The sequence below is a fragment of the Sprattus sprattus genome (assembly GCF_963457725.1).
Source record: "Sprattus sprattus genome assembly, chromosome: 16".
NCBI classification, from domain to species: Eukaryota; Metazoa; Chordata; class Actinopteri; order Clupeiformes; family Clupeidae; genus Sprattus; species Sprattus sprattus.
In genome coordinates this window covers 14,252,823-14,324,911 of record NC_137914.1, presented here as the reverse complement: position 1 = coordinate 14,324,911, position 72,089 = coordinate 14,252,823, and the positions used below count along the sequence as shown (strand labels likewise).

Genomic DNA, 72,089 nt, shown 5'->3' with positions numbered 1-72,089 from the left:
ACCATCGATTTACAGCTTTATATGATACAGGAGAGATCAAAATATCTCCCCAATATGTGAAAAAAATATGTTTGGATCTTATTTTAATAGAATAAACCTGTTTCTCTCATATTATTGTAATCGTACAGTGAGTTCTGGAAAGAGAGGAATAATGAGAGAGAGAAAGTAAGGCTGGGAGAGAGTGAGGTAGATGGAGAAGAGAGTTAACAACAGTGAGAAAGAGTTAGGCAGGGGAGCTAATGAAAAAAAGAAAAAAGAGAGAAAAAGAGGCAGAAAGAGAGGGAGGAGATCAGGCCGAGGTGGCCTCTAAGTTCACGCAGTGAGCCCTGAGGAGACCCGAAGCTGTCATTGTGCTCAATGGCACCATGAGGGAATGGGAAAAAGTGTCTAGGGATTCTTGACATTCCTGGCCATCGAATCTCTGTGGCACACAACAAGAAACGCAGGGGTAACCAGGAGGGGGATTATAGACCAGGATTCCCATTGGGGGAGGGCGAGGGGGGTTATAGCACTCACTCCTCCTCCTGTGTGTTCTCCCAAAACAAACCAGGCTTCTAGCCTAGGCTTTGTGCAGGGGTCATTCCACCATGCCGCAGGGCTGGAGGCCTTTTGGCCCTCAATCACGTTCACTTCATTGGCCTGGCCTGTGAGCACAAAGGTGTGTTGACGAACTTGCGGGGGCATCTCTGACCTGTTGAGATGGTCACGAACGTTTGCTTTTTAATGCTGGCAGAGGAGTCTTTTGAGGATGAATGTTTTGTGTGGAAGCACACACTGCCTATTTTATGCTGTCAAGCTCTCTTGAAATGTTGCTGTTAAACCAAGAATAGAATGCATAGGCATAGAAAGCAACTTAGCAATGTTGTTAGCATGGTCACGATGGTCACATATTTGTGCACACTGTGTCATTAAACCAGGCCTGTATTCACAAATGACACCATGTGCAAGTAGCCATGCATGTCTGTGCACACCCAACAACCCCCCCCCCCCCAGACACATACACACAGACACACAACATTGCTCAACCCACACACATACACACTCTCCACACTATACATCTGAAACACTTGGAAAAGTAATTTATAGACCATGAAAAGCAACACTGGGATGTTAACTGGCAGTGTGTTTTCTCGGGTTGTCTGTAATTACACCCATTACAATCTCCACACAGCATTCACTCAGATCCCTATAACCCGTGGTCCATTTGTAACAGCAGTTTGCCTTGCCATGAGGCAGGAAATACTATCTGTGTGGTAGAGGGCGTAGCTGTGCTACAGTAGTCCACCCAGGGCCCCGCTTCGGGAGGATATCCTCCGTGCGCCCACTGACACGAGGCACCCCTGTGGTCTCTGTGCGTGGTGTTCACTGCTGCACCTTCTATCTTCCGCTTGAAGGAAATTACAGCATTATTATGGGAAGGGTTGTAAGGTTTGATGCCTGCCCTATAACATTTGGCACACTCTGTTGTGCATTTGTGTAATATCACGCAATACTGAATTGGCCGTCGCTTTCACTGTTTGTTTATATTGTTAATTATTTAACAGAGTAGATTTGGATAAATAGATTTAAATGGTGGCTGGGTTACTTGAACAAAATATATCGATTAATCCTACATTTCTCAATCCATAAAAGCTCACATTTCAGTCCATGTCTTCTCTTTTCTGTCTCTTCACCACCTATTCCTGAAATAAATTCTATTTCATTTCTGCCTAATATGTTCATGTATGCCTTGTGCAAACATATTATATCACATTTTTTTTCGAATCCAGCAGTGGGCCTGTATTATCTTTAATAACATGGATTAAGGCGGACACCAGGAGATAAAATTATCCGTGATCCGAATTAAAAACATCAGAAGACTGACTGGGTCATGGGGGATTTATCATGACGTTTTTTTAAACACGTAACCTCATATCAGGTTAGTGTGAAGGTCGGTTTCCTCTTAGGGAAATGAACAATTTCCCATATCTGATCAATGAGAACAGGAAAGAGGGTGACGACAGTGAGTCCACACCTGTATATCTGCCTCTGCCATTCCCACCAAACGTCCATCCGTGACGATCGGGAAGTCTGAAGGGTATCTGCTGCATCCTCTCATGAGAAAAGTCAACTCACAATCCCTCACTCTCAATTCATGTCCTTTCTCTTTAAACTCTTTATCACCATTTCTACCTTTTTCTTCCATTCTCTCTCTCTTTTTTTCTGTCTTTCCAGTCCTCTCTCTGGTTTTGTCTGGTTCCATCTGTTTTTCATTCTTTTTCCTTTTAACTCTCTCTATCTCTCTGTCCCATCACTTTCACTAAGAACTCTCCCCCCCCCCCCCCCCCCCCCCCTTCCTCTCTCTGGCCTTTTGTTGTGGGATAGCCTTCCTTTAGAGTGTACATGGTGTTATCATTATAGTAACTGCAGAGGAAAACTCCCACCATCAGATATCAGATTACCTGAGGGATGCACAGCGTATATAAATGCAGTGATTGATTTAAAAAGCCCAAGTTGATGGCCAAAGATCAGCTAGTGCAGTGCTGTTTTCATAAATGTTTCACACTGACAGGCTCTTTTTGCAGAGAGGTTAAATAAATTACCTCATTTTCTGTGATTTATGAAAAAGATGTGCATGTGTTTGTTGTGTGTGTGTGGGCGTATGTGTGCGTGTCTCTGTGTAAGAGAGACTGTGTGTGTGTGTGAGAGAGAGAAATACATCAGGCATTTTGAACATCAGCCAGCAATTTAGGTGAAATTCCTTTAACACTCAGTGAGCAAAATAGCAAAAGTAATGATAGTGCACTGACTGCAGAAATTGTACGGTCCATTTCTCCTGTGACATGATAAATCTGTCACTTCCTAATGTCAGTTGAGGAAACTGTATAAAAACAGCAGCTGTTAATGCCTTTACTGCTAAAAGATGCATGCTCTTTTTCTGCAGTGGGCCTCTAAGTGAATTTGCTCTTATAAGTAGGAGCATCATTTTCCTTGGTTTCCTCTCTCTCTGCACACAAGCACTATATTGAAGTGAAAAAATATCACTGTCATCTGTGACTAGAGTGTACGTACTATTTAACATTAGCATAGAACATTTCAATGGATACTCATGTTCAATAACTTGTTCAACCACTGACAAGCCAGTGGAAACGTTCTTTATGGGGTATTGTGGTTAAAGAACTTTCTACTGTATTTCATGTCTAAATAAAGTCCAGTTACTTGGGGATGGTCTCACCAAAATCCACACCCACCTTGTGTGAGTGACATTAACCAATCTCATAGATGTGCGTATGAATTCCAATGAGCATATTCGGCTGCGTGCCAGGCATGTCGTTTTCTATTAATCACCGTAATTATTTGAACGTTTTCTGGTATTCTTGTGAAATGTGCTGTTTGGTATTCAGTATGCCACTGTCAGGCAATCAACGCACATTTGAGCAACAACCACATTCCTTTGAGGTTGTTCTCATTAAAAAAAGGGGGTATTTTGGGCATTGGCAGGGTTTTTTTTCTCTCTTTAACCAAATCGCTTGGCCTCTCCTGGGCTCATTTGAATGATGGGGATGGGGAGAGACTGGGGGATGGGTATTAAGGGGGAGGAGACGGGGGTCGGCCAATGCCGCCTTTTCTATAAGGCTCATCCATCTCGCCTGCATATTTTTGTCAGATCCTGGGAGATGGAGGGTGGGATGTGGGGGGGCTAATTATCCAGCTATCCGTCTTTCTCTCTCTTTATCCTAATCTCTCTCTACACCTCTAACTCCATCTTCTCTTGGAGCTTGTGTATATGTGAGTGTGTGTGTGTATATGTACGGATGTGTGTCTCAGGGAGTGTGTGTGTGTGTGTGTGGGGGGTGTGTGTGTCTCTGTGTGTGTATGTTTCTGTGTGAATGGGTGCTTTAGTATGTGTGCATGCATGTATTATCTCTGTGTATAGCATTCTGCTGTGTACGCAGGAGTGATGAATGTGTGTTTTCATGCATGTAAGATTGTTTATCAAGGGGTGCTGGTATCATGATCTCTGGATGACATCGCTGTCTCGGTTAAACTCCAATAAACAGCAACACCATTCCACTTCATTTCAGCCCATTGGAAAGCCCTGGACCAGAAGAAACCCAGCATGTCTGTGCATGTAATGAAAACATCAACTGACAAACATTGGCTTTGTGTGTTTGTGTGTGTGTCTGTCTTTGTGCATGTGTGTGGGTCTGTCTTTGTGAATGTGTGTGTGTGTGTGTGTGTGTGTGTGTGTGTGTGTGTGTGTGTGTTTGTGAGTGTGTTTGTGTTTGTGTTTTCATGGATGTAAATGAGTGAAATCCTACAAGCAGTACAAAGCTTTCCTTGATGTGATGCTGTAACATAATCAAGTGTAGTGTGGTGACAATGTTGTGTTCATGTTTTTATCCATGTATTTTGACATCCAAAAGTGTTCAGTTGCCCAACGCCAGATGGGTCATATCATACTTAACACACTTAGCACCATAACTACTATCCGTAGTCATTAGGCACCGGGAGAAGGAGAGGAAAAGAAGCCAGACTCACTACTCGCATTATCATCCGCCTGTCCTCCAGCTATTCCTCTCAAGTATCATGACATGAAAGTTGTGGAAAGTCCTGAGCTGTCAGGATGCCTCAACAACTGTCATGCCCTGCGGTGCGAGTGTCTCCCTGCTTGAAATGGAATCCAGCTCCCTTTCATGTGGCGTGTGATGGGAGACACACTTTCATTCTAGCCAGAGACGATTCTGACAGCTCCCCTGCCATTCGAGAGCATCAGCAGCACCAGCCGTTTCCAAAATCGCAGCGGGAAAGAACGATGCTCCTCGCACCCCAAATCGATTTTTTTTTCTCTTTTTTTCTTTTTCGGAGAAGAAAAAAAAAGAAATGCCAAGAAGAAATATTCTGTATTTTACAATTGTTTATAAAGGGGTTAAAGGCACATGTACATTGGGGACGGAACATTAAGGTGCAGTTAGACGCACATGCCTGCTTTTGGCCTGTGGAAAGAAAAGAATATTTTCATGGTGCTCAGCGCTCAGGGCTCAGACTCTTTCTAAGCGAAGGCTAATGGGCATTAAAGGGACATGGATTTAAATAACTCGCTAGTCATGCTCTTAAGCTGCTTACCAAGAGGGAACAAGAATGTATTCTTCTGTCATTATATCAATAACTAGGCATACGGTTGTTTTAAAACAAGGCATTCTTAGTAAGCGTGGTATTCTTCATATAAAGGGCAGAATAAGTTGAAGCATGTTATGAAAACAACTTGAAAAACATTCCTGAGCACTATGCTGCAATTACAGTATTTTTTTTACTTTGTTTTCTTCAAAAACGGTCTGGGAAGCAGAAGTTCTGAAGTCTAATTATGAACAGAAAATATTTTGTATTTCAATCATAGAAATGTTTTTGGTCTCAATGACTCAAATTAATATTGTACCATGCCACTCATGACCCAAAACTCCAACCACTCATTACTAGTCAGAGGCAGGGTTCAGTTCAGCTAAAAATGAATGAATAGACATAAGAGATTCTTGTGATTTTATAATACAGGAATTATTCTTTTTTTTTGCCAATGCTAGCATGTGCATGGACAATTAATCCATTGGTTTTAAAGTGTTAGATGCAACCAGAATAGAATTGCAATGGACTACTCTCACTCATCCCCATAGGTGCATTTGCTTAGACGTGACAGACAGGCTTCTATAACATAAGAACACCCTTTATCCTTATAATCCCCCTCTAAACACAGAGTGCCGAGTAACCAGTCAGGTTGAGTTGATATGATGAATGTGAAGAGCTACATTGCTACTGACAGAAGAGGAATACATGGAGGCAACACAACCGAGCAGTTTCCCTAAATAAACAAAGGAGATCTTATGTACACACCACCCACAAATTAATTTCAAATCATTTTCCCTAAGTGATCTGACATGCACAGCTGAACAACAAACAAATATCATGTTTAATTCAAATGACTGAATGATGATCTCAAGCCTTCCGAGGCTCTCCTGTTCAGCAGCAGGAATCAACTTGCAGTAATAAGGATCTTCTCAGGGGATAAGTTGAGAAAAATATTTGAAATCCTTGTTAAAGATTTAGTCAATGTTCATGCTAAGCAGGAGTATTTTGACATGCAAGCTGCCTACTTCTCAGCGATGTTGAGAAAAAAAATCTTTGCCTTTTTGCCTGAGCGGTAGTAACGTATTTATGGATGGGTCTTTTCTAGGCATGATTTATGGTTCTGCCAGTGATGTAGAATCATAATTCTGAAGTGTCATTTTACCCCAACCTTATCTCTGCCTAGACCTGTCAAAAAATCCCACGCCTCCAGCTATGTTCTGAGAACTGGCGCGTCTGGCCGGTGTGCGAACGTCAGAATGAAAATAAGAAGCACCTTTTTTCTGGGTTTTAATGGATATCTGGGTTTAGTCTGAGCCATACGCACATGGCTTCTCCCCATGTATTCATGGGGCTAAGAGATATAATCAGTAGTGAGTAAAAGACAGCCTTACATGAAATAACTCTCTGATGAAAAACATACTCTCTTGGCTTGACAAGTGCATTACACAAAGCAGGTTACATTTTGAGGGTTAGGGTCAATTTCATGCCTTCATTTATCATCTTTTGCAGTTGTCAAAGTCACCTCTGTGTAATTGGGTTCAAAATATCACTTAACATACGTGGATCCCAGTAAAACCATATAATATTGTGTGTAATCCTATCTAGGTGTAGGTTGTCTTTGGCTGCCTGAACTGAAACTGTTTAGCATGTGTAATAAGCAATGAGTGCAGACTTTGATAAGGGCAGGGGGCAAGATGAGTCTAAAGGAGGGTTATTAAAATAGGTGAAAATGAAACAGTCTGCATTATCAATATCATTGTGGTCATGAAAATACTTTCAGTATAAGCTATTTATAAAGGCTACAGTAGACTGCTAGATGGTTGATTTGCTAGTTGCTGTTCAGAGACATACAGTATATGATATAAATGTATAGCTAAATCCGTTTCTCCTCCTGTGCTGAGCCCATAATGCTCAGTTAGTATTGCCTGTCCTGTCCCGGAGGGGGTTGCCATGTCTTGCAATGCTGCATTTGAAGCCTTTGGAGCAGTGAATTCGAAGACAAAAGAGCCAAGGGCTTGGGCGTAACCAACTACCACCTCCCACCCCCCGGGCCCCCTCCTATGCACGTTATCACTACATGTAATAGCTGTTGCATGAATCAGACCAAATGTGACAAAAATTACAGGCTGTGTATATAGACCACTATCTAAAAGGGGGTAAACACTGTCAAAGAGAGGGATCCGTTTTCTGCGTTCACAATTTTTTTTAGAAAACAGATGAGAGCCAAAAGGACTGTGATTATGGTCCGACTGTCTTCACTTCACAGACAAACTGTCCATTAATAGGGTATGCTTTCCCTGCCGGTTAAGGGGGAGAGAAAGCCCTGGAGGGAATACCTGGCCGATTTCCCCCTACATGTTTCCACCCTGAGTTGATCTAATGAAAACACAGAACACATAAAACTTGCATGGCCATTGGCAGAGACACCTGTTTGGTGGCTGGAAGCAGGAAGAGGTCGTAATAAGTACCTGCCAGAATGAGGCACAGGCTTCTGGATTTTGGGGGAGTGGTGGTGGGGAGAAGTGTAGGGTAAAGGGGCGGTCAGGGGCTGGGGGGTAATTTTAAGTACTGGCTACTCCCCAGGAAGTCAAGGCAGAGTGATTATTTGGGTAGTGACAGGTACAAGAACACATGGACAAAAACAATGTCATAATATAACTGCAAGCAGCATTAAGGGGGCCAAGCAGTCCATCAGAACATTATTGCCGTGAAAACTTGATTTCATCATGTGAGGTGGTGACTGTAGCCACTAACAGCAGGTTTTATGACTAGTGACCAGATTGACCAGACAAAGATTGATCGAGATAGCACCACTTTGCTACAGATTTCATTGGACTGTCATTAGAAAATAAAACATTTGTGGTCAGAGAGTTTTTTTTTACCTTTTCATAAAATCTAATATGGAGGACGAAGCCAAACAGTCAAAATATTTGTTTGCAGTTTCACAGGATTATATAACAACAATTAACCTCAACTATTATTAGTCGAAACACATTATTACTTATTGCAACCGCCCCCTAGTGGTGACAGGTTTGGTTTTGCTACATCAAAGCGTTGCTGGGACACAACCTCACTTCCTGTTTGGTGGCTTTGCCACTGATTTTTATTGATTGTAATGGGTGTAATGTTTTCCAGTTTCCAGAAGCCAACCAATAACTTTTGTGAGGCTGTCTGATCGTCTGTGCCCAATTTTGTGAAGACTGGACTGTAAAAATGTATTTTTTTAAGAAATCCAATATAGTGGAACTTGAGGTTCATGAACTTGGCTTGATCCAAGGAAACCAATTGTGTTTTTGAAAATCGAGCATACAGTTCAGTTGCTACGGGCATAAATGCACCTCCAACTTTAATTCGTCGGTGGTGCTACAGCATTCCACATGCCGACATCAAACTTCAAAGAATCATGGGCCTGTCCCCAATCAGTGTGCCCTTATTTCCAATCTGTTACCCATGTGGCTACAGGGGCTGCCAAAGACTCCCTAGTCAGACAAATAAGAAGAAAAGGTAGAGACACAATGCATGTGCTTCACTACTTGGCCACCAAATATGTGTCCTTATCTGACGTCAGAAATGATCAGTGTCATTTTCAAAACGGATGCATGCCACTTCTAAGTAGCTTTATAACTAAGTGCAAATAGGGAATTATATCTGAGGACATTGGTAGGTTGGAGCTATATATTACCATGTTTTAAGATTTTGTTCTATAATGTGAAGGACAGTGTGCAGTATCCCAAAATGACATGAGAGAGAGAGACAGAGAGAGAGAGAGAGAGAGAGAGAGAGAGAGAGAGATGGTGAGAGAGAGAGAGAGAGAGAGAGAGAGAGAGAGAGAGAGAGAGAGAGTGAGAGCGAGAGAGAGAGAGAGTGAGAGCGAGAGAGAGAAGTTGGGCACAGTTTCAGTTTTCATCATGATATACGGTGATACACAGATTCAGGAAGCTGGTAGTAGGTTTCTCAGTTTCAGAGGTTTTTGACAAAACAGTCATATGCTGACAAAAGTATTCTCCAAAAGATGGATACAGCCCTTAAACAAAGACAACATCCTTTTGATTTCAGCATACAAACTAAAGTAAATGTTGACATTGGAAATTCAAAGTTAAAGAGCATATTATCCTTGATAGGCAGATTACATTGTGAGACCATTTCAACCGACTTGAATATTCTTCACAAGTAAACATGTTGCCATTACCTTGCCATGTTGCCATGTATCCCATATCATTGTCACGATCAATAGAATTGCTGATGAATAAGGTTCTTTATTAAAAACAAAACGAAAAGAACAAAATTCTGAATTATACTATGCCATCCATTGTTTTAATAGGAGTAATGTCAACCACACCCATAGTCAGACTGTCCTATGTTCTATGGCCCTCTTCTGGTTACATGCTCAAATAACACCCTATTTTATTTATTTTTATTATACTTTAGAAAACTACAGATGTGATATTCCCTGGACACTCGCCCTTGACCTTACATTTTAACACAACACATCAGACACCAATGCAAGAAACATTTCACATACCTCAATAAATATAAACATGAAAAGGGAATTTTAGCTCTAAATGGGCATTTATTTCACAAAGTTTTATACCAATTAGCTATCAAAGACAAAATCCATTGCTCAAAATATCTACACAGCAAACCGTTTAAAAACAGAAGCAATTTGTACTAATGGCTTAAATTTGAATTTCATATTTATTATAATTATCATTATTATTATTATTATATAGTTATTATACACCTTTTTCCAGGGCAGCATCGAGGTCTGGATGAGCCTCACGTTGAATTGATATAGTCACTGCAGAAAAAGGTGTCATGTCTCCACTTCAGTGAGACGGCTTTGAGGGAAGACTCTAGTAGGGTGTGAGCCATCTCAACATGTAGTCCCTGTAAAACCCCATTCATCTAGATTATTTCAACTATATTTATCCTCTGTGTCATGAGATACATTTATATGTGTTAAGATAAACCTGAATGAGCATGAACTTATAACTCACCTGTTGAATTTCTGTTTTTTTCTCTTCTGAAACTCAGTCTCATCCACTGTCCACACGGCTCCTTTTCCTCCCTCCACACGCACAAAGCACTTGTGCAAGCTCAGGTTGTGACGTACCGCATTCTATTGAAGCAGTGTGCAGACGTTAGATCAACTATGTGATATAGATGCCACAAACAGTGTCTACATTTTGAAAAAATCCATTATTATTCAAAAATAATAACAAATAACAAATTCACAGAGTCACATTAATACCTCAATTCTTCATTATTAATGAATTAATGATTTAATTATTAATAAATAAATAACCCATCATTAATGTGAGTTTAAATCACATATGTAGTCACTGAGTGTCAGTTATACCTTCCATGCGGTATTGTTGTCTCTAAAGTAGACAAACATTTGCATGAACCAGCTATAGATTTCATTGAGAGTCCGCTGCTTGTCTGGGGCCTCCAGTATTGACTGTAAAAACACACGAAACTCAGGAGATGATAATATTAACACCTTCCTGAATGAAACACGTATAAGTCAATGACAATGCCTAATCACCATTGTAATAGATACTAACCCATCGTATTAGGCAAGCGTAGGTGTATGGAGGTCTAATATTGGTATATTTGTAAACATCAAAGCTGGCAGTCATATCTGAAAAAAATGCATAATTGTCAGTGGATTAACAAATGCAGCATGCATGGCTCTCTTCAAGCCATAAAATGAGTGATCACACACTGTTGGCGAGTTAGGGAAACACCAGGTGGACATAAGATCCATTCCTGTGTCTGGTCATTTATCTGGGCAGGGCAGTGGGTGGTACCTGGCAGCAGGTGTGGGAGGGGAGCTTGCCATAATTTTGGAAGCCCCCGCTCCACTGGTTCCTCGTTGGCAAACTCTGAGGCACCATATGCTCCCTCTGATCGGGCCTCTCTCTCTTCCAGGCTAGCAGGCAGGGAGGAGCTGGCTTTCTGCAAAGGCTTTCATAAAACAGGTCATTCAGTCAGTCGTGTCATGCAAACAAAAAGGCTTTAATGCTTGTTTACTATTTGACTGTGAGGGGTACCTGCTGCCTTACATTAAAACTTTATTCTGTCTGCAATGCTAAAATGCTTGACAAGTTTAAAGGAGTAATGCAAATACTGATTCATAGATGCCCATCTACATGAATGAGCACAACAACATTTGGAAAGAACTAGATGATAGCCACAGATGACATGTAAGTCTGTTGTTGTGGTGTAAATTAGGCAAGCTGATCATGATACTCACTGAGGTTGTTGATCTCTGGTCAGATAGGTTGAGGTGACACTCAATGGCTTGGAGTTTCTTTTTCTCCAGTACCAGCTGTGACGCAGGTCACACAAATCAATTTAAATCAGTCACAGCACCAACGCTTTTACACAACAGTAAAACCCGTACAACCACAGCAACCACACGGACAGCCCTACTTTTAGGACCTTGTTCTTGTCCTGTCTGAGATTCTCCAACACAGTGAAATGCGTTGACTCATGACTTCTTTATGATAATACAGGCCAGGAGCCACACTCATAACATAACCTGGTTCTCCATGCGTTGCACCAGATCTCGCTGTATTTTCCACTGCGCACTGCCGTTGACATCGAAAGTGTGGTCACTGAAAAGATGCCTGGTGAATTTAAGTGAGAATGGCACAGTTCTGCTCGTGGCAACTTGTTGACATATTAAACGTTTCACCTCTATGCAATTCTCGACAATACAACTGCAACTGCTTGCTTTATTGTTACTTTATGGGAAGCCCTGCATTACCGTTTGACTTACTTTTGGAAATCTGCATAGTCCTCAAATCTTGCTTCACATCCTGGCCATCGACAGAGTCCGTTAACGTAAAGTGGGCTTTGGTTTTCTGACGACTGAGAAGGCCTGTGCAAGAGAGGATTTAAGAGTTAAGAAGGAGAAATTCATCATTGTCTGCCTCTGCCTGCTGTTGCATACAAACAGGATGTTCCCCATTTAAGCGCATCTCTCACAAATACAATTATGTTATCGCGGAACCACAAGACCTAATTTGACTAAAAAATGTGAATCCGATTTTGACTCTGAAAAATGATTTCCTTACTCATGATGTGTGTGCCCCCTAGATCTCCTGTGCTGGCTGAGTTTCCAGGACTGGGCTGTTTCAGTGGTGCATCTAGATGGATGTCCCACTGACGCTGTGAGGTAACGTCTGATCACGTGAAAGCCTTCATCTGAAAAGGGGTTTGACCATCTTGGCGGATCTGAAAAAGTGAAGCTTGTTATTAATAATGCTTTATAATAAATAGATAACATATGGGTGCAGGTATTGACTAAAAAACCCTTACATATGTTCAAGTGCTGTAGCAAAAATAACTCTGGGAATCAATGGCTTTAAGTAGTAAAGTGATTATGTGTGGGATGAAGAGTTTTGGAAAAAAAAGGGGAAAGAGTGTTAAGCCTGAGAAGCAAAGAAAAATAATCAAAATGTTATGTGATCATGGAGAAGTCTTGGAGAGCTGGGTCCATTAAAACCATGTCAAGGGTGAGTAGTAACTACAATGCATACTAAAACAAACTTAAACCACCTTCTCAGGCTTGCAAAATAATAAAAGCAATAATGAAAATAATTGTATCTGGCACATACCTTGTTGCAGAGGATGCGGAGGTCGTCTGAGGACTGAAGGTCTACTCTGAATGATTCTGGGGGTCATGGATGTCAGCTGCACAAACTGTTTGCCCACCTCCTCGCTGGCGCACTGTTAAAAACAATAACATGTGCCATCAACTGGTCAAACCCTCATACCTATATACATCTATCAGAAAGATAAACCACACAATTACTGCTACAACCTGCTGCACACCCAGCTGGCCATGCAATCACGAAATGTAAAGTTACGTTAAGCACAGTTTTATGTTAACTTAAGTTGTTACTTATGTTTCAAGTTAAGAGGTAACTTAAGTGTTAAGTCGTAACTGCTAACTCAAGTTAAGTTTATGTTTAAAGTTTTTAAGGTAAACCACTCAGTCACAAAGTATTAAGTGAAGGGGAAAACCTCTGATAGGCTTAGGTCACCAACTATGTTCGACACCATCAGTTGAAATATATTAATGGCATGGTTTAAAAAGTCCGGGAAAACCGTGGTTGAAATGCTTTGGGTAAAATCCAGCCAGCCAGATATGTAGAATTTACACTGGCATAAGGTGAGATATGGATTGTTATTAATACAGAGATTTTACAGTGCTTTGTGCTCTGCAATAAGAAAAAACAACAGGGAGGAGTGCAACCGTTTTTACAAGAGCACTACTCAGGATCAGGATGGTCAGAGTTGAGCGGTGTTGATATCTCAAAAGCGCTACGATGAGAAGCAGCCCAAAAAATGTGGGGAATAAGAAAAAATAAAAAGAATAAAAGGAAAACTTAAGAAGATCAATAGTGTGCCTACCCTAATGAAAAAAATTCGAGAAACAATATTAGGTACCAATTATTATTATTATTATTATTATTATTATTATTATTATTATTATTATAGTAGGCCTCAAGCAAATTAACTAATTAGACAGATGAAATATCACTGAGGGATCCGCAAACAGGGAGAGAAGAACCCATAGGAACGAACGTAGATAAAAAAAGGAGGGGTCCAAGTACCGATCCCTGGGGTACACCAGTGGAGGGTTGGTGAGATTTTGACACTTGTCATGACTAAAGACCCTTTCACACCATAACGTTCTGGTCAACATTCTATGACGTTAGAGGAAACATTGGTAATCGTCCATGGTCGCTGGTATAGCGCCAGAAGACCGTCATGTGGACGCTGGTATCGTCGGTAATCGTCTGTGATTATTGGAGAACGCTGGTCCATTTTTTTATTTTAACATGCACAAAAGTTCTCATGGAGACCAGCGTTCTTCAACGTTTAATATTTAACGCTGGAAAAGGTTGAAGAACGTTTGTGAAATGTTTAACTAACGTTTTTAAAACTGCAGACGCATCAAAATCGCCTTGGCAAAGTGCGGCGGCCAAAACAGCCTGGTGCGCCTACTAAGCAGCCTGCGTGCGCAACCAGGCGATGGTGCGCCTATAAATGTTAGCGTAATAGCGATTTTTTTCTTATTAAATTACTCATAATCAAATACAGCTAAGATTAAATTCTTGTCAATCTTTAACATCGCCATTGTCAATTGTATTTTGCCGCTACCAGCATCAACACAGGAGTACGTTTTCAAGTAGTAAAGCCCGCCTCTTGGTTGATCTGATTGGCTGCCTGGGCCGAAAACAGGAAGAAGGTAGTTAAGTAGTAAAGCCCGCCACTTACTTGATCTGATTGGCTCCCTGGGCCGAGTGTGACATTGATGAGCGGTGCGCCCAATGAGCGTCATTTGAACGGCCATGTATGTGGGTATACAAACCGATGCTTTTTAAGTAGCTTTCTTGTGTGTGTGTGTGTGTGTGTGTGTGTGTGTGTGCGTGTGTGCAATGTCTGTGCAAAGTCTCTCTCTCTCCTTATCCCGCTCCTGCGGGGCAATGAGAGTAACGTCTCTTTCTTTCGCACTGTCAAGCGGTATGGCTGCAGTGCCAAAAACCAACGCATAATCCGTGCATTGGAGTCCTTCATGCGCCCCAGCCACTGCAAGGCGCATTGGTCTGTTTCCAGGGTGAAATCTCTACCTATTAAATTATATTTTAAACTGTCAAGTGCTCACTTGACTGCCAGGCATTCCAGCTCAACAGCTGCGTACCTGGTCTTCCGAGGGAAGAAGGCTTGAAATTGAACGATTAGGACGTTCAGAGAACTTTGACCAGAACATTATGGTGTGACGGGGCATTAACTGAATGACCGTCTACTGAGGTACGATTCAAAACAACTGAGTGCTTGTCCCGAAATTTCCAGTTCAGACAGTGTAGACAGGAGAATGTCATGGTTTACTGTGTCAAAGGCTGCTGACAAGTCTAGTAGAATCTGAACTGATGACTGAGCAGAGGCCTTCACTATTCTTAATGCTTCAGTCACAGATAAAAGAGTAGTTTCAGAAGGAGGACCACTTTTAAAACCAGACTACTACAAGTGCAGAAAATTATTCTGAGACAGGATATCAGAAACTTGCTTGAAGACAACCTTTCCAAGAATCATTGACAAAAAAAGAAGATAAGGAGATTCTTGAAAGTTGAAAAAAGTTTTCTGCTGTCTGTGTTATTGTCAACCTTTTATTTGAAGAATGCCTTTTTAGTCGCTGTGACTGTTACATTAAGTGGAGTTTTAAGTTGTTACTTAAGTTGTGTTTTAAGTTAACTTAAGTGCTAAGTTGTAACTGTTAAGTCAAGTTAAGTTTCAGCTTAACTTTAATTCTGAGTTTTACATTAAGGGACATTTTGAGTTAAATTTTAAGTTAAATTTTAAAGTTAAGGTATGTTGCATTACATTTGTTCATAGTTACCTGCTGTAGTAGTAAAGATGTCTGAGCTGGCCTGATCAACGGGCTTGACAGTCTTAACATGAGCGGGGCAGAAATCTGTGGGTGGATGAATGTGATAAATGGCAAAATAAGTTTTATGCATTTTTCATGGTAAGAATCAACCAAATTGAACAGAAAGCCTGGAATTCTTGTAGAATAACATCAATTTTGTAACTCAAGCATTTCCATTTTTGAAAGAAAAACTCCCTCACTATGTCTTATGTATCGCTGGAGGCATTGGAGGCCAATCAAAATGAAAAAAAAAAATGAAAAAGCATCTCAGTTCATGTATAGACGTAACATGGCCTCTCAATCCTTGATTATAAAACTTCAACCAGTAGCTAGAAACACACCACCCGTCCCACCAATGGTATACTGCAAACAGTTATGTGATACCTGCACTGATGTGGCCAGGCCTGTTGGCTGAAGTGAGTGTCTTTGTCTGTGCACTGGCACAGAACATGGCGCGTCAATGGGCTCATCCTGACACACGAGCTGCAATTCGCCAGAGTTCAAACTCCCACGCCGAGACCTCATACTCACTTTCTTGTGTCTTTGCTGCAACATTACAAATATACACAAAGGGATTTCTGAGTAATATTTCACCACATGATGTCAACTATGTCTACTATCTTAATATGAATGTCTATCTGTATTTAAGACGTCTTTTTAATTCGTTTTCTACATTCAAGAGTAAAAATATTCCCCGAGCAAGTTCCTTAAATGACTTCAATTCAACTTCCTCACCCACTAAAATGAAACAAATACATGTCTGTGTTTCAATAACAGTGTAAAAAAAAATTCTCAAAAACTCTGGAGGTGTCTGAAACAGTGGTATGCACATTCATATGTGAAGTGAAAATGCTTAAATAGTAGGATAATTCCCTTGTGTGAAAGAAAACACAAAACTAAAACAGTCACATTCCATATCATTTTCTGGCTCTGTGATTGTGAGAGCTAGAAAGTTCAAGTGATATTTCTTGGCTATGCACAGGTGCGTGTGGTTGCGGGGGTAGTGCTGTTGCACTGTTGCACTGTAAAACCACCAGCTCCATGTTTTTTTTTTTTTTAAACCATGCCACCTCTGCTTTGTTAGTTTATCACTAATGTGCATGATTTGTGTCAGCATGTCTAACAAAAGGACAAGCAGATATTACCCTCTGAAAAAAACTCTGGGCTTATCATCACCCTGCATCGCATTTCGCATTTGCAACAAAAGGAAGAACACAAAAGCATCCAAATCACAGAAACAGGACAAATGTATTTAGTCAGAGGAGAAAATGCAATGCGTTTTTTTGTGGTTGACACGGGCCCTTTTCATTCACAGATAAAAGATCTTAACAGAGAATTTTCCAACTTAGAGCCAGCTATCACGGTAACTTTTGTTAACAACAATATTGATCATCTTACATTATACATGCTTGCAGCGCGAAGTACCGAAGAATAGCATGTAATAGTTTCATCGATCTAGACTGACATAATGCTTAAAAACACTTCAACCAATACACATATGATACCAAACACAGTTGCAAAAGAAAATAATTTAACTTAATTTAACATTTACAGTATATTCAACTTTATGTAACTTTGATTATTCTAAATATAATCAACCTTACTGAATCCTGAATATTGTTATTTTAGCTGATTACAGTTTTAATTTTAGCATTTTAGTTTTTGAACCTGAGGAGCAAACATCCTTCTGAAAAAACTGAAATACCTATATCCTTCTCTGTTGCTTTCAGTTTGAACAATGGAAAATCACGAAGAACCTCTCTAGACATTTCCTCTAATTGGAATAAACCGGGCTATAGAATTACTTTTGCAGAATCTCATTCATATAGAGTAGCAACTATTTGTCAAATTTAAATAATCCCTATGGCCTAAAGGTCCTTTACAGTGCAAGTCAAAATTACAGGAATACCTTTCTATTCGAGTTAATAAAGACATATTAACACACATTAAAATACTAATGTGTCAGAAATGTGAGTTTGTAAAAGAATAATTACATAAATAAATACATAATGATAAAGGCATTGCCTCTACAAATAAGGATAGCTACAGACATGACACCCCTTTCACTGTTATTGAACTCAGGCTTGACTCGCCATTCAACTGTTTCACATTTCCATTCTTCCTCGACAGAAAGTAACAAATCTTATTTGGACTCTGAGTCATATAAAGAAAAAGGAGTCACTCACTGCAAGATGTAATTTGGAATATAACATATTACAATGCAGATAAAAACAAATCAACACAATAACAATTGCATGAAGATAAAAAGATATTGCACTGCATCCGGGATAGAATTGCTGTTGTATATCAACCCACACCTCTCAACATAACAACAAGAACATCACTTGCCATAAACAAGAGTAATCATTGTATAATAATTAAGTAATACCACACGTTCAAGTCACTTTAAATCATGGATTATTCTGGACCTTAGAGGTAACTAACTACACAAACAATCAACTTGATTTGAGCAAAGAGATCAGTTCGAAACAAAGACAGCATTTAATTTTTAAGCTGAGAAGAGCAATCAGTGGGCCGCACATACCTTTGCGTACTTCCTCTACCCACACAGTCACTGAGGTGCCTGCTGAAAAGAAGGTGTTGTTCAACTCTTCGCTGGAGTACGGAAAATATTATCTTTAAGAGGCAATCAGCTATATGCAGAGAAAACTATTCAGTTTTGACAGTAGTGTCACATCTACCTGTTGTGCAGAGTAGGAGTAGGGGGGCATGTTTATGACGTATTGTTGCACGCAAGGTTGTAGCATGTACATACTGTCTCTAAAGGAAGTGGGTTTGCATGGAATGCAATCAAATTGCTTGGAAGTGAGAGGTTAAAAGCCCCCACAATACAATTGTATTATGTACTTAATGAGACACAGCCCTTGTCTGCATGCATATATGACAACAGTAAAAGCAACGTATAGTATTCAGTGCAGATGTAATAAGACCTGCCGTTTCTATTCGGTGCAATTTACAATCTGCATGTTCAAGTTTCAAGTTTCTTGATTAAACTATCCACAAGACTATATGTTACATCTGACACAAATGTGTCCATTGCAATGATTGTATGATTTGCATTGCGATCAAAATATTGTAAGAACATTTTCAAGAAAATGCAAACACAGATTTTATAGTAACTTTATACTTGAAAATGGATAACTAATGATTTCTATGTATGTATAATGGAGTTACATCATGAAATGTCACTTACCATTGGTGCCTTCCTCTGGCCTGATTTTAATATGAGAAGATCTGCATAGAAAATGAGGTGTATTTATACTGACAGGACAGGAAAAAAATTGTTTTTCTATCAAAGTGATCTCAGTGACCGCAAACGGTTCCCTCACGTGAACACATCTAGGATAAACCATTTTGCGTAATTGCACAAATTAATGTTGTGAACATGCATGGATGTGAAGAATTCTGTCCATCTCTCTGTCAAGTGCTTTAATAAAGTTTCAGTTTGTAGTTTTTTCATTGTCATTATTGAATGCTCACAATTTGTATCCACAAAATTATCTCTCTCTCTTTTACATACACACACACACACACACACACATAAACACACATGTGTACAGCTATTTTGGGCATAGTCCTTACTGTAACGTTTTCTTCAGTTTTCATTTCGACTTGACCCATGCGATGGACATTTGCCACAACCTACACAAAGGCTGATGACATTTGCAAGGTCAAATGATCAAAGAGACCAAAGTACCTCATCACATAGTATTTAAATAATGGTCTGACTCACAATTTCTTAATGCTCTTTAAGAAACCTCTGACTAACCAAACCAAAACTGCTGACCAGACATTTTACTTAAAGTGAAAGTAGAGTTAAAGTCAAAGTACAATCTGATGAACCTAAACATCTAACATGCTCTCTACAAGTTATCCTGGACTACTGGATTTAAACATCAATTTATGACCAAGATTGCTTTAGAGACTGTCACAGTTCAGACAGATTTTATTGAATTAAAAGGTTTAATGTATCTCTACTTTATTAGTCCCTTTCCTGTTATATCAATAATAAGATCAAAAAGTAAGTACACAGACAGTGCAGAGTTGATAACGATAACATCTTATCTGAATGATCTAAGGTGTTATAATTGAAATGAAGAGACTTCTGTGGAATTTGATGTGAGTGTGACGGATGTTAATAGAGAAAACAGTAGGCCGGTAAATGAAAGTTGGCATACTGTGGGCTAATCGTAAACCTGAAACTACTTTTTCGTCATCGTTATTTATCAATATTTGCATTTCTCACATGAAATGGGACAAACGGAACAAAACAAGTTTGAAGACGCTAGTGAGAAACACTAACCGTATAGAAGCTATGCAATCAGTCGAAACCAATATGCTCTAGCTTGGTCTCATTAACAAGTAGGATTATTTTTGGTCAGTTGCCCTCATGTTTTTGCCAATCATAGAGTTTAATGGGTCCATTAGGCTACAGTTTACTTATAAGAGGTCTCTGAACGGTGTGTTAAGCACCTAAAATGTGTTTATGCAGGGCTTGTTTTTTCATTGATTTGTCATCTGGTATATTTATCCACATGCTCCAAAAAATATACATTCATTTGCCATTTTGTTTTTGATCTTGTTATAGCAGGAGGGACCTTGAAATAGGATGGTAAATATTTGAACTCTACAACGTAGAACCTCAGATGGTGATTGTGAATCGTTATCCATCAGAGTCATTCACTGGATCACCATAGGGATGCGTCCTTTTGCCACTGTGATTTATCTCATGGATGAGGCTAGCATATAAATATGGAAATAAGTCATAAGTAAATTATGACACAATAATGTTGTTATATATACTTTCATCTAAGGCAGAACGAGACATTGCGCTATGGTCACGTGGCGAAAATCCAATTTGTCTTCAACCTGAACTATCAAAGGACTATCAAAGGATATCAAAGGATATGATATTTTTTGAAGAAATCTAAAACTATATTAAAAATTAGCACGCATGTGGAGGTTTTCCACAGGTTGATGTAGAACTAGAATAAAAGCCATGAAAACAGTTTTGTTTGGCTCCTTGCAGTGGCAAAAGTGTGATGTTTTTGCAAACAGAAATATCACTCCATCTATTGCATCAGACAAAGTTACTGTGTTTTGAGGGATTTTAGTTTCCTTATTTCCAGACTTTTATTGTGTATAATTTATTTAATGAAATTAGCATTTTGTTCTGAAACACTTACTGTCATATTTTATTGACTCAACTTTTAACCCGTCATCTATTGTGACATGACATATCAGTGCCTGTTTTACAGCTGCCCTCTGGGATTATAATGAAGCTATATACAGAGAGACACTGAATACGCTAGACATCATATGCTACTGACCTTTTGTTAGCCACAGGCATAGATGAAAGTTGTCAAAAAAAGCGTTGTTAAAAAGCATTGGCACCTCATCGCTGAGAAACTCTATTTGACTGAAATCCCTCCAGAGAACTGTAGTGGATTGTTACGTGGATGACAGAACTTAAAAGTATTTAGGTTTCAACTTTATCACTTCTTGTAGTGTTTTCTGTACTTACTCCCCACTAGAGGGCGCAGTCAGCAAGACTGTGGGTCAGTGAGATAAGTGTCACTCACACATTCCTGCACAGGCCTTCCTCCTACAATGGCTGTGCCAGCATGGAGCCACTATGAGGATGACACCATAATAGTGATGAAGATATACATTTTTTAAATGAAGCCTAGAAGCTCAAGTTTCTTGTTGTTAAATTCAGATCTTACGAGCGAGGAGGTGCTTCCCCTCTTTGTTTTTTGTCAAAATGTGCGTGACAACGTCCCACTTAACCTGTGGACATGCGTCATCACCGAGTTGTTGTTTTTTTCTGTCATGTTTGTGTAATAATGTAGGGTACTGTATCAGCATACCTATGTTTCCTTTTCGCGCATGGCATTGCGGTTAGTACATGCTGATTAAGATACAAAATCATGTGCAAAACATTTATTTTTAAGTTGCACAGTTAACTGCAAAACCATTCTATAGATTTCTAACAAGCTCTTGAATTACATGTATTTCACCTATCACTCACTACCACAATGCATATGCATTTGCAAACATCATGGTAAATCGTACAGAGTAAGAGAGCGAAAGACAGAGAGACGGGAGAACTTCAGATGAATATCGGATCACATTCCGAGGATGTCTGATAGTGAAACATTTTTTTTCAAGTGACGCTGCCTACGTCCAACGCGGCCGCAGCCGTTCCCTTTGTCAGGTGAAGCCATCTGTTCCTATGGCTTCCAGTGGTCAGGACAGCTGTTATCACGGGCATGGGGGCTCACTGCAGAGCGCTGTGTCATGCAGAGACAAAACACCTTTTTACGAGGAATTTACAGACAGACCAAGAGCTTGCCAGGTGAGCTGGCTTACAACTTCCAGTTTGAAGTTGACTGTGAGGCCAAAGATAATCATTTAAAAGGCCAGTGAGATGAGCACATACGACATCTGTGCTGTGCACCTGTCTTGGTGCATCTGAATACTGAATACGCACGTCTGACAGTAAACCACACTTTCCAATAGGACGCAATAATATCTGCAACACATTAGGGCATGAATCGCTTTCTCATTCTACAACAACCATGTTCACAGTCCCCAGTGATCATTTTATAAATAAAAAAGATAGAAACAAATGTTGATGGAAACAAACATTTTACCAAATAAATCTTGTTACCAAACATTTTCCATATCATAGGCCTACATGTTAATGTGTTGTATTATTGGGTTGATATTGCCATTCAAGTTTGTGATGTGTTACACATTCTCGTTAGGTAGAGGTTTCATAGTAATACTATCTGTACAATCATGAGCCGTTTTAAAATGCTTCAACAACTGATTTGCTTAGATTGTCTCTTAGTCGTCAGAAGAGACATGATCACAGGAGTTTACATGACAACAGCGATCATCTTTTTCTCTGATTTAGAGAGAGACACTACTGTCCTTTGCCGACATATCCCGAGTCCCCTTCCCGAAGTTAGCCGAGCAATGACTGAAGCCGAACGCTAAGACGAAAGCCGCTGTGTCCAATTCACCATCGCATAACAGCCATTTCACAGTGGTCATTTTTGTTTCCTCTTTTGAAATCCAGCAATGACTTCAGGATGCCGAAGACACTGAAATACTTCCGAACAAGGATTCGGGACTTCTCGTCGTGAGCAGGCCTATTTTGTATTATTATCATTTGTTCACCATATCGAAGCAGGCGGATGCGTTTTAAATATAGGGCGCCTACATGCACTGTGTACATATCTTCACATAGGATGACTATACTCTATGATCGGAGAGATTGCTCATACAGCTGGACTTACTGATGGAAGATTCGAAGGATTACCTTTAACGTTTTGAATGGACAAATTGGATATCAGTATGGTTGAAAGAGGCGTCCTAGTTTTTGATCTCGGTTTCAAAACGAAAATGAAGATTCAAAGAAATCGCCTTGCTCTGTAGCCTAATGTGGTAATCGTAATTTACCAGTTGATAAACCCCTCAAACATAATGATATAGCATTTTAAAACGGCCGTTTGGTGCTTGCTAAGGACATATTGAACCTATACTAAAGGGATTTTGAGGCGTCAATTTATTTATTTTATTCTGTCACACTGTGATGGGGATATATTGCTGAACCTTGGGTGAGCTTTATGGAAAACCTGAAGACATGACATGCACACGAAAAAAGAGGAAACGATCTTTTTTGTTTTTTAAAACCTGTGTTTATTTAAGATATATGCAACTGGCATAATCCAAGAGGGACGTTGCTCGACAATAGACTGAACATTAAACCAGGATTCGGTTGATTTTTTTGTACAGACGTGACCATACCCCGTAATAATTAATTAATTTTTATGTTTTCAGTAATTTGTAAAGGACGTCAAGTCCATCTGGGATTATATTTCGAATTCATGGTCATTTTGCTGAGCCTTTTGGGCCTTTTAGAGAAAACACATTTTTGTCTTTTTTATCTGTGTTATTTGTTTTATGTTGACTGCAACAAGCTCTCATCGCGGCCTGCTACCGAAGCTAGTGCCATTGTCTCGAGGACAAGCATAATAAATCCAGGTAAGATGTTTTCACATTTACATGACATTTTCTTGGTGTCCCTCGTCATACGTGGGCTATATCTGTAGGCGTTTGTTTGTTATGGTATAGGCTACATAATATGGTCAATCTATCGATGTTAACCAACAATAGCCAGTGTTACGGAACAGATTAATGTATGACTCCATTGGTACACACCACAAACATAATTACCTACAAATGTGGGCCTGTATTATCCACTTGTTATCATTCACCCTCACTCTTTCTCTCCCCGTGTGTGTGTGTGTGTGTGTGTGTGTGTGTGTGTGTGTGTGTGTGTGTGTTTGTGTGTGTGTGTGTGTGTGCGTGCGTGCGTGTGTCTGTGTATGTATGTGTGTGTGTGATTGTGTGTGTGTGTGTGTGTGTGTGTGTCAGAGAGGGGAAGAAAAAGAGCATGTTTTCCTGCATTCGTGTGGGACACATTTAACACGAAGGGTACTTGTTACTCTGTGTTTACTCTGGTATATTTACCATAATGAGTTGTATGTGGACATCTTTGTGATATCATATAGGCTACGCGCTGATACACAGTGTTGATACAGGTCATATGCACTTTTGTGTATTAGATGCATAGGTATTGGCTCTCAGTGACGCGTCATCAGCTTTGCCGTAATAAATTATTTTCACCTCAACAGCCTTTTTCATGTATTCAACCAGGGTCGATTGGGCGCAGGTTGGGCCGTGCAAATAACTAGCCACCCTTCTGTGTGCAGATCAGTGTATCAGAATGTCACATCGGCCTTGTGATCAGTCAATAACTTCATCTATATGACTCTAACAGATTAATTTACAGAATTTCTTTGTTTATAATTTCATCAGCGCGTTAGGTGTGTTCATCAGCCGGAATGATTCAGGCTCTGTTTGGTTGGTGAATTCCGCGTCGCCTCCTCCCACCGAGACCACGGTAGCGGTAGCCTACTCTCTGCTGTTGCTATCCAGTTCTTCAGTATAGCACAACCCCCTACCTCCAACCAACTCCCATCTCTTCAGGCTCCTCCCTTCATTATCCCGATCTCCTCGATATTAGTATGAGACTTAAACCCGAGACTTTTAACTTGGAGTGGCAGCACACAATACCTACGACACAGTGTCATTATTGCCAGCCATAATACACAGTCACTGATTTAATAAAAAATCTCAGTGATGAAAGTTATTCCAGAATTCATACCATCAGGTGGTGATCAAATAATTTTCAGTACTTTGTTTTTCAACAGATGCTTTCTCTGCTCTCACCAATGATATACAGTAGCCTATATGTCTGCCTGCAGGCTGGTGGTTTCCCCCATCATTTTATAAGTAACTATTGGCAACCTCATGAGGGCATTGCTTGCAATCCATAAGATATCCTCCATGACAATGAAAGTGTTACCATGTTGATTCAAGAGTTTCAGAAAGGCCAGAATGAATGAATGAATGAATGAAGGAACAGACTATATATTAGGCATTGCTTTCATAGGGACCTCTTTACATATTTGGGAATCCTGAGGGCACAACAGGATTTTGGAAAGGGATCCTTACTTGGAATTGCAGTCACTTAAAATGTCTGAAAGAAAAAGTGGAAAAGGTAAACCAAGGATTAGATAAGAATGTACATTTATGCCTAACACATCCACATCTAACCTCAATAACATCACAGTCTCCATTCTGAGCTATTAAAGTTTTTAAACTATGATTATCTAACACTAATTATGATTCCCACTAATGATTCAAAAATTCTAAAAAGTGTTGATTTCATCTTTGGGCTTGGGTATGAGAAAGTGGTCCTTGACTCCCATAAGGAAAGATACCTTACATGTCTCTTTAAATCAGTCATGGATAGAATTCTGAAACCTTGCATTCACATGCTTGTGTGATCCTCTTCAGTGGCTTGTTATCTCCTTAAATACTCACCCTCCTCCACCTCCACACAAACATACATTTCAGTACATGCAATTTTTTCATACACATCCACAGTACAAGGCATAGAGTCTTGTAGCTTAGCAACAAGCTGTTGTAATTACTGTGACAGAAATACATTAGTATGCCTACTCTGAAACAATGGGCCTTCACGTTTTTTTCCTCCCATCTTGTACTTAGATACACTTTGTGGTGACCTGTATCTTTTCTGAGGGTACCAAATGTCTCGGAAGACTATTAAAACAGTCATATTGGCAGTCAGATGACAATCTCCGTGACATACCCAGACTGTCGCTCTTTAAGGTTTAGGATTCGTTTTTGTTCTCGCTGGAACGCTTGCAGATAAATGTTTAGTTAGTGAAAATGTTATCCAAACCACGCACACAAATATGAGGTTTGAACATCACCTCAGATCGCAAGTGATCCGTTTTCCATCTGCATTCTTCTCCCTATTGCTCCTTCTTTCCAGACACACACACTCACACACACACACACTTGCACAACACACACACACTTGCATACACAGATACCCACTCTCGATCTCTCTCTCTTTCTCTCTCATACACACACGCCCACACACACACTGACACACACACCCTTGCATACACAGATACCAACTCTCTGAATCCCTTTCTCTCTCATACACACACACACACACACACACAAAAATGGATGTTAGGTGTTGTAGCCTAGCAACAGGCGAGGTAATTACCGTGAAAGACTAGTTGCTGGCATGCCATGTAGCGTGTGGAGAAAACAGCTGATCAGATACACGCTGAGGGGGTCGGAGAAGATGTTCCACAGCATGCTACAGCAGATGCTAAGGGGTGTCGTGTGTCCTCTATTCAGGAAACAATTGATTGATGCATTTGAAGGTGGAAGATTAAAAGCACTTTTTTCCACAGATACTTGTCGTATCAGTGACTGTGCACTTTTAAAATGTAGAATCAGTCTGAGCTAGGAAACTAAGCCAGAAACCTTGTGGCTCAGAGAAGTAATAATGACTCAAGATAAATTATGAAATATGATACAAAAAAATATTTTTTTAAAAGGTCAGTGGTGTGTAGCAGTGGGATATTCCAACTGTGTATGGTTTTTCTAAAGAAATCAGATCATTATCATGGTAACGGTAGTCTGTGTAACCTAGCTGCACTGGAGGCTTGTGGCAGTCTTCTGCTCAAGTTTTCATAAAACAATAGGTGGTGCATCATGAGCTTGTTGACTACTGTATAATTAATGTGGGTCTTCCTTAACAGATCTTACTGTCCTGGTATGACTTTTACAATGAGGATGTCAACATGCCAGTGTTGCACAGTATGAGCAAGGTTTACTAAAGGCCATTTACTGTGAACTGTTACTTGAATTTATACTGTACTGTATCTACAATATGACTCTTTATGCATTAGATTGCCTATAAGATCCGTGAACACGCTAAAGCATTATTTTTTTCTCTTGGTGAAACCCAAAGAAGCTCTGTAGGCTAAAACAGTATTTGTTACTGTACCTGGTCCACAGTGATGAAGACGTGTATATCTTATGAATGCAAGTTCAGTTAGTATTGAAGGCTATATGGCCCATTTCTGTTACATTTTTTTTGTATAAATGTTATATTTTTTTTGTATAAATGTTATATTTTTTTTGTATAAATGTTATATTATTATTATGAAATAGCACTGCATGTAATTCCGTATACATGTATCCTTACACTTACTTACTTCATACACACTTTTAACCTTTTCATGCATGAATTAAGACAAAAATGATCAAGATTTTTAAATATTGTTTTATTGTGAAATCCATTAAATGTTTAATAAAAAGTAATGTTGTTTTTTTAAGTTAATCAATTGTCAGCGCATGTGGACACCATGCAACAAAGGAATAAATAATAGGCTATAATTCCACAGATTATGTTGAATGTTTATGTTTATGCATGTGTAAAGTTGGAATTTAAAGGAATACTTTGCTATTCTGTGTGATCATTTTTGGTCATTTGTTTGTGTCATTATAATATAAGACCATTTGAATCATCTTTGAAAAAATACAAAAGATATAATAGCAGATTACACAAACAAGGCAAACATGACTTAGATATAGTCTGAGTCCACTGTTGCATGACCTGCACATACAGGGACAGTTAGCTTTTGTAGTAAAAATACCACATTTTACTCTCCATTTTACTTACATTCTTACTCTCAGTTTTACTAAACACAGACATGTTTTCTATGCATTCTTATATTTTCTAATATTTTCTACCCGAGTTAACCTCTTTGAATTGAAATGTCTGATATATCTGCCTGAAGTATTTTTTGCATGGCTCCCACTTTACCACATCATGGATTGAGAATGTGAGCAATCAAAGAATTTCTGGAATACGAGATAGTAACTACTGTAACATTATTGCTATATATCTACTAATACTGCCCCTAAATGATTTGGAGAGCTTCATCATGATAAACTAACCCAAAATTAAGCTAAATTAAAAATGAAGAGCTAAATGAACTGTCAAAAAAATGTGAACACCATGCAATTAATCAATATTAGCTGATTATACAGAATGTTTCAGTAAATGTATCAATGCAAACATACTGGCCAAATAATTTGCCAAAATAGCACCTAAAACAACAAAAGTCAGTTCCTTATATAGTATATAGTACTGTGTACCTCATAGATTTGGATACAAAATATTTCTTATGAACCTGTATGTCAAACATTCTCACATTTAGTGCATAAGTGTGTCAAACACCCAGCCTGGTGCCACAGCAGCTGTGTCTCAGGTCCCATGCCCTGTGGTGAGTAGGTTTGTGGCCTGTCAAAAGTCACCTTGATGATTATTTTCTTTGTTTCTAGGTGCTGTGGCTGGGAAAACAGGAAAAGGGGAAAAGTGAAGGTACAGGCGAAGTGTGCGAGAGGCTCTTTGCAAAATGGGGCAATGCAGAATGAAGCTCTCTGCCTACATGTGAGACTCCAAATAGAGGCAACCACGAGGACGAACGAAAGGTCAGCCGTTGGAGGAGGAGGAGGAGGAGGAGGAAGAGGGGAAAGAGGAGGAGGGGGTGGTGCAAGAGGTCGAGGAAGAGGAAAGAATAAGAGAACCACCAGTTCCCCTGGAAAAGAGGGCGTGAGGAAGCAGATAGAGCAATGGCCAACGGCAACGAAAGCAGCGAAGGCCAGGCCAACCCCCTGGCAGCCGTGGTGGCGACCACCGGGGGCATGGTGGGCGGGGGGGCGTCTTCGACTGTGTCCACCTACGTCAAGCTGGTCCTCCTAGGCCTGATCATCTGCCTCAGCCTGGTGGGCAACCTGGTGGTGTCCCTGATGGTGTTACGGGACAGGGCCCTGCACAAGGCACCGTACTACTTCCTGCTGGACCTCTGCCTGGCCGACACAATCCGCTCGGCTGTCTGTTTCCCCTTTGTCCTGGTGTCCATCAAGAATGGCTCGGCGTGGACCTACAGCGTGCTGAGCTGCAAGGTTGTGGCCTTCATGGCCGTGCTCTTCTGCTTCCATGCCGCCTTCATGCTCTTCTGCATCAGCGTCACGCGCTACATGGCCATCGCCCACCACCGCTTCTACTCCAAGCGCATGACCTTCTGGACCTGTGTGGCGGTAGTGTGCATGGTGTGGACGCTGTCCGTAGCCATGGCCTTCCCGCCTGTCTTCGACGTGGGCACGTACAAGTTCATCCGCGAGGAGGACCAGTGCATCTTCGAGCACCGCTACTTCAAGGCCAACGACACGCTGGGCTTCATGCTCATGCTGGCCGTACTGATCCTGGCCACTCACGTGGTCTACATGAAGCTCCTGCTCTTTGAGTACAAGCACCGCAAGATGAAGCCCGTCCAGATGGTGCCCGCCATCAGCCAGAACTGGACCTTCCACGGGCCCGGCGCTACGGGCCAGGCAGCAGCCAATTGGATTGCGGGATTCGGACGCGGTCCCATGCCCCCCACCCTGCTGGGCATCCGGCAGAACTTGCACAACCAGAACCGTCGCTTGCTGGGCATGGAGGAGTTCAAGGCCGAGAAACAGCTTGGCAGGATGTTCTATGTGATCACTCTCTTTTTCCTAGTGCTTTGGTCCCCCTACATTGTGGCCTGCTACTGGCGGGTCTTTGTCAAGGCATGCACTATACCCCACCGGTACCTGTCAACCACGGTGTGGATGAGCTTCGCCCAGGCCGGAGTGAACCCCATCATCTGCTTTCTCCTGAACAAGGACCTGAAGAAGGGACTTAAGGCTCACCTGCCTCCTTGTTGTAGGACTAAACCTCAACTGCCCCGCGAGCCTTACTGCGTCATGTGAAGAGAATGTTTGTTTGTTTTGTTTCGTTTGCTTTCGTTCTTTTCTGTTTTTTGGTGGAGGGTGGGGGATGGGTGAAAAGTTTGGGGTTCATAAGAGGTAGTAGAGGAGATGTGAAGGGCATGAGGAACCATTTGAGTTGTTGTGGCCTTTGATTCATTGCAAGATGTTTTTTTTTGTTTTTCATAAAAAAAACTGCTAAAAGGAGAGTCTGAATTCACCTCGATGCTAATTTTTCCAGTGTCTGCTCCTTTAGGGAAGAGTCTGGGTTTTGGCACGATGCTATGTTCAAAATTTAATGTAGATTTAAAGAATTTTATCCGAAGCATGACAGTGGTATTGCTTTTTGAAAGCACTGAAAAAACACTAACTGAAGATCCAAAACCTCTTTATTGAATGTATGACTACACGATAAAGATGATGGTAAGAAAAATGCATAATTGTTACATTTGGCTGTTAAATCTGGCAAAATATGTTTACTGAAATACAGTAATTTAAGAGCTTTCTATGCCCATATCTTAAAAAGACCAGAAAGGGTCTTCTAGTGGGGCAGTATGCTCTGTAAACATGATTATTAAGAACAGCCGCAGTGCATGTATGTAACAATACCTTTGAAATGGAAAAGAAATGAAACTGATAATAATAATAGTACCATTACCAAGTACAGATGGACTATTAAAAGGCAGATTTTAGAAGTGAAAAGAGTGAACTTTTAGGGGACTAAATATTTATTCAGAATGAGAGAATGACCCTGATGGAGAAGTCAGTCCCTTGTGTTCTCATGCCCGGTGCCAGATGGTCCTCAGAGAATACAATGTACACAGAAAGAGAAAGAAGTGATCATGACTAATCATTTCTCATCTGCTTGAATCAAAGGCATCAGGAACATGGCCAAGTTGAAAGGAGGAAAAAAGACAGCATATATAATTTGCAGTCTAATAGTCTGAGTGAATTTGCTACAGTTTGCTACAGTTTCTTTTACCGTGTCATATAGGCTACGTATCCTTAAGCCTTTACCTTTGTCTTATAATGATTTAATCATTCATGTAATCTAAGGAAAGAAGATGTTTTGTATTTTTCGTCGCATTGCACAACCCTCTTACAATCCTCATGTCAGGAACGAATTTGTGTGATGAAGCTTGTTCTGGATTCAGCTGGTGGTGCTGGTGTTCAGCATGCAGCTATCTAGTTCATGTGGGGCCTGTCGAACGATGCAGATGATTTGACTGAATAGATTGTTGGCCCGATTGATAGACCACAACAGACTGAGCATAGCATCATCTTATTAGAGCGAATGTATTAGTTAGTTTGAGTGAGATTCTGAGAAAGAACTCCCTTAACCCTCTCACTGAAATTCCCCATCAAATACACCTGGATCTGGGAGAGGTGTTTGAATTACTTGAATCTGTTTTGAGTGCACAACTGGCCAATTGACCATTCAAAATGTTGGTGTGGTTATGTTGTGGAAGTCTACTGTAAAATGATAAAAAGTGAGTTATCATGAAGGAGCTATACCTAGACCCATTTCTCTTACTTGATTTCTGAAACTTATGTTAATGTTTACACACTGTATATGTAACTCTTGAGGAACAAAACATCAGTTTTACTCATGTTATCTGTGAATAAGACAGTGAGCAGCACTCTGCAATAGAATTGCAGGGACAAAGTTAAGACCAGGCAGTCCAGATAAATGCAAGCAAAACTGGGTGCAGTCCATGCTGAAAAGGAGACTCTTAGTTGATGCATTCATCCAAGACGTTGATGTGTGTCACATTGTGATCTGATCCAAAAGTAGAAACTAGAGCGTGATTTTCAGTATTACCATCCTTAAGGACACAAACAAGTCATTATAATAGTCAAGGAAGACTCGCTCGGACTTCTGAGGAATGTTTGGATTGTTCTAGAACTTATTCATCTTTAGTCTCAATTAGCTGAGCTGACATGAGGAAATGGGGGAAGGTGACAGGAGATGCCTGATAATGATGAATTTGCACACAGCTTGAAGAATTGTTGATCAATTTAGTATTTTATCTGGCATTTTATTGACTTGAAATGGAATTCTGCTAATGTGTAGACTGGGACAAAGAGATTGTAATATTTAAGTGAATGTTACAGACAGCCTATGGGGATGAAACATGAAATCTGTTAATTACCTAGGCTAGACTTTGGGTTTGGAAAGGTGTAAGTCCATTCTTTTCAGTACCAATGCACCCATTGTTGCAAAAGAACAATTTCAAGATAACGAAAAAAAAAAAGCAAAAATGTTTAACATGCAACAGGAAAAGTAGATTATTTTTTTCAGTATTCTACATTAATGGCCTTACTCCATCACGAAGCAAGAGATCAGACAGCTTTATGCCTATATTTGATGTAATTTACATCCAGAAACGGCATAAAATCTGAAACTGGGGAAACACAACACTGTGTATTTGTTGCCTAATTGAGGACACGTCTCTATCCCCCCACACAAACTGGAGGTACAAAAAAAAAGATCAAGCGTCAAAAGGATCAAAGAAACTTTACAAAAAAGAAACAAAAAAAATGTTGCCAAATTGTGACATAAGTGTCCAATTTTGCAGAGCAAATAGCGAAGGACTTGACTACAAACTTATTTCCCATGGAATGAAAAGAAGACTTCCTGGATTCTTGTGGATTATTTTGAAACTTTTTTTTGTTTTTCATTTTTCTCTCTCTTATCATTGGGTGCGTTGGAGGGAGGACAGCTGGGTATTGTTCATTTTAGACCATGGAAACCAGGATTGGAAAAAGATGAAAACTTTGGGTTGGTGTTGGGGAAGGTGCTTTGGGTGGGTGGGTTGGCTTGGGGGACAGGGAGTGATTTTGTAACGAGCAAAAATGCCTGTTAGAACTTTTTTTAGTTGCTTCAGGCATACTATCTTTTGTAAATTAACTGTGACCTCTGTATTATTTAATGTGTATTATACAATGGACTTACTTCAAAAACAGTTGGGATGTGGGTGACTCTTGATCATCATATTTTTACCACGCATGTGTGTGTGTGTTGACATTAGTATGAATGTAGGTACGTGGCAGGGAGGGTTGGACCCGATGAACCACAGAAAGTCTGTGGGAGACTTGAGGCCACAAACATGGCACATTTGAAAAATGTCACTCCTGTCACATCAAACACTTGACTCCTTTCCCCGTTTAGTATTTGCATCTGCTTTGCATACACATTTCTGGAAACATTAAAAAACTGAGGTCATCCAATCTGGACAGATTACGCTCAAAGATTAAAAACGAGGTGCGTTGAAATGTATCGTATGTAAAGTGACATACATATCATATAACACAAAACTCTTTTACACTATGGAATAGCTGGAGGATGAGTGGTTTTAATTAGATTGTAATACAGTTGTCTAATTCTTTACCAGCCTCGCCACAGTTAGGCTATAGTCAACGACATAACTGAACAATGGGAACGCAAATGAAGATATAGATGGTGAAACAGCATAAATGAATGTTGATGCTTAGCTCAGCTGTCCAGCCAGACAGCTGAAATATAGCATACGCAGCAGTATTCTGAGCAGAAACCCCTTAGACTCTACAGTCACTACATGGGAGGTCACTCTCTTTTTCAAGTGACTGTGAATTAAATGGTCCAATGTGTTTTGAAACCAGTATAAAAAAATGAAGAATCAATTAGTTGGTGCTTTAAGAGTCTTAAAGGTTTAGCTCCCTTACACTTTCAGATGCTAGTTGTACTTGAAGGCCATTTAAGCATGTGATGTAACAGTAGCTTTCATTAATGAAATCTGGATCATACTAGTTCATTAGGTGAAGTACTTCTTTATTACACTTACAGTATACAATTTTTTTTTAAATAAGTATGGCCATTGTTTCATCGTATGTTGAGATATAGTACAATGTTTATTTCAATTTAAATATAAATTAGGAAAAACAATAACATTAACATGGAAGAATACAGTGCAAACATCTACAACTGTATAGTGCATTATAAACCAATAACAGGCCCAAAACGGAGCTGGTCAGTTCCAACATGTGGATCTGCAATGCAAATATCTTCTCCCGAGATCACAGCTGTGTTCTAACTGAGATGACAGACGATTCTGGTGTCTTCTACCGAGATCACAGCCGATTCTGGTGTCCCCTTTCTGTTTACAGACTTCACGCTACATTCAGTATCGACAATGAACCAAAAGTCTGCCAATGCCTTGCCAAAGTCTGTGGCAAAAGTGAGTTACTCAGAGCAGCAGTCCATATTTTGGGCTTTCTGCCTCACAAGGTTCATGACTTCACCCACATTTTGTAAGTGTTGGTGTGGAGGAGGACTTGTGATTCACGAGTCTCGAGTGAGTCACTCAGCTTGAGGTGGGTTACTAACTTGAAACCTAACCTCATTTTACACTGTTTATCTCTCAGAACCTCGTTGCTGTACCATTGACATTGCAGTGGAAACGAAGACACAGGTATCTGCCCTGCACGTCCCCAAACAAGACGTTTTAAAACACCACCATTTTTCTGAAGAAGTGCCTGTTATTTAAAACGATTAACAATGATGCAAGTTACACCACAGGCAACTCTCCACCAAAGCTATGCTTAGTTAATTAGTCTGTAATGGTGCAACATACAGGCATCTATGACAATAATATACATGTATGTCCAGTCAAAACACTAAAACAGCAAACCAGCCAGGCTAACAAACAATACAACAGGTCAGGTTCTGAAAGGATGCAAGCAATCAGTTTTTCTTACCCACCAGGAGTCACATTTTTCATGAGTGCATTGTGTAAGTCAACAGGAGAGAGGGCAACCAGTTCACATGAGTTTAAGAAACTGTTCTGTAAATTAAAACTGGGGATTTTTTTCCAAACATGACAATAAAGGTTTACTTTTGTTGCGTTTTTTGACTGTTAATGTGGTGTATATTTTGTTTAAAATGTGACATTGTTTTTATCCCCTCCTATCCTGCTCAGCCTATACCTCACTCAAAAACTTTTTTTACTTTTATTCTCTGCTGCCTACTGGTTAAGACTGATTAAGACTATTCACATTCTTCCCAAAGGAACCACTCAAGCTGCATCGCTTATGCGATGAAGCTTCTCTCTGAAGTCCCCTCATCTACAGCATCCTTCAGAAGGCGCCAGAAGTCGAGCGAAGGTTCAGTCACAGTTAAATCTGCGCCTGCGGCTGCTTCCTCGTAGCAGCCTATACATGTAGGACCTGTGATGTCAGGGATTTTCTTTCTCACTGCTCTTCATTCACTATCTAGTTTCTTTTTATTTTTTATCTCTACCCACTGCTGGCTGCCATGTTACAAGTGACACCCGGGGTTCATGGGGCAAAGGATTAACCCAACCACTGGCCTTAATCTGCGTTAGATGGCTAATCAGGAGCAAAAGGCGATGATGAGTCTGCAGGAATGGCCAGCAAAGCTCAATGCTGAAGCTGACCCTACTGGCTAATGCATTGTCCTCCTTGGATTTGTGATATCTCTTGTAATGAAACTATTGTAGCCGATGGTTAAATCTCACATATCCACTAATGGGCTGATGGACAGATAAAGCAAGTGAATAAAAAAAGAGATAGCTCTTAGAAAAGTATAGTGGGTTATACTAACATGGGCGTAATGGGGGGGATGCTTTTTTTTTACTAAAAGACCAATTAGGTGAAAAGCTTTCATGTGCTGTGGATGCCGATTTCACTAAATAAAATTGTTGTAATGAGCTTTACAAATTTAACAAAGCACAAAATAAAATATGGCGGTAGCAAGCAACCATTAACACTCCTAAAATAATCCGATGAACCATCCAGTGAAAACCAACAGCAACAGCGCTCCACTTCACCATCCAGACTGGAAGTGGTAGGCTGACTTGAGTCTGTTTGAAGCACGAGCCATCTGTGTGGGGTTGTGCTCAATTTACTGGGCCAGTCGCCCTGCTCTGCTACCCCACCCACCCCCCACCAACACCACCCCACCCCACCCCTCTCTCTATGGCTGTGTGCTTAGGAGGTCTGATCCACAATAAATCCACTCCAATCCAATAAGGGCTCAGAGAGGCCTTTCCACACGCGCATTCAGCAACACAGCATAACTGCATCCGCTCTGCGGTTTGCTCGTACTGCGTGGTGAGGTGGTGCCTGGCTGGGGGGAAGGGTGGTCGGAGTGTTCAAACTCCTGACTAACCAGTTCATGCTAAGGCTAATGCCAATTCCTTGCCGCGACCCACTGAACAGAATCAGGGCAGGTACCTCACCTCAGCTCACCTGTGACTTCGAGAATGTTTATTAAGGGGACATTTTTTTAATGATTCTATTTTTAAATTCTATATATGATATATTATGTACATTGAGTTGATGGGTCAGTGGTGTTCTATTAAGCAACACAAGCATGGACTTGCATAAATAGATAACATAGATAGCAAAGCCTAGACTTTTCCTTCTTCTGCTTCCCCTGATAACTGTCTTCTCTTCCCATAAGTCGCCTGTAATGTAGGCCTCCATATCCACTCCATATCTCCAGAAAGTTTGCAGTTCCAGCTATAACCAAAACACTGAGGCTCTCATTTCTTTCAAGTTGAAGCACTAGCTATTGTATAAGCCTACTGCTACAATTCCCAGACTGAGAGCAGAACGGCATACATATTTACCAGAGATGCAAACACACAGCAGCACCCACCCACACAAAACATTTTTTTGAGATACTTCGGGGCAGACTGTGTCTTAAATACTCAACATCCACACTGAGGAGCTGGTTCAGAAGTGACATGCAGCATGACAGGCATGAAGCAAACAGGTACGCAGCATTCACAGATAATTGATTAGTGGCAACTCACGAGTGAGGCCTTGTTTTGTTTTTAAATAACAAACAAGGCGGAGGAGAGGGGTTTGTGCGAGACTCCCAGTGTCACACAGCCCGAGCGTGTACCATCCACTGCTTATAGCCGCGGGGGCCGTGCTTAATCTGCAAGAGTGGGAGGAGGTGAGAAGAGCTAGCGCTGAAGGGACAAGGACAGACAGTGAGGAGGACTGAGTGGGCTCATCAGAGCCAGTGTAGTCACGCAGCGCTACGGGGAAGAGGAGGGGAGCGGGGCTTCTGCTATCCTCACACTCACAGAAACAAGGCAGGAGCCTGTTGAGGTAGAGCCAGGATGACCCTGGCTAACATATGTTGTTTAAATTATTCAGAGTTGGGTGACTGGGAGAGGTACAGTGGGGATACACAAGAGAAGTAATCAGAAAGGACAAGTAGTCCTTTTTTTAAGAAGTGAGTAAAGGAAAATATAAATGACTTACAGCAGTCTGTTTGTGACAGCATGGGTTTTTAGGAGGCTGAGAGATGGAAATAAAAGACAACTGCGCCACTTAGTGGAGACCAGCGGAACTGCAACATGTAAAGGTTTTTCATGCATCTAATGCAAAACAAAGTATCGGTGGTAAAAAAACTACAAATAATAATCCACACCATGATAAAAGAACAATAATACTTTTATTTTATAGAAAATCATTAAAGGATACATTTAAGATGAGCCATTAAAGTCGTTTCTTAAATAAAAGACCAAGAATGGTCTGAAGCCACCAATTCTTTTGCCATGTTGAGAGAAATGCAAATTAGAAACAGACAGTATGTTTACGCTGGCCATTTAGCTGAAAATGCTGAAAAAGTTTTATTATATCTGTTTGAATTCTGGTGATTTCTAGCATATCTTATTTTTCAAATCTGTGAAAAGGGGCAATAAAAAAAGAACATCTATTAAATACACAATAAAACAATACACATATAAAAACCATGCACAGAACAAATAATTACACATATCTTTAAAAAAAATATGGATTCAACATTAAAACCTAGCTACCGAACTATAAAACATTTAGCTATGATGGATCAGTTCACACTTCACCCTTCTCAGGGCCTCAAGACCCTGTCCTCTTCTTCTGCTCCTGTTAAAATAAGTATTTGCGACAGGACTCCACACCACACTTGCACTCCACACGCATGCGTTTCCTGGAGGGCCCTTCCACAGTGGCCAAGCTGAAGTCCATCTTTGAGCTCTCTGCATCAACTGGGTCAACTGTGGTAAAGACTGAACTGATGAGCGCAAGTACAACCACATAACACACAACAGTATGGTTAAAGCATACCTAGCAAACACATAATACATTCAAATAGAAAAATACGAAATATCTAAGAACAGGAAACACTAGAAACACTGAAAACCTCCATCTGCCAAACCAGTTAATTCTTGACTGCAAGCAAAGCAACAACAAAAAAACAATTAAAACTGGTGCCGTTTCTCAAGGTACATGTTCAAGCGGCTCTATGGATACCAGGTATACAATGAGAATCCCTTTTCTCCATTAACCTGTACTTTCCCCAGTGAGATTACTTTGTTCCTCTCCCCATCTTAATTGTCATAATGGGTTCTTGTTCTCACAAAACCTACAAAGTGTTCTCAACCCCAATCAATGGACCACCACTAAAGCTAATCAATGATTCTTTGATGTTGAACATGTATCGCTCTCCTTCAAAATAGCAGTAATCAAGCCCCTTCTCACATTCTTGACTCAAATAACTGAGCCAACAATTAACCTGTTTGTTACCTCCTCTTGTGTCTGCTTTGAAAAGGCAGCTCTGTAATCTGACTAAAACTGAAGGTCCAATGAACAGACCTTCATGTGTTACAGGCCCCAAGTATTCAATTTCACCAGTCTATTTGTTTTTTTTATACACATTTTCATAATATAAAAGATTGTGTCAAAATATATGTTCTTTTTTGCCTTCAGCTACAAACCACTACATTTCAAGAGAGGTTTCAAATACAAGCGACTTGAAATGATGCTTTCTCTGTTCCCATTCTTGCCCCTGCTGTAGACAGTGCCACAGCAGTGATCCACTGACGCTGTGAAAAATCACGAGGGCATCATGCAATTAGTCACCTTCTGTGATTCCTGGTTGCCAAGTGCGACACGGCTGACGGATGGGAGAAGTGAGATTTCAGAAACTGTGGCCATTCAATACGACAGGCTGTGACTAAATATCATTTTGAGTTGTGTCAAGAGATTATTTCTCAGGTTGCATTTAATTTTGCTGCCACGACCAGTCTGCTGAAGTCCTACTGCATTTCTTAGCGAGCTGATTATTACCATTAGCTAAGCACTACATACCAAGAAGATTGAATACTATTTACGGACGGAATCTATAGGTTAATATCTTCACTTCTGACAGCCAATGCCCTTGCGTGACACACTGGTTTTGTTGTGTATGTGAACTAAGTGTACATATTTATGATGTTATTGAAGTGCAACTCATACCCCAAGAACAGAGCTCACTTACTTTGCATTTTATAGTCGAACGTCAGCTCCTCCCCAGCCTTGATGGAGCGGGTGGCAAAGAACGCGATCCTGGGTAGTCTCTCATCAAGGTTATCGATGAAAACATTATATACCTGCAGGTTGGGTTCACACTGGGAGATGGGGGGAAAAATGCATCAACAACAATGTAATGTAAATAATGATATTGATGCACTCTCATTTCACCTTCACACTTAAGAAATTGAAATCCCAGAAAACATTTTCTGGAAAAACTCCCTCTAGGTGAGATATGACAGAGCAGATATGCCTGAACGAGAAAGACATGCATAGAATACTTAGTCATCGTTAGTCATTGCTATTGTCTGTCCTACCCATCATAACAATTTTAATACTTTCAATTGTTAAGCGTACATAGAGATGAAATGTTTAATTTTTTGTGTGTGCTAGCAATGACCTGCATGTTAGCTTATATAGGGCAGAATTTTTACTGCATAAAGCAAAGATACTATTTTTGTATTTAACCACACCCTTCTCACAATTGCTCCTTGCGTACCCTTGCGTATCTCCTGGTCACTGCTTGCCTTCATCTTTCCTCTCTGCCTCCCCTCTCTCAGTCATTGATATTTTTTGACATATCTATGTACAAGTTTATACAGTTCCTCATACTTATATTTAATAAAGTATTCCTCTTCCACAGCAGGGCTGCGGCGTGGGACTCTTGGCCCTGGAAGAATAACACTCAATAGGCTGATTCATTCTCCGTCACAACATTCATCCCTCTAGCACCAGTACTGCACTAAGTTCAAAACATTCAAGGAGACAACCAATGCTTACGCACGTGATGCTTTGAGAAACAGGTTGATGCACTGCAATACTAGCTTTACATAAGACAAATGTGTTAAATTCCTGAACTTACTCTGTGCTCTGCAGGTCTCTTATCTAGATTAGATTAATCAGGGCCTATGTAAGTAATTAATTGAGGGAGACCTAAGAACCACTGATAAGATTCAGTTTAGCTGAATAAAAATCCCCTTGTCCGTCACACTTGCGTAACACCAATGTCCTCTTACAGGGTTGGTATGGACGCTTTTGTTGTCACTTCTTAAGAGCTTGCATAGAATATATCAGGTGATATTCACATTTATTATATGATCTTGTCAGATACCACAATAACGTAACCCTGGCATTCAGAGATTTGCTTCAAATGTGTTGTCCTGGACCTATACGCCTACAGTGTGGGCGTTATGGGCGTTTGAGGTCCTCACACCTGTCCATCTGAGACTCACTTACACTGTGGTTGACAAAATGGGATACATTGCCGTAATTGGCTGCATCAACAGTGAACACATCCTCCACATAGTCGAGATCAAACAGGTAAGTGGCGCCCTGGCTGTCATAGGCTTCCCCTCTCCTCTCCGCCTCTTCCGTTGTGATGATCTGAGAGAAATTAAGCAAAAACCAGAGTGAATCTACTCGCAACGCAGTAATTCAGGTTTAGGCTGCGCATGAGCATAAATCTGCCTTCTTTCGCAGTTGTGCGCATACATGCATACATGGATGTCTATATTTCTCTTACAACTCGAACACATACGGTTTTGTGGCCTGTTTCACTGTTTAGTTCAATCATAGGCGTCAGTAATGCTGAAGAGGCTGGGGACATATCTGTATTCCAAGTGCAATACAAATAAAGTGTTGCTGCACTCAAATGTTTTTTTTTTTTTTTTTTAAAGCTGGCCAGGCTTATCTCTAACTATCTACTAGTTCATAAGGTCGAGCATAGCTTACATTATACTTCATGAAATGATACATGTATAACATTTTGTGGACTATATAAAAAGGTAAGATGGATATTATCATTGCTTGCCGTGTTTGGTCAGTAACTGGCAATGTGTGCATTGCTAGTTAGTTAGGTTTGTTGTTTATATTGTTATTTTATTGCTAGGTGCATATATGTCTGTCTGTGGCTAACATTGTGAGCTGTCTCAGCCGTAGAGTGCGCAGGACATCCACTATCAGTGGACATAAACTTGGAAAAGAATGCAAAGGCGTTAGGTTTGAAATGTTTTACTCCCTATGCAATTTTATCATCAACTAGATATGCATCAACTATGTATGGATATCTATTGATCATGACTTTCTGCCTCCCACTTTATGCAGAGCTCCAGTGCCTGATGCACACATACACCGCCAAAACATCAACGAGCCTCCACAATGTTTGACTGAGGGAGTTGATGGTGTTTCTCTGCTCAAAGGCAGGTTTTTTTTTTCTCGCCACATGAGCCTGTGTGAATTATGACCAAATAATTCAACTTTGGTCTCATCAGGTGCCCTGTTGTTTGTTTTGGACTCTTGCGTGGTTCTCTAGCAAGTTTCCTATAGCAGCTGTTTCAGACATTATTCTTCGTCTTCCACGCCTTGGTCTTAGTATGCCCATGTCTCTTCCATTTCTGGAATATTGTCTTCACAGATGGTACTGGTATCCCTAAACGCTTTGAAATATTTGCATATTTATATATTATATTCCTCTCCAACGTTATGAAAGTTAACCAATTTAATCTAGACGTCTTCTGACAACCGTTTCCCTGATCCCCTTGTTTTCTTTGCTCTCAGCCAGCTGCTTGAGACTGCTTCTGGAGAGCTACCCACTTGCAAATATCAATTGTGAACCTAATTTATCACACCTGGTTCCACTCATTAAGAATCACTTGCGGACAATGTCTTTTTAAGCATCAGACACCATTTTACATATTGAATACCTAGAGGTTTATCACTTTCGTTTAATCCACTCTGATCATTTTTGATGTTGATGGAACATTTGTAAAACGTGAACATCCATTACAGATTGTGTTGATGTAAATAAATGTCTTTGTTTAAAACCTTTTGTCAATTCAAAGTAAGGGGTTGCCGACTTTTGCATTCACCTGAGAAAAAAGAAAAAAAGATGCTAAATTCTTTCTGCTATTGGTTGGGGACCAATCCTCTCACTGTCACATGCAAGTACTCATATCCAACCACCTAACCTAACCAATATATCAACTGCCCAACCATAGATCCTGAGCAGCAGGATACAACAACAACGCACAACTGGTCACACTGATCCTCATTTTCACTAGACAGGTCTCAAAACCTCAGAATGTAACACAACCCATCAGTGTACAGCCGCCATATCAACAAACTAATAGTATAATTATTGTTACCAGAAATGTATTCATTCAAGATAACACACTTTTCTTGGAACAGAAAATGTCTTAATTCACTTAATTCTATTAGTTTGAATGAGGCCTTCCAAAGAATGTGGAGCATTAATCTACCAGGTACAAATTGCTAAAACATTATGCCACGGTCATTATGGTAGAAACCAACGTTTTCCAACCATATATTACCATAACAGACATCGCCAGAATAAGTGACATTCAGTTGTGTGATTGTGCTGAGCTTTTCTCAGAGAAAGATTATTTTGTTCATATTCACATTCATAGTCATATCTTAGAAATGGTCAGACTTGTAGAATAGAAAAAAACAATCCACGTGAGTTAAAAACTTTGTTGTGACCATACATAGTAGACGTGAGATATATTTGGATACTGCTTTGGTTCAATTCCACTTCTGTACCAGTTATACAGGCTATGTTTTGGGAAATAAAAGTTAGCCAGCTGATGAGACTGTGATGAAAGGGCTTGCTTGTGCTATGTGTGTATCAAATCTTGTAGCAGAGTGTTTTGGAAAGGATGGGCTGCCAGCAACAGCTACAAAAAAAGATTTCTGGGTGATTGAGCCAGTAGAGTTTAATTTGGACTCTAATAAGAACAGAACTTTTTAATATATTCCAAGGTTACAGTCTTTACCGAAGCTATTGAGCAAGGAACACATTTTTGTTCAGGTGGTTGGGAATAAAAGCCCAGAAGATCTCTGTAACAAGTTGTTCTTCTAAGGGTCATCCCTTACAGTCAGTGTGATTTTTGGTCTCAAGATGAGTGAAGCATCTCTTTAACTCTGTATATACAGTACACAACTTTGATATGTTCTACCCGCTTGGAGCCTCATAAAAAAAAGCGAAAACTCTGAAGTTTATTGGGTACTAAGCAATCTCCCTCCTGGCACTTTCAGCACTCTCTTCAATTTATTTGGAAATACTTTGCAAAACAGATGCGATCAAGACATTTGGATGTATATTTCTAATATTGGTCAGTTTGTAAAGGGCACAGTGAAGTGTGTTGCACTTGGTTATCCATAATGTAAAATGTGTGCATTTGTTGTAAATGGTGTTTAATCATTTTAGGTTTTTGTGCCTTTTTTCACCAGAACAACAGCAAAGACATGCAAAGAGAGTGCATCCTCAAAGCATTTCATGTATACCTGAATGAGGACCATGCATTGTTACTCAAGGAGTACATTGAAATCAAATGCTTCTCTTTTTCATCGTCTAGTTTACTTTCCTATGTTACTGTATGTCATTTAAAAAAAAATAGTTGAAAGAAAAGGGGACACACAGATGGGGAGTGTGCAAAAGAGCAGGTGATTCAGGATAGATAATGGAGAGAAAGAGGAATACAGAGAGTGAGAGAGAGGGAGTGAAATACCTGGCTTCATATATTGGAGATAAAAGAAGAGCTGGAGAAAGAGATGATACAGCAAATAGATGGAATAAACGTGAAGATGGAAAACAGAAGAGAAAACAGAGTGTGAGAAAGAAGAGTTTGAGAGATAAATAGTTAGTTAGATTGATAGATAGATAGATAGAGTTGAGGGAGGTTTAAGAGTAATAATCCCGGACTGGTCATGGAAATTGCTGAGTTATGTATCTGCTGACCACTAACTGACAGAGACACATAGTTGTTTTTAGCCCATTTTAACATTTCAGTTGTAGAGCACTACAGAATCCAAGTAAGTTTTTTTAAAAAAAAATTTGCATTTGTATTCGAGCTCTTGTATTCATGTTATAGCAGCGGTCAATAGGACACTGACTGCTGGTAGGTAAAATCCCATCTATGTCCCCAAGCACTTTTCATTCCATACTGACGCCCATGAGTACAACATCCTATAATGTTGAAACAGAACCTACCTCCCCCAGATACTCCATGACGAATGCGTTCTTCAGGATTCGGTCCAAAGTGCGCACTCCCCAGCCGCGACCATTGGCCGTCCTAAAGATGCACAGGTCATACTGAATCCCCCTTTGCACTACCCGGTTGATGCAGTCAGGACCACATCTGCAGCGCGAATTGCACTCGTAGATGGGCTCACCGGGTCGCACGCGCACCACTCCTTTGTCAGTGTAGGCAAGTCGATTATGCGCGAGGCCAGGGCAACAGCCAGCCACGGGGTGCCTGAAACAGTCCTTGCATTCACAGCCCACAGCCGTCGGTGTTATCTCCACGCCTTCACCCACCCTGTAGTCGTCGATGTAGGTGAAGTCTCGGGGCATTCCTTCCAGGTCCACATCGTTTTGTACGTAGATACGACCTTTGTGACGGCTGCTCTTGTTTATCCGAGTATCCCAGCACTTGAGTATCTGGCGCTGCTTGGCTTTCTGGATCAGGTAACCGACAGCCTTCTGGTCCAGTTCTTTAGAGTCCTCGGACCTCCACCTTTTCTTTGGGCGAAGTGCTGCGTCCAGGTCGGACATGAATACTTTCAGCAGATTTGGACATTTCAGGTTCTTGCGCGGCTCCCAGGTATTCTCGGTCTCCGAATAGCCCTTCCATTTTATTAAGAAGTACTCCTTTCCCTGAACAAACAGCAACGCAACACATGCATGCCACTGATGCTCAGCCTACACCTTATGAACATTTAAATGCTTACAGGATTGTAGTGAGATGAATTCACCTGCACTCGCGTCACTGCACTCATTTAGCACACCTGTTCAATAAGTGGCCATTGCTTGGGTGTGGCTATAAAAGCCTAGAAGTTTGCACTAATTGTAGATGGCGAATTGCTACATCCTGTGCAGAGTGGTGTCCTATTTCTCCCGTGCCTGGTGTTGTGATCCTCTCCTCCTTCGCTGACCTCGAGAACGGTGGCCCACTAGGTCCAGTGAGGACCCACGTTCCCGCGGCAGCCAGTGTCCTCGAGTAACACGCAACCCAGCCTGGTGGAGGGCTGGAGCCACGAGCTGCTGTCTTGTCTTGTTTTTCTTTTGATTTGGTTTTCCCGAGTTTGTTTGGGGATTTGGCGTCAGCCTTTCCCTATACTCTGCCGTGTAACCTAAACGGCGTGTCTGTCATTTGTTCACGTGCTTGCTTTTGTCTCGTCTCACCTAGTTTAATTGCTTTGTTTTGGCGTGCTTCACTTGTTGTTCTGTTGCTTTCGTTTCGTTATTTTGGTTCGTGTTTTATGTCCGTGTATGGGCATAGTGGCGTAAAGCATAGTTTATTCTTGTGTTTTGTTTTGTATTGTCTGCATGTGTATTGTTTATGGGTAGTTCAGGTATCCTGTGAGAGGGGAGACGATCCTGCCCTTTAGTGTTTGTGTTTATGTGTTGTCTTAACTGGGATCGACTGGTGCTTAATAGTTTCTTGTATCCCCTTTTGTGTGTCTGAGCAGGCATTGTGCTATCCTGGAGGGGGGGCTAGTCACCTGGTGGTGGAGTCCCGTTATTGCATGCTCACGTGTGATCATTGGTTGCTGTGTGGTTGCTGTGTCACTTTGGTCACTTTCCGTGTGCTGTGCTGTGCCGTGTTTGCCTTCACCAGGGTGGTGTGAATCCTGAGCACACTTCCCAGTTAGCCCGCCGCCCCTCTAAGGTAAGTCTCTGCCTGTTTTAGTTTCCTTACCTAGTGTGTTTGCCAGCCCTAGTCATGACTGTTTGAGCCTTTTTATTGCTGATTAAATAAATACTTTTCTACCCTGACTAACCTCTCAGTTTGTCTAGGTCCATCTCCCCACATCTACATCGAAATTGCTATTCTTTATAATAAATATATTCTGGAACTCACGACTCTTGTGTGCTGTGTGTATCGAACCTGTTCTCGAGGGCTGAGGTGTCTAAGAACATTTAGATTAGATATTCTCTGGGTGTAATTCCCAGGGTGGCGTAGTTGGCTACTTACACAGGGCTGTGGGGTTCCCCCCTTATGCTCCTGTTACAAGTAGCGTTTACAACGCAAAAGGCTTACACAAGAAACAAACATGTCAAATGACTCGGGTTGATTTCAGTGGTGCGGCGAGTGAAAATTACTTACTTACATTTTGCTTTATGTAGTCGGCGACATATTCCACTTCATATTCATTGAAGCTACTTTTGCTCACCTCAAGCTCGATACACTCTACCCTCGCCCGACGACACATTGCTTGTAAATCAGTCCATGAAACTTTGCAAGCAACAAAGCAGGGTGCGAAGACAACCACTTTCATTGTTAGATTTACAGTACAACTAAATAACTAAATTCGTTGTTTACAGTGGTCAGGTTGAGTGACTCAACTTGAGTCCAAGGCATGCCTTAGTGGTATCTCTTAACAGTCTTTAATTTGTGTCTTCTGACGAACTGCCAATCTTGACGGAAAGTATTTTAACCAAGGAATTTTGTTGACCATCCACAGGGAGGCTACATTTTTATCCTTGCTACCACGTATCACAATAGAGTTGTGTGCAAGCACCCGCCGACAGGCATTCCTTGAACTGTTGTAAATCTTAGAATGTCCCTTGTTACAAACAAACTTTTCTGCAAATCTGAGGTAAATCAACATGCAACAGTTCAGGGTACAAACCTTTCAAATGTTGCGCCATGTTAACCTCCAGTGCCAATATAGACCATATTTTGACGGCGACAAGGAAGTACTGATTGCAGGTTAGTGATTGGTGAGAATGTTACTGTGGGTGAAATAACGAGCTCCCCATTGGTCCGCTCTTAAATTAATGTGGGCACATTTGCAATGACAAGCTTGAACGTGCGCTACCCAAAGGCTGGAAAAGTACCATGCAACGTTACATTAAAATGAATTTGATAGCTTAGAAGAATACGCTATCAAATTTCGATGTCTGGACTGTACTGATTGAATGGGTTTGTTGTGTTTCGACGGTAATTTGTATCTATATTCGCCAAAGGGAGAGTGCACAAAATTTCAGAGGCAGCACAAACATATTTGCAAGTTTAAAATGGATTGTTTTATTTTTGTCATTCAGTTGTATATCCCCTGCACATAATTAAGTGTACAAATGTGACGAATGCAACATCTGAGGCTCAGCCCAAAACACCCACGCTAAGGGAGCCCTTTAACTGATGTTTTACACCGACAGGAGTTGTTCAAAGTACCTCTTTTTATACAGATGGATAGACACTAAGCTATTGGGCCAACTTAAAACACAACCATGCACATTCAAATATATAAGCGGGAAAGAAGTTTATTTCCTTAAGACGGAGACCGTTCACTTCTCAGCTTGTGTCATAATGTAATGGGATGAAATGTACAGACGTGTGATGACATCAGCATGCTACGTTCATAGCGGCAGCTAGTTTGCAAATGATTTCAACTGCACAATTGATATGTTTTGACAGGAAAGCAGGACTGGACCAGTGATTCTGATCTCGACACTAGTTGTGCGCAAGGTTTTGACTGCACATTGGATGTCATTTTCCAGTTGTCTTATCAGATACCGACTATACAATTGGTTGCAACCAGCAAGCAAGTAAATTAGGGGAAATGTGCTTGAAATAGTGAAGTAGTTGCCTCATCTTTTACATTGTACAAATCTGGTTTATTTTACAAATGTTTATTATTTGTTTGCATGTCTAGAGAAAACGGATTTCTTCATGTTAAGACTTTAAAATTATGTTAAAATGAAAGGTGTCACTTATGCCGATTTTTTGCAACAAGACAAAAAGAAGGCTACTAAAAAAGCGTGACAACTGGAGGTCCACATAGTCGCCCCTACCTGCTTTTAAAATGTGTAGCCTATATATGACTTGACCAACAACCACCGTTTATAATTATATCGCCAAATAGAATTATTTTCATCATGATTATGTTTTATTTGTAATACTGCAGTAGCACTAAACTATACCAATGATTTAATATACTGAAATAAATGTTAATAAGTGCTACAACCTTTGAGTTACTGTTCGCTAAACAACGGTGACATCTGGTTTTTCATCATAGTTGATTTCAGCAGTGACTGTCACTTTGGACAGCTCCAGGGCAGGATAGTCCCCTGTGGACTCAGAGTTGGCCTTGTCTTCACTCGCGTCTTCCTGACGTCTTGGATGCAGAGGGAAAGGGAAACGGTCCAGCGGAGCGTGCTCTATGCGGCAAAGGCTGTCCTCGCTGTCGCTGTTATAGCCCGGGTTAGAGGCGCCACCACCGCTACCGCCGCCTCCACACCAGCCCGACCACTGCGCCTCCGCCGGGGCACTGAGCTGCACACTGAGGGACAGCTCCTCCTCCGTCTGGACGGCCTTGTCCTGCTGCCCACGGAGGAAACAGTCGTCACTTCTCTCCCCCTGCTCGGGGCTGGGCTCCACTTTGCGGAACGTGTTGCGGGCGAATAGGCAGATGCAAAACATCTCCACAATGACAGCGTAGTGGTAAATCACTGGCAAAACATACAATATGGCAGGAGTTACTCATAAGCCAGTAAAAAAGTGCAACATTCTACCATGAGTACAAACATTTTACAGCAGTCACAGGAAAACAACTCCTAACCTCATTCAATAATGCATTGCAATAATGTATGCAAGAGAGACAAGCTAAGTTGAGCTCATGAGCTACAATTGACCATCAGTTCTGTCATCTCTAGTTAGGCAACTTACACTGAGACCGCATGAGTGCTGAGAATGGTGGGGTGCAGGGGACTAAATTCAGGGCTCCCATGGTCTCCAGGATCCCACTTTGCAGTCCGCACAACACCAGGACCACAACCATGCAAACAAATTTGGCCCTGAGACCATAGCCATGCAGGGCACTTTTGGTTGCTTTGTAAAACAGTAGATATCCATAAAAAGACAAGAAGGTCGACACACCTATGATGGCATTCACGTACATGTTAGGATTTACAGAGTCCACCTGTGAACAATAAAAAAGAATTGCACTGAATATTTCAACACTCCCCACAGTATGTGGGATTTGCCAAAAATAATTCCAATACTTCTACATATTGTATTACATGCTGTACATGTGCTTGTTATAAGACATCATTGAAGAAAGCTGTTTTCCCTAGACAGACAAACTGTAAATTAACATTGTATAAATCTGGTTTAAATGTCAAAAATAAGGCAACTGCTCATTTAAATTATATCAAGTGGCAAACCAGTGTCACTACATACATCCCCGTAGTCATACTGCTCATCTGTCCAGAGGACCAGGGTTAAGAAGAACAGGATAGTCCGCACGACTGACAGCTGAAGGACTGCAGCCGTCATCCAGCCCAGGCTTGTCCTAACGTTCAGAACATTGCACCACGGGACATAATTTGATTACACCATGAGTAGAAATGGGACATGGAAAACAGAGATGTAGGCTTCTAATAAAACAGCAGCACCTGCCCTACTTAGGCCAGATGGGAGGTTTTACACCTATTTCTTAGCAATACATATCCAAATGGAGACTGGGGGGAAAATGAGAGTTGCAAGGGGAGATACACTGCCCTGAACTTGTAATGAAATACAATCTGTTGCAATGGCAAAGTTGTAATTATTCACATCGGGCATAAGGGTGCTAGCTGGCTACTTTCAATACATCCAAGGGCATTCTGGCATTTCCACAGAGGGCATTTGAGTGCAGATTGTCTTTTAAAAACTGCTCTACCAAACATGATCAGAGTCTTCAAGTGCCTTCAAATGCATCCTTTGACCAAGCTGTATGATTGTCAGTATTCATCTGCATGCATTGTGTTGCGTTGAAAAGCAATGATACCTGCTTATGGCGATCATTGGAAGGCAGCAGCAGAAACAACATGGGAATGGATTAGGGGAGACCTTCTCTTCAGCCAACACCTCCAGCATCTTGCTTTTGCCCCCAAAGAAGTCCGTTATAAGACCCATGAACTTCCACAAAGTGATGGAATGGTACCTGAGAAGATATATATATATATATATACAGTATATGTATATACTATATCACTATTTGGTTACAGGGCAGTTAAAGTTAAATATATCTTGTCATTGACATGCTATGTGTTCAGATAACATGGTAACAATATCATACATTGTTTTCACAGAATAGTGGACATTGACTAACTGGTTTGTGTTGAAACTACCGTTTTAAAATCATGTACTGTTTCTATGTACACAGCTAAATTAAATTATTATATTACAAACGTTCCTATTGACATTGACATATGTAAGGAGATGCTCTTTATCTTACAGGGCTGCAATAAAATTGCAAAGTGAAGACGACCGTGGAATATAAAGAGCAATGATAGAGGTCAGGCCAAATATCTATGACAGAGAAAAGAAAGAGGTCAGAGTCAGATGCTTGTATTGCACAAATAAGGAGGTTCAATTTTTAAGAGTACCTAGAGCCAATAATGTGCAAGGACAGTGGGATGAAAGCATGAAGAAGAAAAAAAAAAAGATACCGGGTACATTCCCAGAATCCACAGGTAGAGCCGCCTCCGCCTGGAAGAGGGAACACGCCTGAGGAAGAACCCAAGCTCCTCCAGGAACAGGGCCAGCAGGAGAAACGCCAGGCCAGCGGGGATGAGGAAGAGCCAGATCTCATTCTTTATCACTGTTGAGCACATGCAAACACATAACAATCAAACGCTAGCTTGCTAACTAGCGCTGTGAGAACACTGAGCCACGGTATACAGTAAAGGATATTCACCTCTGAAGAATTCAGATGACAGAGGGATCTCTGCCCCTACCCAGGTGCAGTTGCCTCTTACCCCCAGCATCCTATTGTTTTGGAGTGGGGGACTACACTATTTTAGCCCCAAGTTAACATGACATATTCCATTTTGGTGGCCTGAAAATATTAAAAATAGGAATTGAGAACTTCTTAGTTCGTTGACAATATACTCCCAGACAACCATAACCTGCTATGTCAAATGTAATGCTCTGACTCACCAAAGAGATAGGAAGAGATCCAAGAGATGAGAAATAACTATTAGCCAAAAGGTGCCGTCTGCGTTGTGGCTTGGTGGTGTCCTTTTGTCTGAATGATACCTTCCTGATCAGCATGGTTAATGATTTCCTACACACAGGTATATTCACGGGTATGGGGGCTAAGTCCATTCTGTGAGATATCCTCTGTAATCTAACACTATCTTAGGTGCATACAGTTTAACAATTCATGTTGTTTTTGGTATATATGGTAATAGCAAATTAAAAACATAACATATGTTTTTTACTTAATTGACTACTTGTATGGTATTTTAAAAACATGTTAAAGTCTCTAATAATACTGGAAACTGTATCTTAACTGGTGATTTTTAGTGTCTGCAATTTAAGTGTAAATGTTATGCAGAGTAATGACCAAGAAAAGAAAAAAACAACAACAAAGGGATAGAAACGAGCATTTAATAGAAAAATAAATAGTTCTAATGAAAATGGTACATACGGTTTAAAGTTTTAAGAAATACAAATTAGATCCATTCCAGATTTTTCCAATAATCTGTGAATCTAATTGTGTATACTGTAACAGAGTATCATTAGTGACCCATTATCCCAGTCATATGACTGCATACTTTCAGGTACATTCATTTGACCTACACTTTTGAAAGAGAGACTCAGACATGATTTACATGACTGATTTGTGACACTGGCTGACTCAATCTCCACTGAGTAGAAAGTCAGCCAATGAGTCACAAGCTCCTGCCATTCTCGGTAGGGAGTGTGTTCGTAGGAAGTCGACTGATGATGTTCATATGAGCCAGTAGAACACAAAACAGCCAAACATAACCTTGTGGCTCAACCAGCTCAGTTCCGACCATTTTTGGATGGTGTGATTGGCCAGGTAACCCTGCAGTGAAAAGAAGGGGTTGATGTATAAATCAAATTATTTATTCAGACTTAATTATGAGAATCCAAGAATATTTACCTAAAATCTTAAACTTAATTTTTACATGTCTAATGCATGTCAGTACCAATAGGGCCTTACCTCTCCCGGATCCATGTTGTCCATATCAGTGTCAAACATTGAGCCCAGATAGGTCAGGTGGACAATGGCCAAAGTACTAAAGATTATATTGATGCCATACACCCACAGAGCCTGCAAGAAGGAACGCGTGATCAATGAGAATTCCTCTTCTTTACTTTCAACACAATAAAATATTAAATTACAAAAGGTACATGGATTATTGGATTGCACTGGATTATTCAGTGTAAAAAGATCCATCTTGTGATTTATGTTAACATTTTTAGGAAAATAAATTCCTAGACACATTAAAATATATGAAAAAGTGACACAGTAGTCTTTTTTGTAACTCTACAATACATGGAACTCTCAACCTTTTAATGCCCTACTAGTCAGCCAATTCAACTTTCAAACCAAAGCAGCTAACACTACTACATACCTTCTTGTTTTGATGATTGCAATCAGGTGGACAACTCTTTGACAGGATGCAGGCACTGAAGATGGCAGCCAAGCGCTTTCTAAGAACTGAAATCAGACATTTAAGACAACTAAAAAGTGATACATCATCATCATCATCATCATCATCAGACAGAAAGCTGATGCAACATACTGAAGGGGGTCTTACTATCCTCAGCTACCACTGATGGTAATTCCTTCCAGTCCACACTGCATATGCAAATTCCAACTAGTAGTATTGGTGTCCATCTCTTTAGAAATTCTTCATACGTTCATACATAATTTTCAGTTGATGATTAGAGAGTCTTTCAGACTTTTGTCTCAGAGCAGTGAGTTTAAAAACAGCCATCAGAATATAAAGACACTTACCTTAAATATTTAATATTGAATTGAATTTCCTACCACAGCATTATCACTTGACTTGAGGGCTTATCACTCAACAACTAATGAACCTATGATGCCATCTTCTGGGCATTTTCCAGTAGAGCTTCCCAGCATATCATAAGACGTTGAAATAAAGATAACTAAGTGATTTCTGAACAAGGGTCTGCTTGAATAGTGTTCTTTCAGAAATAGTCTGAGTAAACTTGCATCAGTCAACCTGGTTCGTTTTTAACAGTAAAAAGTGTAGCGAAGTACCGTGTTCTACATAGGTGATGAACCCAAGCGATAACAGGACTGCGCCAAGGTGGAAACTGAGACCCTGAAGAGACAAACACACAACAAATCCTCACTTATGAAGCACAAGCCTGCAAAATGATTCTGCCCTTTTATTGAAGAAATAGATACATTTGATCTATGAGGCATTTGCAGCACCCTTAGCCTATAGAGAAGAGTCTGTCTATAGACTGATCTGTCAAAGGCTTCACTTCAAACAGAATGCATAATGTGTTATAAACCTGAAACCCAAGCACGTCCATACACTAAAAGGCTGGGACTTCGAAACTTACTTTAAAAACTACAGCTTTTAAATCTTTAAAATTCCATCAAAGACATGACTGATTTCGACACCATCAAGACTGGTTTAAACAAAATATGAACAGAAATTCAGACTCACATGCAGTAAGGCACTGGCTGTGTAGGTCACCAAAATGGCAGGAAATGTTCCCAGTTTAAGTGCACTTTTGAAGACATCTGTAGAAACAAATAAAAAAATGTAAAGAAGCAAAAATATGGATTTTGTTAATATTTCTGTTATATCAATTGTGCCCTTACTAAATTTGTACTGTAATTGTATTTGTAATTGAGTGCTCAGTATTCTGACATAAATTTGAAATCAGCAGGATATCAGAAATGTGTTAACCTAACAAATGCTAACACTACGTACATTTCTATGTTAAGTTAAACTTGAAGCCCAAAGTGATTTTCCCCAAAAATGTTTAATTGAAAACAACAGAGAGTTTCCATTAACATTAGTATCTTGCAAGTGACTTGTAACTTTGGAAAGTTTTTGATCCTAAGAAAATACTAATGAGCACCGACGTGTACTTACATGTATTCAACCAACGAGACATGGGCACATTCCAGGATGTCACAACCTCTACCATGGATCTGGGTAGTTCTACATTAACAGGGTTGGCCACAGTCATGTCCCTACAGGAAGACAAGCCCAATTATCAATGATTCAGTTCACTTCCATACAAAAACATTTCATTTTCTTAAGTTACTGACACTTTTTGTTTAAGTTGACTAACCGCATGGAAAGGCAACATTTTGTTGACTTAGGTGTAAATAGACCATTTGACCTCTCACCATTTAACATTGTCCTTGTGATCGGTGAAGCCAGCTCCAGCCAGGGTGGTGGTGGTTTCACTCAGGAAGCTCACAAAGTAGTGACTATAGTGAAAGGACACTGCATTCTCATAGGCATCGAGCCACCTATGGATAAAACACACTGACTTATATAACACGTCACATAAACAACACTGGTTTGAAGGTCATGAAAATTCAACCAACCCTCCCCCAATCATGGTCACTCTCATTTATGATAAGATAGTTTATGATAATGCATGATTAAAGCAGTTGTTGAAGTGTGTGACACTAAACAGTGACTTGGTCCTCAATTACCTATTCAGAGATTCCTCTCCATCGACTGGGATCAGGTATGGGAAGAGGTATGGTGCAATGCAAGTGGACACTACCAAGCAGAGCTGACACTTCACCCAGCTCCCAGAGATCTTTGCAAACCAAGAAAATTTCTGTAGAGTATGAAGGTTTATAGTTATTGCCTGATACAGAACACAGTAAGCGTCTCTACATATCTGCCAGCTTTTGAATAGCATACAGGACACTAATTCTTCGGTTGACCAAAGGAACAGGATTTTAACCTATGCCTGGTTTAAAGCAGTCTGAAAGACAAACAGATGATATTACTCACCAACTTGCGGCTATCGAGCGCATCTTTGTAACTGGTGAAGCTGACCCAGGGACCAAAAATGACAGTGCCCACAAACAAGACGTAGCCCATGAATTCCAGAGGCGAAGGAAAAGCAGAAATGACCCCTCTATCTAAATCAAAGGCCAGGGAGATAGCCTTCATCGCCACCACCATCTGAGAACCTGGAGAGGCAGTAAAAAACAAGTGTCGGTTACACTGTAATTCACTGCACACATGCTGGTGTGTTGAAATCACTTCTGTCTAAGGCTGTGATGGAATGACACAGACTAGATTGGAATAGTAGACAATAGAAATGTGGCATGACAATATTTCATTTACCTCTTATTTTAAGCCAGGTTGTGGCATCCACCAAGTGCAGCTCCCTTGAAAACAAAAACAGCAGTGACATAATACTTAATAATTTAGAGCCAAATACCAGTGTGACTTCAGTGACTTTCATTCAACACGCAGCTAGCGCTTATGGATAAACAATAGTCTCAAGAAATCAAACTCATCACCATGCCGTGGGTAGCCCAAAATTCATCATGAGAGAAGTGACAAGAATTTCAAAACCAATCAGTCAGCAGTCATATTAGATCAGATAAAAATCAGGAAATGGCTAAGATGATGATCATCATCATCATTACCCCACGAGAAGATAGATAAGGATGGCGAGGGAGAGGAAGGTACCACGGCTGTTGGAGTAACAGACCAGGAAAAGGGTGAGGTAGCACAGGACACTCAGCAGCAGCACCCAAACCATGTGCAGCTCAAAGAACTGGTACAGGACATAGAGCCCCGCAGCCAATGAGCACAGATGTTTCACACTGGGTGGCAGACCTGCAGGGGGATCAACCACAGAGAGAGGGCAGCTAATGACGTGGGCAAGAGTGTATTTCATTTTCACATTTTAAAAAAAGGTTAGGGAAAACATCAGTGTATCTAATGGCACTTCTAAGATATGGCCAAAATGACAATTTGGTAAGGTTTAACTATAACTTAGACATGGTTGTGTGGCAAACGTTTATAACAAACTAGACATAATGACAGTGTGGCAAAAGTTTATAACAAACTGGGCATAATGGCAGATCCAAGCATTTGAATGTTGCCTTTGTTTAATAGGCTACAGTACAATGTGAATATGAGTCGGCTCTGTAGTGTGCCTTCATGAGGCTTGTATTTCTAAACAGAGAAACAGTAGCAGACATTCTCACCTGTCCTGAAGAGAAAGCGACACAGCAGGCATACAAAAAGGAGTTGCCATACTTGATCAAAGCCCTGCTGAGCAGCGGGGAGCACACAGCCCACTGCCAACTCCTGGAACAGCTCCCACCTACTATATGTTGCCATGGCATCTCCTGAAGTACCCTGGAGAGAACAAAGTAGGCTTACCTACACACACAAACGGCACCTTGCGATAGCTGTTTTGACTTCTGAGCGAAACTTCAACTAACTTGCTGTGAAAGTGCTCTAAAAGTAACCGTGCTTTTCCATGAGCACTGCAACAATGTAACCGATTTTTACAGAAACGTCTATCCGGTCTTCAAACAGCCGTGTATCCTTTATTTAAAAAAATGCAGTAAGGCTAACAACACTAGCTACCACCAAAACTCTATCTGTGGGCAGATGCATTTGATTAATCCGTGTATGCCTGCAGAGGGTGTTGTTGACCTAGCTCTGGTTAATAATGCTGCAGCTATCTTTAACCATGCTTTTCTTGCTAACAATGAAATGTAACTCAGCTTTGTCCAGCCTGAGCGTTTGATCTTTCGACCGACTCAAAAGAGAACCGACAGCTGAGCAACTAAGAATATGATTCTGTTGGTGTAGGTTTGCAAACAACCAAGGCGACTTATCGGTAGCCACCACGCATAAATGCGTTTTATTTACTGAAACTAAAACAAGTTGAGGAATGTTCGCCGAGCCCAAGAAATCCTTGCGCATAATGCAAATGTATTAATCTACAGATTGCGACCACAAAGCCTTCCTAGGTTATTAAACACTGTTCTCTGTTCGATGTTAAAATGTTTTCAGTGTCCCCTGAGTGCAATTCTGCGATGTACTTAAAAATTCCTGCCTTACCTCAGCCAAAGCTCACTGCGTTGAAAACGTGGATTCCGGAAGTATCCTACAAATCTCGATACGAGAGCACAGATTCAGGGACATCACAGAAGGGTATCCAGATGTTTTCAGAAACGCGGCATATAACGGATGACAGTACCCTATATATTAAAACCAAGACTGATATTTTTGGCTAATCAACCAAACTACGAGTAGAGGGCTACGCCAATGGCCATTGCTGAAAATACGTGACGCTATAACTCTTATAACGTAGCCTAAGGCCTCTATTGTCGTGTGGTGATTTTGTGTGATGCTGTTTGATTGTTTGAGTGTGTGTGTGTGTGTATGAGAGAGAGATGAGAGAGATTCGCAATGGAATATTTACCGGACACACACCATTACAAATATTCCATGATGTAGGTTATTAGCCGGACAAACTGTTGAATGAAACCACATAATATATCCTTCAGTTTAAGAATGAAAAAAAAAAAAAGGACAAGCCTAACTTAGTTTTTTTTACTAACGTCATTTCTATTTCCTTATTAGACTGATTTCAGCAGACGGGCACTATTGTCATAGTTCCTTTCATGATGGTAGGTCTACAGGCAGGCTGCAGTACTAACAGCAGCTGGCATGGTGTCGCTCTTGTCTGCTTAACCAAAGTCCTTCAGGGCTAAATTATTATCTGTCTCTAATTCATCACCACCCCCAGCAGCAGCCTATTTATACACCTGGGGGTTTGAGCCGCAGCTCGCCCCGTCTCATGCTCGTTCTCAGAACCAGCCCCTGGCTTCCCTCCCCCATAGCTCCCCTGTGCTGCTGACCCACATGGAACAGACATGGGACTTGATGAATTAGGCCTTGAAATATGGCCTCTCCTTCTCTCTCTCTTTCTCTCCCTCTGTCATTCTCTCTCCCTCCCTCTCTCTCTCTCTCTCTGTCCCCTGCTCTCTCCACCTGCAACATGCCACTCTGCCATTATGTCGAGGGTCTCTGAGTCATCTGCGCTGGCACCCGCATTGACAGTTTGTTGTAAAGTATGGGTTTGAAAGTCAGCACGTAATCTGCATAAACTAATTAACAAACGAAATATGTGTGAAGGTGAGTAGAGAATAGAGAAGAGTAGAGGCAACTGGAGTAGCAGGGCTGGGTAGGGCAGATCGAGTGAAACACCAGCCTTTGGGGGGATGGCCCACAGAGACTGAACAATCTCTGCCTTATTGCTTCACTTAAAATGGCTGCAAGGGAAGTAGTGTGCAGCCTTATTTACTGGCCCAGTGGGTCAATATTATTGGACCAAGGTAGACAGAACACAAGGCTCTAACATAAAAAATAAAACCCTTTACGTAATACTGCTGCACAGAGATGCACAACGTTGTATATCAAAGGATGAAACTATGCAGTTTATGTGTACTGAGAGTCGGCAAACAATAAAATTGCTTCCATGCAAGAGACACATATGGAAAAGATGGCAGGACCTGTGGGGCAGTTTAATGCACTGCTCTGATAAGCACCACACGTGTTGAAACACACTGAGGGAGAGAATGTGCTATGAAGATTAAATCCTTTTGCAAGTACCATCACCTGGAGGGTGAGGGCGTGATGCTCTACAATACAGTTACACATTCACGTCACTGTTACTACCTACCCTTCCCCCATCGCCTTTGCTTCCTTTATTCTTCTCTCTCTCCTCTTTGCCATAGAAACTCAGGCTATTTTGTCTCCCCCTTATATTGCCTGGTTCTTTCGTCCCCCATCCCCCAAGTGATGTGGACGTTTTCCCTGGTACAAGTGTTTGACTACATTCCTCTGGGTCTGTCAATTGCATTGCTTAGGCGAAAACAAAGGATGTCTACTACGCAAGAGAATGGCGCCGTCAGTGAATGATTGATTATAACAAGGCTCATTAGTTCCAATAGTTCTAAGAAATTGTGAAAGTATATGTACTGATTAAAAATCTATGGCGTGTCTCTTCATTTGATTATAATCACTCTATAATACTACATTTCAAGTATCACTTTAAGGGTACCAGCTTATTCATTGGCTGGTTGCCTAACAGGCAGAGAGCAAAGAACAAGACGCGACCTTGCCACTGTAAAAATCTGACATCACATCAATGTTTTCTCAATATGTTCTCACATATATATTCCCCAAATGCTTCTGTTCAACTGCAATCATTTTTCCTCCTCTTAAATGTCCCCAGATACCATCGTTACTCTGCTTCCTCTGTATCCGTAATGTCTCTCCCATTCATTAAGCCATGGAAGACAAGGCCCATGGATCATCCTGGACATCAGAGGAAATCTATTATCTCTCTCTGTCTAATCAGCTCTGTCTTTATCCTCCAATCACTCTCCTGAGCTGTGTTTCCTGCGTTGGTCCATGCAGGGTTTTCCTACACTACGGTTCCAGTCCCCTCTGCTTGACCTCTCTCTCTTTCTCTGCCTTTATCTATCTTCCCTATTGCCTTTAACAGTGTTATTAAGGTGGGGTTGTAATTAGGGTTATTTAGCGTGTCAAATTATCGCCCTCACTAGTCTTCGCTATTTAGTGTCCTGCTTTGCAATACATGGACAGAGGAAAGGCATGAGCTAAGCATGGGACGCTGCATATCTAAGAAATGTATGTATGAAACGTATGTATGAAACTATATATGTATGGTTACATACAGTATGCATTTATATTTACAGTATATTCAGTGTCAATGTATTGGTCAAGATATGGGTGTTCAGCATCAATAGTGTGATTTCATGCCGAGTGAAAAGAGAATATATGAGACTATTGATTCAGAGGTTAATATGATATGTATTTTTCCATTGCTATTGCAATTCATTTCAAACTAAGTGGCTGTACAATCTGCAGTATTTTCTATTATATATTTTTACATTTAATTTTCTGCTCCAAAGTTATCCAGTTGTAAACACACACGCACACATTACAAAACTGCTGACAGTATAATACAATAGGACACAGAATAATACATTTTCCTTGGCAAATGTGTCCTCTATTTGGTGAGCAATAGCTCAAGTATTGTCTCAATTAGAGACACTGTGAATGCAGCGGTATCTATCTTTAATTTAACGCATATCGAGAATATGAAGCTGACAGAATCTTCATGAAAATAGTTTCCAGTATTTTACCATCTCTTAACGCTTTAAAACGTTCATCCAATTTCCACATTCCAATTTGTAAATCTTATCAGATCCCATAAAGCATTTTCCTCTACACCCAGCTGATGTACAGCCAAATATATCTCCCAGCTCCTCGTACCCCCTAGACCCTGTGCTCAACGGAGGGAGGGGGAGAGCCATCCTTCTCGTCTCCTGGTGACAGCCAACACTGCCCCTCTCATCACGGTCCCCCTCCCTGCCCTCTCCCTGTCTCTCTTCCCTGTCTGTTCTTCTGCCCTGCCTGGGCGAGTACATTACAGATACCTCCATAATTGCTTGTCAAATCCCTCGCTATCTGAAATCCCGTGGCATGTTGTTCAGGATGAGCTGGGATGGTGTGTGTGTGTGTGTGTGTGTGTGTGGAGATATGTGTGTGTGTAGATGTGGGTGTGTGTGGAGATGTGGGTGTGTTGTGTGTTCTGGTAGGAGTGTGTTGTTTACTCGTGACCTTCACGTTAAAGCTCCCCTCCTGTCCCATTCTGGATGTTTTGCTCAGACCCTCTGCGCAGTAATGGATCAGGATATAACATGCACCGAAAACCCATTCTGCTCTTGATATGAGATAAGCAGAGAGGGAAATAGCACTGGGCTGAGATGAAATGTCGCCTACTCTGGCTGTGTGTGGGCGGCAGGAGAGGGGCTTCTGTTGCATGTAACTGTACAGAGTTAAGTGTTTTAATGGGGGCCTTTGCCATGGACAGGAAATCACCGCTAAAGGAATACATGCACATGTAATGCAAATAAATGATGAGCCTACAACGAAACTGAGTCGATAGTGGGTTCCTTGCAGCTTTGTAGCTGAAAGATAAAACTGCTTTTGAATTGAGAATGTTACTGTCTCTGTTTAAATATAAATGTGAACAGACGCGCACTTGTGCACACTCACTTGCACACAAACATGGAAACAGAAACAGAAATGAAATGAAATAATGAGATTTGAAAACATATGTTGATTTCCCTGATGGATTTCCAATGTTTATTATTTACAACACACCAGTCCCTCGGAGTTGAGTCAGTAAATTAGTCATGAGCACATGGTTAAAATTCAGTCTGTCTCTCGCTATTCAAATTAATTCCATATGCTCGAATGCCTACTAATGTCACACTGAAATATCTCAATCACAGAGCATGCTATTCAGGTAGAGAAAGCCATGAAAACCAGACACAGGGTAATTGAAATAATGTGTTATCTTTAAAATATCCTGGCTTTGGCAACAGCTTATCTTTTATAACCTCTTTTCTATTATTTTCTCAGCAAGCAAAAAAACTATTCACATAGATAATTCACACAGAGGAAATAGTAAATGAATTTTCCTGCAAGTTTTCTAATCATTGCTCTTTGTGTCATTATACTACTCTCCCTCTCTCTCTCTCTCTCTTTCTCTCTCTATCTCTCTCTCTCTCTCTCCCCCCCCCCCCATACTCCTCACACACTCTTCCTTTTACCTTCTCTGTGCCATTTCCCCTGTGTTCTGTCTGTCACCTCAACAAGATAGGAAACAGTGTCATCCCTGAAAGGGGAAAGGTTAAGGCTTTATGTACAGCTATATAGACAACAAGCTTGGCAATGAGAACTTGACAGATGTACTGTATCCACATCTGACAGAGAGAGGACACATTTGTGTATAAGCTCACTGGGTCAGTGAGTCGACTCCAACTGCAACAGCATCCTGTCAAAGATTTTTCCTGGTGAATGGATGGCAGCTCAAAGAATGTAATACATTTCTGTGTTCCTGTCTATCCACAGAGTTGAAGCAAAAAAGATAATGTCCTTATAATTCCAATATAATATCCCAATATATTTAATCCCAATATAATATCCCAATATATTTAATCCCAATATAATTGGATTAAATAGAAGTACATATGTGTGTGTGAGTGTGTGTGTGTGTGTGTGTGTGTGTGTGTGTGTGTGTGTGTGTGTGTGTGTGTGTGTGTGTGTGTGAGTGTGAGTGTGAGTGTGAGTGTGAGTGTGTGTGGGTGTGTGTGTGTGTGTGTGTGTGTGTGTGTGTGTGTGTGTGTGTGTGTGTGTCTGAGAGTGTTTATGATGCAGCGGGGAGTGATGCATGACAGAGAGGTGACTCAGGGCAATTGCTCTCCTGGTGATTAACAGCACTCACCGGGCGCTGATGGGCGAGTGGCTGGGCAGAAAGGCAAGAGGGGACGAAGACTTACACACTCTCTCCCATAACACCCATAACACCCACACAGGGCTCTTTGCTCTGTACCACACGCCGTCCTACCCCAAATAATAACGCAGACAAAATCCCTCTGTGTCTGCAGCCCGGGATAGGGAAAGAAAGATTAGAGCCCAAATGTATTCCAGCGCAGACCGTGTGGTTTAGATGGACGTATTAAGGGAGCAAAGACGACAGGAAGGGGTCAACAGATGATCTGAGGGTATTGTACGCTGGTGTATTGGGATAATCCTGGTCCTCAACAACCAATCTGTTGCAGCAGTGGCCATAAATACCCTGATAAGAAAACAAAACCGAAAAAACAGTCCTCTTTTTTTTTGGGGGGGGGGGGGGGGGGGGGGGTATACAGAGGCTGTGTGGTGGCGAGGGAGTGAAGCCGCTGTGAGAGAAGCTAAGGATTATCTGTAGAACGCAGGGAGGGAACTATCAAATGTAATTTACTGTTCTGCCATGACCGTCTGTAATAGTCAGACAGGTAGCGTCCTATTCATAAAGATATGGGAGACCAATAACTCAGGCTGGGATTACAGTATTATCTGACATTAGCTCTCGTGACCTTTTCCTCATTGCCAGTAAGCACGGCATATATTCTCTCCTTACAACCACCTTCTGCTGTCGCCTTATATCAATGGATTCAAATTTGTAATCAAATGTTAGATTTGCACAAAACTCATTAGTGCCTGAAGATGCCGTGTTTTTGATTATAAGGAACCCTATAAGCACATCAGCTTAGCAAAGGGCTTATATATATATTTCCCACTGAAAATAATCAGCATAACAAAAGCACAATATGTGTGTTACTTGGCGGGGATGCTAAGCTGTTGCTCAGGTAACAGGGAAAGGCATAGAGAAAGAGAGGAGGGGGGGAACAGAATGAGAGAGGTACATGGAAGGGGGCAGGGAGAAAAGGAGAGCAGCAAATAAGAAGATGGCAAAAATCCTGGTGGGAGGGAGCAGGGGAGGGGAGGAACCACTGCAGGCCCACCGGAGAGGGAATGAGATGTAGCTGGTGGATGCTGGCTTCTGCTGCAGCTGAGCGAGAAAGAGAGAGGGAGAGAGAGATTTCTGCCGCCGTTTGGAATGGTGTCAGCCACGCCGTTTAGAATGCCATGCTTCTCGCGGCTGGGCTCAGCCTTTGTGTGCGACCACGCAGTGAGGGAGCTTGGCCTGAAGACGCACACTGAGACGTGATCATCTGGTTTACTGAATGGATGAAGGCATTTTATTTCATGTTTTTTCTCTCAATGCAATATGATGATTCACTCATCAAAGGAGCTTAGCTAAACTGGATTATTCTAAAGCCTTGGTAGAAGAAGCAAAAGGCTTGCATCAGCTGTGTGTTTTCTTTTTTTGGGAAAAACATCACCTTGGAGTTTTTTTGAGAGGGGAGGGGGGCACCTTTTCCCCCTGCTGGACAAGAACTAGCCCATCCATTCACTTGCAGAGCCAGAGCATCTCACTCTTGGTGCTCCTCGTTTTATCTGCGATCGGCTTTTTTCCTCGTCTTCACATTTCTCCACAGTTTCCAGAGCAACTCAACCAATCTCAGTCGCTGTCTCCAAGATAAATGAGTCTGAGTGAGGGCAAGGTAAGAAATCTGAACACATCCCTGAGCTTCCAGGGAGAGGCAGAGAAATAGGGAGAGAGAGAGAGATAAAAGGGGGATAGAAGACTGTCAGGTAAAGAGGGGAGGATGGATGGGTGACACTAGTTCAGACGTGTCGTGACAGCAGCAGTCACTCACTTCTCAGAAACTTATAGGATCGCAGCATGCTCATCTGACACAGGCAGCTGAGGGGACTGGGTGCTGTGCTGTCTGTCTGTGGGTGACAAACGAGAGACATCACCCATCTGCAGCACTCAGGGAAGGCAAAATGCAAATAGAATTCAGGTAAAAATCGGCTGTCATGACATCTATTAGACTCAGAGTGGTATCTAGATGACTTACTATTATGCCATGGTGCTTTCAGTTAATTCACATGCTAGAATTTGCATTGAGAGATAAAGATTAAAATGAAGACGCAAATATACATTTTATAAATACAGTTTTTAATAAGAAGAATTTAATGTTGAAAATAATGCATTTTTGATGGTAAAAGTAAATCTGTTATTTGATGGTAAACTTTAAATGAGAGCACTCAACAGGTAAGCCACATTCACTCACAACTTGCAGTCTTTAAATCTGTGAGTGGTGTAGTTATGCAAATGCTGTGAATGTAATATTGGAACCTGCTAACAAGGTGGGAGTAAATAAATGCAGTTTATTATCATTCGTCTAAAAATAGCACAAATAAATAGTATGAGTACAAAGGAAAAGCACCTAGGAGATCCCACAGGGAGACACTCAGTGGATTAGGTTGTAAATATTTGCATAAAATCAGGCATTCTGCTATTTAATTGAATACTGAAGTGCTCTCATAGGGGCATTGCAGAGAAACTCTATGTAAATAAGCACATAACGAACTAAATGTGGTTATCAGGGAGAACAACACACCACATATGCATTGGCATCTAACTGTGCATGAATCTACATGAAAGCAGATGTTACTATAAAAAAAAAAAAAACATTTTTCTTTAAATATTTTTTGTCTTGTTTTTTTCATAAACGTTGAAACACAGAAGGTTAGGAATACATTTGGAAGGCTTAGGATTAATGGAGTCATTTAAGTTTCAGAAAATTTGAAAAGAAAACCTAGGCACGTTCCTCCCACACATATTCTCTACTGATTGACTGGTTTTGATCGCATCGCAGTGGAAACTCCCCGGCATGCTGCTCCGTCAGCCCTGCTGCACCTACCCTATGGACCACTGACCGAGCTGCCTGAAGCAGAAAAGCTACATCTTTTCATCTCCTCTGGCTCCGCTGCATATTTAAGCACACTTTTCTTTTTGTAATGCCTCTGTCCACCAGCATCACTGCGCTGAATGAATGCATAACACAGGCACCAAGAGAACATCAAAGGTGTTCTCCCTGCTAGGGTCACACCTCTGATCTCACTGAAAGGCTCCTGTAATTGGACTTGGGCGTAATTGGACTTGCCCAGCCGTCCAACATCGTAGTATTAGAGGAAAAGAAGAGAGAACAGCAGGGCCTGATCAAGAAAGTGCCAGAAGACATTGTTGCCAGTTTGAGATGGGGTGCAACATGTGTGTGGTGAAGCGCCCGGAGGAGCAGTACCGGATCATGTTCCAGGTGAGCCTACTGAACCCCCTCCCCCCCCCCCCTCAGCGGTGACCTCTGACCTGCAGTGTGACAGCACTCCAGTCAGACGTCTTTTCCCCTATTGATGCTGTCTGCCATAGAGTTGTAGTGTAATGTAACTGAAGTGTAATTTAACTTCCGGGGATTGGTGATTGCATTGGTTTAATTGAGTTAAAATGCATGTCCCTCCCTGACCTTTGTGTTAAAAACACATCAGGAAAACGGTTGCATGCATTACACATGTAACTCAACAATAGAGTTCTATGGATGAATGGGAAATAGCATGCACACACACTTACATTCATTCACAGGAAATGAGTCTTGTCAGTGGTTGTAAAACTCCCAGTGAAATCCATATACATGAGTGATACACTCTGAGGACAGACTCCTGGAGGTATCCCAAGGGCTGGGTATTTGTTCCAGGGGGACCGCCATCAGGTAACATGATTGATATTGACTGTTCAATGGAACTGCTTGAGAAAGAAGACTGAAAGAGGAACAAGAGAATCATCATTATTATGGATTCTCTAGGGTCTGATTGACTCTAGTATGTTTTGAGGTTTAGGTTTGTGACCCTCATGGTGAAAATGTATTACACCAAAGTGGAAAGACAAATTAAAGTAAAAACAAATCGAGCCATGACCAAATGGCTGAGCTACTGAAAATATTGTGAGTTTGTTGTGCTCTTTGAAATTGCATTAACTTTCGTTGCATTAACCTTTGCTCTTCGCTGACTGTTGTGAAATGTCACCGTCACAGTATCTGTCTATAATGGGCCTGCAGTGGGCTTTTTCAAAACGCAAAGGTCAAGAAACTGTCTTCTCTTCTGATGTATGCCATACTAATATGAGTTCTTCCATCCTCACTTTTATAAGTGACAGCCAAAATACAGGGAAGCAAAATGTGAAGAAAATCTTCTTGAGCACAGTCTCTTGGACACATGATATATACAGCACACTTGAGAGATATTCTTTCAAAAGTCTCCCAATTTGACGTGGGTCGAGTGCCCCTGTTCGGGGTGGCTGGTCCTGAGCATTTTCCACAAAGCCATTCAAAGTCTCCCGGGACCCTTATGTTATGGCAGGATGGTCACAGCCCCTTCTAAAAATAAGGGGGGGGGATCTCACACTTGATCCTCTCAATTTTCTTTTTTTTTTCATTCCCCAGATTATTTTGATCTCCCTTTAGCTGCCCCAGGCAATTCACAGATGGCTTTCCTTTAACCATCAGCTCAGCCTCTCAACATGCTCTCATAACACACAGCCTCTTCAGCTGTGACAGAGAATAAATCAAAACCATGCATGACATCATTAATGATATCACTAGATTGCGGAGGAAGTTGGGGGTGTTCACGCTAACAAGGAAACGGCAACTTCACACTTGAAAATTCATGGCACCACTTCGCCAGGCTCATACAGTACGTCGCACAGGCTGTCTCCCAATTTCCTGACGTGTGGATGTCGTTTCGCTCCTGTTCGGTATGCTTTCTGGTTGGCTGGATAATAATAGCAACCACCAGTCCCAGACAAGCTCGACTGCCTTGCTCTACTGAGGTGATTATTGATGTGGAGGTGGCACTGCTCCCTCATGTACCTTTCCCTCATGCCTAATTCAAGTCTAACGACACCGGGTGCTGGATTGCAGGCAGACTGCCGTAATTTAGTATTCAAGCCGCATGATGAGGCCGCCATTTAGACAAAAAAAACCACGGCCGGTGATATTCCAAGTCAAGAACTGGCTTTGAAATAAACGATAAATATTAATGGTGGGGAAATTTAGTGCAGAACAGCCCCCCCCCCCCCCCCCCCCCCCCCACCCCAAAAAAAAAGAGAGAGCGATAGAGCTCCTCTAAGCACTCTTTCCCTAATCCCCCCCACGACCCACCCTCCGTGTCTGGTGGTCTTCTGTTTCTCTCTTTCTCTCACTGCACGGGCTGTCAAATTCGTCTCTATGGGATGCCGTTGCCATGGCAACTGGGGTCATTAAGCAAGACTTATATGCTTTCTCACAGTAAAGCACAGACACACAGACAGCGACAAAAATGAATACACGGTGACACATAGACACACACGCACACACAAGCGCCTTTTTATGTGCACAACCTGCATTAGAAAATTCTCTCATCCTTCAACACCCAGCAGCACAATCCCCACCCTTTAATCTGCCGCTTGACCCACAGTAGTCACCTAACATCTCACAACCAAACACTAAAGCCCACCTCAGGCCCCTGCCTAGTCCCTCGTAGAAGTTCATGTCAGCCCACCTGAGAGACATTACTGTTGAAGTGGACACAGGATCAATGGGGGTGAGGGTTCACTCTGAGCTCCCTGCAGAGAGAGATGAGGCAGGAGAGGGAATTAGGGGCGAGAGAGCTGGGGGAAATGGAGAGCTGATGAACTGTAGATTGGATCAGACACAAGAGAGGCAGGGGGTGGGGGGATGGGTGGGTAGAAGAGAGAAGGGCAGACAGTGAGGGGGAGAGAGGTGAGGGGAGGGTAAAGGTCAGAAAGAGGGTTGGAGACAGAGGAGGCTGCAAGAGGTTTGGAAGCAGAATGAATGAATGTAGTTCAGCCAGATGTGCAACTACACCCACTCATACACACACATACAGAACCACACATACACAATCACACACAAAAAGCAAATCCTCTTTTCCTTAACTCAGCATCAGTCTATGCACACTTGAGCTACTAAAATGAGGCATGTGACAACACAATTGGTGGTATTAAGAGAACCATACCCTTGAGTGATGAATGAACCCCAGATAAATGAGGAATGCACAATTTCAGAATTCCTAAGAAAAAGCTGCGGGCTAACAAGCGGGGGAAATCTGCAGCATGCAACAAATTGCCTGGCTATGCTGGAAATGTGCTCTTGTCTCAGATACCTCACAACTGGAAGCAATCAACTGATATGACGATTACAACACCAGAGGCCTTGGGAATTTAGCATCAGGAAAACGATTAGAGCTGAACTGAATCCTGAAAAACAAGGGCACTGGTTACGCAGAGTGAGGCCGATGTGGCACAGGATGCCAGCACCCGCCTGCCCACAGATCGGTGGTAATTAAAGAGGCGATTGGAGGAAAGAGGCCAAATTTCAAGGTCAAGGTTAATAAGGGCCTACCAACAGACAGATACATAATTGCTGTCTCCTGGCTTCATGTTGATAACAGTAACATCCACAGCGTTACCCCCCGCCCCCCCTTTCTCTGTCGAATCATTACGAAGTAATTGCTATTCAGTTAACATAATGCACAGGAACATACTTGGGCATTGAGGACCTGTAGAAATATAATTGAATCCATATTCATGTTGAGCCTCCTTCATAAGTAATTCACTGTTTGGATGCTCACCTCCACAGGTAATGTGTCCGATTAAATTATGGCCGAACCCTGGCGGATGTCCTCGGGGGAGGCTGGTAATGTCTCCTGACAGGGTGGGGAAGGGGGGAGGAGGCGTGCTCTCATCCCCACTGCCATGCTTCATCAGAGCGCCAGCAGTGAACCCTGACATTTACTCACAGGCCAGTCAGTCCTGCCCAGAATAATAAGCAATAAAGGGATTAATATCAGCAACAATAAGTATTTATCATTTCTCCCCCTCTCTCTCTCTCTGTCTATGAGTCCGTGGGAAGATGCGGAGAGGGAGATGTAAGGGTGAGATGGCAAAGGAAAATAAGGGAGAGGAGATCAAAGGGTCGTTCATTTCTGGGGTCCTGAGTGAATACCATGAGGGAGATGAGAAGGCTTAGAGGTCACATTTGTGCGTCAACAGAATTAACCCGCCATTGATTTTCGGATCACACGCCTCACTGTATAAATCTCTCTCCGTCTTAGTGGCCCCACAGGACCCGGGGATGGCGATAGGATGAGGGGGCGGTGTCTCATGTACTGTTGGAGGACGCATAGTCAGCCAGACAGCAGGTCACACAGAGTTAGGATCCCAGAGCAGCAGAGCATTTAGCACCTGTGACAATCTACTAAGCAACCAGGGGAAGAGAAACGATGATAATGTACAACTAAATGAGGGAATAGAGAAAGCTCAGAAAATGGTCTGGGAAAACCGTGTGGGTCGTTGTGGGGATTTAACACATGTCAGGTGTTATTGTTGGCTGTCACTGGGCTTAAATTCTCATATTATGTGCCTATAAAATGTCTGTGCCTTTACCCTTCAAGTAGAACATAAACATAAAAAGTGGCATTTATGCCTAGGCAATGTATGTCTGTGTGTGTATGTCTCCAAACTGACAGCTTTTGATGCAGCTTTTGATGACATTATGAGGCACTATCCAGCTGAGTTTATTGAATATTAATTGTGTTTCACTGAGATGCGTTAATGAATAATACATTGTCTTCGTGCAGCACCATAATTGCCACAGTAATGACTGCCCATCCCCCTTCAAAACTGACGTGTGACTGTCAAATGCTCTCTCTCTCTCTCCTTCACAGAAAGGGAACATACTGCGTCCTATTGATGGCGAAATTAAGGTTGGCCTGTCACACTTTTACTTAAATAATGTTAAATTCTTAGCGTGTGCATGTAGACATGATGTGCAGGTATTTCTTTGATCTGAGAAGGGTCAGATATGAGCATGTTTGATGACTGCTTTGAACATTGTTCTGCTTTTGTTGTACACTGATCCTACTGTCTACTCCGACCACAAAGTGCTTTTGGATGTGTGCCAGTTTCACCATTAATTATAACTAACTTCTCGGATTGAATGTCAAAGCCTGTCCAACCCTGTTAAATAATGTGCCTTTGATATCGTGGTCCTTTATTCTTTTGCTCTCCATATCAGATAATATTAGCTCTACCACTGCCTGACTCAGTATCCATGCAATTTGTTTTATTACAGAATGTCTGTCTGTCATGAATATTTCTTGATCTGTTTCTTTAAATAATTTAATCAATGTTAAATGTTTCTTCTTCTTTTTCTTCCTCTTCTCTCTCTTTTTGTCTGACCAAAGCTCAAGGAGAAAAGAGGATGTCACCTGGGTCACAACCAGGATGGGCATCCCCATGATCCTTTGCTTCTTCAAGTGGTGCGCAAAGGGCACAGAAGGAGGACTGGTATGGCAGGGGGCACGGCCAGAGTGCTGGCCATCTCGGACTGCATGGACAACAGCACCCAGACGGACATCAGCTTTCAAAGCATTCTGGGAAATGGACCCTGTGTGACAACAAGTGGGACTCCACCACCACCTCCATCCCCACCTCTGCCACCACAGATGGAGCCGTACCTGCTGAATGATCTGTGAGTAACCCTCCTGGAATGTGCAATACAATACTGAATATTGTACTGAGCCTGTGCTGGTAGTATCTAGTGTGTCAGCTTGTGCCGTGTTTACAGTGTTCTACAATGTGAAGAAAAGCCCTGACCGGCATCGAAATAAGCGAAATAAGCGAAATATGCAACGCTTGTGGAAAACAAGGACATTTTGCAAAATTCTAGCACAAGGATGCCATCAGAGGTCGAAGTAAAGATGTACATGCCAGTGAAAACAGTGGCATTACATCTCAAGCAACACAGAGAGACACAGAGACACAGTTTCCCAACCAAAAGCAAATCTCCCACATGCAGAGCTAAAGGTCAGCGACTGCGATAAAAGTAATAAAAGTGATAGAAGGATAACTGTGAATGTCATTGATGAAATATCTCATCAGCAATTGAAATACAAGCCCTCACTCACAAAATGTACAGTTCCCATCTTTCCTTATTGTTCACACACACACACACACACCACTGCCTGCCAGTGGGAAATTCACCTGGCTGGTGGAATCCAAGTCACAGTTCACAAATGCAACCATTCACCTGCTAAAAGGAAGAAATAGCAGTGCACTTGGCCACGACACTGCTAGTAACTAATCAAGTACTGCTTGGGGCTAATCAAATTTTCCAATGCATTTCACACATCTCCGCTACAGCTAGTGCAGCCCACAACAACCTCAAACAAGTGAATGCAGTAGATGACCTCCTTACTGAGTATGATGACCTCTTTCATGGCGTGGGCAAATTAGATGACTGAGGTCAAGTTGCATAAGAAAATATATTCCTGCCGTCACACAACCTCACAGAAGCGTATCATTTCATGTAAGGAATTGAAGTGAAGCTGAATTGCAACATCTAGAGTACATTGGTGTCAATGAGAAGGTTGATAGTTCCACTCCATGGGTTTCTCCAATCATTCCTGTTCAAAAGCCCAAATACCCAGAAACTGTAAGCATTTGTGCAGACATGAGGATACTCAATCACTTCATGTGATGAATGAGAAAGACATCTCACACCTACAGTAGATGATGTGATACAATAACTCAATGGATCCAGGTTTCTCAAAGCTACATTTAAATTGTGGGTATCATCAGCTAAAACTAGAGCCATCCTATACCTTGATGCCTCTGGACTGATTCAAAGTTATTACAAACAGATGACAAAGTTATGACAAACAGAGATCACCACTCTCAGTCATGTGAATTGAAAGTCA

General features: G+C 41.3%; 6 protein-coding genes across 6 annotated transcripts in view; 2 read left to right on the top strand and 4 right to left on the bottom strand.

The window, feature by feature from the left end:
- Positions 1-387: 387 nt before the first annotated feature.
- On the bottom strand, positions 388-10,742 carry foxp3b (forkhead box P3b; the record flags this gene model as incomplete). The annotated part of the gene is made up of 4 exons (XM_080853804.1): positions 388-421; positions 10,098-10,219; positions 10,460-10,561; positions 10,668-10,742. 4 exons carry the CDS (start codon positions 10,740-10,742, stop codon positions 388-390), a joined length of 333 nt encoding a protein of 110 aa, XP_080709930.1.
- A 17,772-nt stretch (positions 10,743-28,514) lies between these two features.
- gpr173 (G protein-coupled receptor 173) lies at positions 28,515-29,839 on the top strand (the record flags this gene model as incomplete). Its single annotated transcript, XM_080853978.1, has 2 exons — positions 28,515-28,593; positions 28,668-29,839. The coding sequence occupies exon 2, from the start codon at positions 28,676-28,678 to the stop codon at positions 29,837-29,839; it is 1,164 nt and encodes a 387-aa protein (XP_080710104.1). The 5' UTR covers positions 28,515-28,593; positions 28,668-28,675.
- Positions 29,840-37,689: 7,850 nt separating this feature from the next.
- Positions 37,690-46,856, bottom strand: suv39h1a (SUV39H1 histone lysine methyltransferase a; the record flags this gene model as incomplete). Its single annotated transcript, XM_080853681.1, has 6 exons — positions 37,690-37,907; positions 39,153-39,282; positions 40,421-40,567; positions 44,193-44,858; positions 46,316-46,461; positions 46,838-46,856. 6 exons carry the CDS (start codon positions 46,854-46,856, stop codon positions 37,690-37,692), a joined length of 1,326 nt encoding a protein of 441 aa, XP_080709807.1.
- Positions 46,857-48,192: 1,336 nt separating this feature from the next.
- Positions 48,193-50,960, bottom strand: LOC308377127 (organic solute transporter subunit alpha; the record flags this gene model as incomplete). The annotated part of the gene is made up of 7 exons (XM_080853691.1): positions 48,193-48,659; positions 48,877-49,129; positions 49,390-49,501; positions 49,979-50,134; positions 50,429-50,502; positions 50,643-50,794; positions 50,891-50,960. 7 exons carry the CDS (start codon positions 50,958-50,960, stop codon positions 48,193-48,195), a joined length of 1,284 nt encoding a protein of 427 aa, XP_080709817.1.
- Positions 50,961-51,898: 938 nt separating this feature from the next.
- On the bottom strand, positions 51,899-56,324 carry LOC308376835 (protein-serine O-palmitoleoyltransferase porcupine-like; the record flags this gene model as incomplete). Its single annotated transcript, XM_080853317.1, has 12 exons — positions 51,899-52,027; positions 52,166-52,276; positions 52,581-52,666; positions 53,237-53,300; positions 53,655-53,731; positions 54,090-54,190; positions 54,350-54,475; positions 54,665-54,795; positions 54,975-55,156; positions 55,314-55,357; positions 55,622-55,814; positions 56,189-56,324. The coding sequence occupies 12 exons, from the start codon at positions 56,322-56,324 to the stop codon at positions 51,929-51,931; spliced, it is 1,350 nt and encodes a 449-aa protein (XP_080709443.1). The 3' UTR covers positions 51,899-51,928.
- Positions 56,325-65,536: 9,212 nt separating this feature from the next.
- Positions 65,537-72,089, top strand: part of pdzd4 (PDZ domain containing 4) — a gene marked incomplete at both ends in the record, with an annotated part of 12,847 nt that continues 6,294 nt past the window's right edge. The window contains 3 exons of the mRNA XM_080853258.1: positions 65,537-65,596; positions 70,056-70,094; positions 70,575-70,861. Coding sequence (XP_080709384.1) covers positions 65,537-65,596; positions 70,056-70,094; positions 70,575-70,861 — 386 coding nt within the window. The remainder of the gene's footprint in view (positions 65,597-70,055; positions 70,095-70,574; positions 70,862-72,089) is intronic.